We start from the raw sequence: 72,089 nt of genomic DNA on the forward strand, positions 1-72,089 counted from the left end.
TCTGATCCCCTCCCATGGTCCTCTACTCTGACCACTTATTTTGGTCCTCTCCTCTGACCCCCTCCTTTGGTCCTCTCCTCTGACCCCCTCATTTGGTCCTCTCCTCTGACCCCTCCTTTGGTCTTCTCCTCTGACCCCCTCCTTTGGTCCTCTCCTCTGATCCCCTCCTTTGGTCCTCTCCTCTGATCCCCTCCTATGGTCCTCTACTCTGACCACTTATTTTGGTCCTCTCCTCTGACCCTCTCCTTTGGTCCTCTCCTCTGACCCTCTCTTTTGGTCCTCTTCTCTGACCCCTCCTTTCGTTCTCTCCTAGAGCCATGCACTTCACCTGGAGGGTGACAGAGTCAGAGTCAGAACAACTCCATGGCAATAGCATTATCAGTCAGAACAACTCTATGGCAACAGCATTATCAGTCAGAACAACTCCATGGCAACAGCATTATCAGTCAGAACAACTCTATGACAACAGCATTATCAGTCAGAACAACTCCATGGCAACGGCATTATCAGTCAGAACAACTCTATGACAACAGCATTATCAGTCAGAACAACTCTATGACAACAGCATTATCAGTCAGAACAACTCCATGGCAACAGCATTATCAGTCAGAACAACTCTATGGCAACAGCATTATCAGTCGGAACAACTCTATGGCAACAGCATTATCAGCTGCAGTTCATTATCTAAAGCTACTAATCCAAGGCATTGTGACTATTTCATTGTGATCAATATCTCTATCGATTCAAAACTGTGGAAGAAGATTCAAGAAGAGGTGAGTCTATGCTCCCAGTTACAATAACGTTCCAGTCATAATAGACCAGAGACTGACCATCTTACCGAGAGCTAGACACACAACCTTAAACGTCTAACCTCTCTCTCTTTTCCATTTAACCCCCTTCTGAACCATTCTAGTGTCAACTCTTCTTCCCCTCCATAGTGAACTGAATCCATACTCTCAGGGTCTCTATGGGGACACATGAATCAATACAGACATGTGTGTGTATCTATCTGGGACAATACATGGAGTGTGGTAAGGGCTAATAAGGACTGGAGCACTCAGTCAGTACATTGACCTTGAGATAGTTCAGTCAGATAAATAAACTGAGGCCCTGACAGAGGGGTTCTTTTGTACACTGTATAATACAGCGGTCATCAAGGGTGTGCAACCCAGCACGGACACATCTGATTCAACGACTCAGCTGATGGAGTCAGGTGTGTTAGTGCTGGGCTGGAAGAAATGCCTGCACACCATGTAGTTCTCTAGGGGCCTCATTTAGAAACCTTTTGCTATGTACAAAATATGCCCCCAAAACATGCGTGTGCCAGTTCACGCAAAAGTTGGCATCTATTAAAACTAAACTTGACGTGAGGATGTACTTATCCTCCCGATAACTTTAGACCATGCATGCACACTGTTTCCAGTGTTTGAAGTATTGCATTGCAAGATGGGCAAAATCAGCCCAAAAGCCTTGAGCAGGAGTATATGGTGACACTATACATATACAGAACAAAAGGACAGGAATCCTAACTAAATATAATAACAAGATGCATTCATTTGCCGTTATCGAGAAGAGCAAGCGTTCTAAAATAACTAAAAACAGCGATCTATTTCTATCGTTTATTTAATTCACATGATCATTGCAGAATACATTTCTCACCTTTTCTGACTGTGATGGTTTCATCCTGGTGAAATAGCTTATAGGCCTACAACAAGGTACGATAGGCTACCATTCATCCCACCTGTCATTTAATTGGACCCACTTCTCAGTAGTAAATAGATAAACTATTTCAAGCAGCCTATTTGCTCGATGCGATTCGATCCGAAGTACCATTTAGAACAGACAGTTCACCTTTTCCATAGACGTTTGTTGGCTACGTCTGAATGCTGAAGTAGAAATTACCATCAGCATCTCTCATTTAATTGTGCCCATTAGAAGGGCTTTTATAATTTCAAGCTTTTTCTCTATGCAGATGACAGGGTGAGCCGTTTATAACATACAGTAGAATTTAACAGGTGAACAGAGTTGATCTTTTGCATTGAAGTGTGTAGGCTACCACTACAAGTAGACCTACTGTAGTAAAACATTTTCAGAGTAGACAATGTTTCGGAATTCATGGCAGTGCAGCATACAGGAAAAGGAGGAAGGAGCACGACCCCATTCTCATCGACGGGGCTGTAGTGGAGCAGGTTGAGAGCTTGAAGTTCCTTGGCATCCACATCACCAGCAAACTAACATAGCCCAAGCACACCAAGACAGTCTTGAAGAGAGCACGACAAAACCTATTCCCCCTCAGGAGACTGAAAAGATTTGGCATGGGTCCTCAGATCCTCAAAAGGTTTTACAGCTGCACCATCGAGAGCATCCTGACTGGTTGCATCACAGCCTGGTATGGCAAACGCTCAGCCTCCAATCGCGAGGCACTACAGAGGGCAGTGGGTATGGCCCAGTACATCACTGGGGCCAAGCTTCCTGTCATCCAGGACCTTTATACCAGACGGTGTCAGAGGAAGGCCCTAAAAATTGTCAAAGACTCCAGTCACCCTAGTCATAGACTGTTCTCTCTGCTACTGCATGGCAAGCGGTACCGGAGCGCCAAGTCCCCCCCCCTCAATGCTGCTGCTACTCTCTGTTATTATCTTTGCATAGTCACTTTAATAATTCCTACATGTACATATTACCTCAATTACCTCGACACCGGTGCCCCGGCACATTGACACTGTACCGGTACCCCCTGTACATAGCCCCGCTATTGTTGTTTACTGTTACTCTTTAATTATTTGTTATTGTTAGCTTGAATTTTTTTATTTTCGTATTTTCTTAAAACTGCATTGTTGGTTAAGGGCTTAAGGGAAGTAAGCATTTCACTGCTAGGTCTACACTTGTTGTATTCGGCGCATGTGACAAATACGATTTGATTTGATTTGATCTACGTTCGGGAAATAGTGAATGCAAAACATTGCATTAAACTATCTGTTTAATGGTCCACAACAATTTGTCTTGGCCTAATTCCAATATTTCCAAAGTATTCAGCAAATAAGGGCCTACGGTACGTGTAGAAAGGGGCGTGTGTGTTCTGTGCTGTCCATGCATGTATGCATACCTTGTCTTCCATTTCCTGTTTGAGCAGTGTGTACTTCCTGTTGAGGTGTGAGTGTTGCTCCTGTCCTCCGCTCAGTTCCACTGTCATCCTGTTCAGCTTCCCACACAGAGCCCTCACCAGCTCCTTGTCCCCCTGGGAGAGGACCACGCAGGGCCATACCATAGATGGAGGATGGGAGAACACTATGTCCAGATAGTGTTTTATAACCCAGGCTAATGTTGGCTGAAGGGTGCTCCATTAATTCACAGAGATGTGTTCACATTTAAATCACTTAGGATGTTAACATGAACCAATTTAAACAGAAGAAAAGGAAGGAGTTCTCTTACAGCTAAGAGATTGAAGAGTTTGAATGAGGCTCATTGGACAATAGAGAGATGTGTTCAAATTGGATGAGGTGGGCCACTGCGTCTGGAGTGGACCATGAAGATGGAATTGTTTTATCACTATGGTCTGGAAATCTGTCTTCCAAGGCGTGTTCTAAGGAAGATTTCAGCCTTGTTCTAGGGGAGATTTCAACCTTGCCCTAAGGCAGATTTCAGCCTTTTTGTAAGGGACATTTCAGCCTTGTTCTAAGGTACATTTCAGCCTTGTTCTATGGGACATTCCAGCCTTGTTCTAAGGAACATTTTAGCCTTGTTCTAAGGGACATTCCAGCCTTGTTCTAAGGAACATTCCAGCCTTGTTCTAAGGGACATTCCACCCTTGTTCTAAGGGACATTTTAGCCTTGTTCTAAGGGACATTCCAGCCTTGTTATAAAGAACATTTCAGCCTTGTTCTAAGAGAGATTTCAGCCTTGTTCTAAGGGAGTTCAGCTTTGTTCAAAGGGAGATTTCAGCCTTGTTCTAAGGGATTTCAGGTTTATTCTAATGGCGATTTCAGCCTTGTTCTAAGGGAGATTTCAGCCTTGTTCTAAGTGAGTTCAGCTTTGTTCTAAGTGAGATTTAAGCTTTACTCTACAGGAGATTTAAGCTTTGCTCTAAGAGAGGTTTCAGCATTGCTCTAAGAAAGATTTCAGCTTTGCTCTAAGGGAGATTTAAGCTGTGCTCTAAGGGAGATTTAAGCTTTGCTCTAAGGGAGATTTCAGCTTTGCTCTAAGGGAGATTTAAGCTTTGCTCTAAGGGAGATTTCGGCCTTGGTGTGTGTGTGTGTGTGTGTGTGTGTGTGTGTGTGTGTGTGTGTGTGTGTGTGTGTGTGTGTGTATTCAGGGTGCCCAAGCACCTATCTGAGCAGCCTTGCCCTGATAAGCCAGTCACACTGAAGGGAAGGGAGATAGAAGTAGTGTTTAAATATTCAGGCCTGGAGGGAGCCCCCCTGTCAATCTCTAACCTGTAGGAGCCTACTGGGTTAGCTAACCACATTAGGAGAGAGGGGAGGCTGTCCTAGATTCACCCTAGCTCAAAGCACTTTGAGGTCTGGGACTGCATGGGTAGAGGAGTAAATTGAAATGACAATAAAGGAAATGGGAGCCGAACATTTTCCTTGAGAAATTCCCACTTCCACCTCATGGGACCAATGCCAGATAATTATTAAAAACTTTACAGTTGGGTTACTTACCTTTACTTTTTCATAAAACATTTTTGAACCACCAAGTTCCACCAAGGTTAATTACATGGACTCTTAGATGTTAAATAAAAATACTGCTGCATACAACCCCAATCCCAATGTACTTGAAAATATATCAATTTACCAATTAGGCACATTTAGGCAGACTTGATACAAAATATTGTCCAGTATTGCCATGCTTTACTGGATCGAGCTGACACTTTGCACACACACTGCTTCCATCTAGTGGAAACATCTATATTGCGCCTAAACGGCAATATTATATTATGGCCTTTCTCTTGCATTTCAAAGATGATGGAACAAAACATTTTTTTGTTTGTATTATCTTTTACCAGATCTAATGTGTTATATTCTCCTACATTCATTTCACATTTACACAATCTTCAAAATCAAATCAAATCAAAAGTATTTATATAGCCCTTCGTACATCAGCTGATATCTGAAAGTGCTGTACAGAAACCCAGCCTAACACCCCAAACAGCAAGCAATGCGTGAAAGAAGCACGGTGGCTAGGAAAAACTCCCTAGGAAAAACTCCCTAGAAAGGCAAAAACCTAGGAAGAAACCTAGAGAGGAACCAGGCTATGAGGGGTGGCCAATCCTCTTCTGGCTGTGCCGGGTGGATATTATAACAGAACATGGTCAAGATGTTAAAATGTTCATAAATGACCAGCATGGTCAAATAATAATAATCATAGTAGTTGTCGAGGGTGCAACAAGCATGTCCGGTGAACAGGTCAGGGTTCCATAGCCGAGGGCAGAACAGTTTAAACTGGAGCAGCAGCACGGCCAGGTGGACTGGGGACAGCAAGGAGTCATCATGCCAGGTAGTCCTGAGGCATGGTCCTCGGGCTCAGGTCCTCGGAGAGAAAGACAGAAAGAGAGAAAGAGAGAATCAGAGAGAGCATATTTAAATTCACACAGGACACCGGATAAGACAAGAGAAATACTCCAGATGTAACAGACTGACCCTAGCCCCCCGACAAATAAACTACCGCAGCATAAATACTGGAGGCTGAGACAGGAGAGATCAGAAGACACTGTGGCCCCATCCGATGATACCCCCGGACAGGGCCAAACAGGCAGGATATAACCCCACCCACTTTGCCAAAGCACAGCCCCCACACCACTAGAGGGATGTCTACAACCACCAACTTACCGTCCTAGGACAAGGCCGAGTATAGCCCACAAAGATCTCCGCCATGGCACAACCCAAGGGGGGCGCGAACCCAGACAGGAAGACCACGTCAGTGACTCAACCCACTCAAGTGACGCACCCCTCCCATGGACGGCATGGAAGAACACCAGTAAGCCAGTGACTCAGCCCCTGTAATAGAGTTAGAGGCAGTGAATCCCAGTGGAAAGAGGGGAACCGGCAAGGCAGAGACAGCAAGGGCGGTTCGTTGCTCCAGCCTTTCCGTTCACCTTCACACTCCTGGGCCAGACTATACTTAATCATAGGACCTACTGAAGAGATAAGTCTTCAGTAAAGACTTAAAGGTTGAGACTGAGTCTACGTCTCTCACATGGGTAGGCAGACCATTCCATAAAAATTGAGCTCTATAGGAGAAAGCCCTACCTCCAGCCGTTTGCTTAGAAATTTTAGGGACAATTAGGAGGCCTGCGTCTTGTGACCGTAGCGTACGTGTAGGTATGTACGGCAGGACCAAATCGGAATGATAGGTAGGAGCAAGCCCATGTAATGCTTTGTAGGTTAGCAGTAAAACTTTGAAATCAGCCCTTGCCTTAACAGGAAGCCAGTGTAGGGAGGCTAGCACTGGAGTAATATGATCAAATTTTTTGGTCATATTATTTAGCACTAACTGAAGTTTGTTTAGTGCTTTATCCGGGTAGCTGGAAAGTAGAGCATTGCAGTAGTCCAGCCTAGAAGTAACAAAAGCATGGATTTATTTTTCTGCGTCACTTTTGGACAGAAAGTTTCTGATTTTTGCAATGTTACGTAGATGGAAAAAAGCTGTCCTTGAAACAGTCTTGATATGTTCTTCAAAGGAGAGATCAGGGTCCAGAGTAACGCCGAGGTCCTTCACAGTTTTATTTGAGACGACTGTACAACCATCCAGATTAATTGTCAGATTCAACAGAAGATCTCTTTGTTTCTTGGGACCTAGAACAAGCATCTCTGTTTTGTCCGAGTTTAAAAGTAGAAGTTTGCAGCCAACCACTTCTTTATGTCTGAAACACAGGCTTCTAGCACGGGCAATTTTGGGGCTTCACCATGTTTCATTGAAATGTACAGCTGTGTGTCGTCCGCATAGCAATGAAATTTAACATTATGTTTTCGAATGACATCCCAAGAGGTAAAATATATAGTGAAAACAATAGGGGTCCTAAAACAGAACCTTGAAAAACACCGAAATTTACAATTGATTTGTCAAAGGACAAACCATTCACAGAGACAAACTGATATCTTTCTGACAGATAAGATCTAAACCAGGCCAGAACTTGTCCATGTAGACCAATTTGGGTTTCCAATCTCTCCAAAAGAATGTGGTGATCGATGGTATCAAAAGCGGCACTAAGATCTAGGAGCACGAGGACAGATGCAGAGCCTCGGTCTGACGTCATTAAAAGGTCATTTACCACCTTCACAAGTGCAGTCTCAGTGCTATGATGGGGTCTAAAACCAGACTGAAGCGTTTCGTATACATTGTTTGTCTTCAGGAAGGCAGTGATGTTTCCTTTCAAATGGTACGAAGAATATGCATATCCTTGCTTCAGGTCCTGAGCTACAGGCAGTTAGATTTGGGTATGTCATTTCAGGCGAAAATTGAAAAAAAGGGTCCGATCCTTAAGCCTAATTTCTGCTCTGAAAATTGACCCCTGACCATAAGCGCTCAGAAATATCCACAGCTATTATAAGCTAAAAAGGAGAAATGGAGAGTACAGTATACATGAACTATGAGATTAACCCCTACCTCTATCCCATCCCTCTCCTTCTTACAGAGCCGTAGTGTCTCCTGTATCTCTCTGTCCTTATTGGCCCTGCCATCCTGCATCCTGGCTCTGAGACTGGCCAGCTCTCTCTGGTGCACCTCCCACTCCAGCTGCTACCCCAGGGAAGTCCTCCGCCCCACTCCTATGCAGCTCCCTATAGGTCGCCTCCTCTACGGCCAGCCTGGAGGTTAGCTGGCCGTAGTTGAAAATGGGGGAAAACACAGAGGCAGGGAGAAAGGACTTCGGATCTTCTCCTCCAATGCGATTTTAGAAATTGTAGAAGAGATGGGTGCAATGAATCGAGGAAAGATGAATTGAGAATAAGCAAGTACCTCCTCGTGCCATGGCCTCAGTTTTCTCCTACCGAGCCTGGTTCTACTCTCTGAGCCAGGCCTGCAGGACAGACTGCCGCTGGGCCTCCTCTTCCAGGGCCTCCTCCATTACCTCCTGCTTCAGGCCCAGGTTGCCCACGTCTCCGACAGCTCAACGTCTTTACGGTTCACCTCCTTCCTTGCATTAGGCCAGATGCCCTAGCAACTCCGCAAGCTCCCTACACACCCCCTCAGCCTGCTGGGTGAGGTCCTTCAGCTGGGCCTGGGACAGCTCTATGTCCTTACACACCTGGGGGATGGAGAGGGAGGAGAGGAAGGGAGAGAGAAAAGAAGGAGACAAGAGTAGGAGAAGATGGAGGGAGGGAGGGAGGGAGGGAGGGAGGGAGGACAGGAAGGGAGGAGAGGGAGGAGAAGGAGGAGGAGGAAGAGGAAGAGGAGGGCAATGAGAGCAGGAGGCAAGGAGAAAGATGAGGAGGAGGAGGGCAGTGAAAGCAGGAGGCGAGGAGAAAGGCAGAGGAGGGAAGTGAAAGCAGGAGTCAAGGAGAAAGAGGAGGAGGAAGAAGAGGGCAGTGAGAGCAGGAGGCGAGGAGAAAGGAGGAGGAAGAGATGAAGAGAGGAATGAGAAAATTAAGAAAGGTATGTGAAGAGGACAAACACCAGATTGAACATAGATAGTAAAAAGCCAGGTCTCAGTTCAGCTCAGTATTAAGGATATAGTCCAGGTTTGTTTAAGGCAGATTGCTTCTCATTGCCTTTGCTGATACCACTCTAAGCCTGCTGTCTAGCCTATGAGGGACTGACTCCGCAAGGCTTTGTCCCAGCTCAGAGCTCTACGTCTAATCAGTTAATTGAGCACTTAATTCTTTGCATCCTAATTTATTATTTTAGAGAAATTATTTGGGGTATTAATTCACATCACATAGTCAGAGAGCCAGGTGTGAGTCAGTCAGTCAGTCAGCTGCTGCTGATGGGAAGAGAGTTTGGAGGTGACAGACTCATTTAGCAGAAACAACAGGGAGGTGACTTTCACACTAATAATGACTGGATGACTGACTACAGCTAATCACTTGTTAACCTTTTTAACAGTCACTGAGAGGAGTACATTTTATCACCTTTCAACTCGCCAACACGTCACCCACAATAGATACTTTCACGTATCTTTACATACCTCTCACAGTACATCTCACTGCCACTGTCCTCAGTTCCTCCATCTCCCTCTCCATCCTCTTACACTTGGCCCTCCACTGTGGGCCCTCTCCGCAGCACCCTGATCAGGGCATGGGCCCTCTCCGCAGCACCCTGAGCAGGGCATGGGCCCTCTCCGCAGCACCCTGAGCAGGGCATGGGCCCTCTCCGCAGCACCCTGAGCAGGGCATGGGCCCTCTCCGCAGCACCCTGAGCAGGGCATGGGCCCTCTCTGCATCACCCTGTGCCGGGCATATGCCCTCTCCGAAGCACCCTGAGCCGGGCATGGGCCCTCTCCGCAGCACCCTGAGCCGGGCATGGAAAACAGATATTTCTGTATACTGTTAAACAGTATACAGTGCATTCGTAAAGTATTCAGACACCAAGACATTTTCCACATTTTGTTAGGTTCCTGCCTTATTTTAAAATTCGATTAAATTGTTTTTTCCCTCATCAATCTACACAGAATACCCCATAATGACCAAGCAAAAACAGTTTTTTTTCAAATTTGTGCTAATTTACAAAAAACATGTAAACAGAAATATCACATTTACATAAGTATTCAGACGATTTACTCAGTACTTTGTTGAAGCACCTTTGGCAGTGATTACAACATCAAGTCTTCTTGGGTATGATGCTACAAGCTTGGCACACCTGTATTTGGTGAGTTTCTCCCATTCTTCTCTGCAGATCCTCTCAAGCTCTGTCAGTTTGGATGGGGAGCGTCGCTGCACAGCTATTTTCAGGTCTCTCCAGAGATGTTCGATTGGGTTAAAGTCCGGGCTCTGGCTGGGCCACTCAAGGACATTCAGAAACTTGTCCCGAAGCCACTTCTGCATTGTCTTGGCTGTGTGCTTAGGGTCACTGTCATGTTGGAAGGGGAACCTTCACCCCAGTCCGAGGTCCTGAGCACTCTGGAGCAGGTTTTCATCAAAGATCTCTCTGTACTTTGTTCCGTTCATCTTTCCCTCAAATGGAGTATTGTGTGTAGATTAATGATGAAAAAAAATATTTAATCATTTTTAGAATAAGGCTGTAATGTAACAAAATGTGGAAAAAGTCAAGGGTTCTGAATGCTTTCCAAATGCACTGTATATAAATGTATATACTATATATACACACAACTGTTCAAAAGTTTTGGGTCACTTAGAAATGTCCTTGTTTTTTAAAGAAAAAAAAATGTTGTCCATTAAAATAACACCAAATTGATCAACAAATTGAATATTGTTAATGTTGTAAATTACTATTGTAACTGGAAATGGCTGATTTTTTACAGAATATCTACATAGGCGAACAGAGGCCCATCATCAGCAACCATCACTCCTGTGTTCCAATGGCACGTTGTGTTAGCTAATCCAAGTTTATAATTTTAAGAGGCTAATTGATCATTAGAAAACCCTTTTGCAATTATGTTAAAACAGCAAAAATATTTTGTTCTGATTAAAGAAGCAATAAAACTGGCCTTCTTTAGACTAGTTGAGTATCTGGAGCATCAGCATTTGTGGGTTCGATTACAGACTCAAAATGGCCAGAAACAAATAACTTTCTTCTGAAACTCGTCAGTCTATTCTTGTTCTGAGAAATGAACGCTATTCCATCCAAGAAATTGACAAGAAACTGAAGATCTCATACAACGCTGTGTACTACTCCCTTCAGAGCGCAAACTGGCTCTAACCAGAATAGAAGGAGGAGTGGGAGGCCACGGTGCACAACTGAGCAAGAGGACAAGTACATTGGAGTGTCTAGTTTGAGAAACAGACGTCTCACAAGTCCTCAACTGACAGCTTCATGAAATAGTACTCGCAAAACACCAATCTCAAAGTCGACAGTGAAGAGGCGACTCTGTGATGCTGGCCTTCTAGGCAGAGTTCCTCTGTCCAGTGTCTGTGTTCTTCTGCCCATCTTAATATTTTATTTTCATTGGCCAGTCTGAGATATGTATTTTTCTTTGCATCTCTGCCTAGAAGGCACATTCATGAGATCCCTTTAGGAAGAAAGTACCTCAGCTCTTGTGTGGTGTCTGGTCAGAAAACCTTTGGCTTTGAAAAGGAAGGAAGTTGAATACAGAATACATGACTAAGGAAGAATTCACATGCACACACTTCAAAGCGTTCCAGGGCTCTACAGTGCTAGCATTTTGGGGGAATATGCATCTAAACATGTTGCTGTGCTACCTGGAATTATAATTTGGGAGCACAAGTGCCCCTAAATAAATAAAATAATAATCACCAAGGTAATAATTATTGTAATTTATTCGCTGTCCCACAGCCTCAGTAGAAAGAAAGGAAAAGGGAGAGTTTCTTCAGGACATGAGCTCCAAAGTAGGATTCATATAGGGCCAATTTTAAAAATACATTTTTCTGGTGCTCCTAAACCCTGTATTTTGTAATTGGTGGCAATTATTATTATTAAAAGGAGCAATCTGCAATTACTACATACATTTTTTGACTTATAAATTAATAATATAAACCCATTGATTCCTGAAGAGTATAACTTATAAATGCCCCATGGACTTAGTGCCATGGACTTAGTACCCCATCAGAAGCAAATATATAAAAGACTGTTTTTCCAATGTTTGTAAACAAAATAAATGTAAACAAACACTGTATAGCCTCAAAACATGGCTAAAACTATAACTTTCATATTATGATGGTCAGTCCCTGCATCAATAGTTCTGTCTTCAGCTTTTTACCGAAACAGTGGCGACGATGATGCTTTGTTATCAATTTCAACAGCAGATTGATGCCTTATTGCCTCACATTTTTCAATCTGGTTCTAAATGTATTTGTGTTCTCTTAGATTTTTCAATTTAGGAGCACATATGCTCATTGTAATAAATGTCACTGTAGAGCTCTGCATTTGCACACACACACACACACACACACACACACACACACACACACACACACACACACACACACACACACACACACACACACACACACACACACACACACACACACACACACACACACACACACACACACACACACACACACACCTTAATCTTCTCAATCTCTGATCTCAGCAGTTTGTTCTTGAGGGCCTCCTCAGTTTCCAGGGCCTGAGCATCCTGTCTCATCAGGGAACACACAAAGACACACACATACAGAGTAATGAATGATACATACACACATCCCAGCCTGCAGCACTCTACATGTAGTATGTACCACATTCAAACTACATGAGTCTTTAGGTCAGTTGATAAGCGAACACAGGAGGAGAATATGACTAATGATGTTACAGTAGCTAGCGGCAGGTAGCCTAGTGGTTAGAGCGTTGGGCCAGTAACCAAAAGGTTGCTGGATCGTTTCCCCAAGCTGACAAGGTAAAAATCTGTTGTTCTGCCCGTGAACACAGTAGTTAACCCACTGTTCCCTGGTAGGCTGTCATTGTATATAAGAATTTGTTCTTAACTGACTTGCCTAGTTAAATAAAGGTTACATTCCATCTCCTCTCAAATAGATCTTTGGGTTTCTAATAGGGTTTAGCATCCAATCCCACACACTCCTGTTACTGGTCTGTCCTGTGAAGGCTTAGTGATGTATTACTGGCTTGTAAGACACCGTCCATCATTTCCATCCATTCATATCATCACTCTAAGTAGAGTAGACCCACCGGATTGGAGCCTCAGAATCAAACTAACCAGGACCTCTCCCTTCAGTAGGAAAAGAGATGATTTCCATCTTCATTTCCTCTCCCTTTTTTATTTAGCCTTAATTTGGGTTAAAATTACATTATTTCCCATAGCCCCGAGGGCAGCCTGGATTCTCAATTGAAGAAGCTCCCTGCTCAGTGGATAAAGATACACATGACTTAAACACCTCTCTTGTCACTGCTTCTCTCAGTGGAGAGGAGAGAGGAGGGGATGGCTAGAGTTGAAACTCAGCTAAACGCTGCATCCCGGTGGTAGCTTTCTGAACTGGTCCTAAAGAACAAAATAATCAAATCATCACATGGATAATTGCAAGTGGGATGAGTTGATGTGAGAACAGCTAACGTGGTTTGTGTTAATGATAAGAGCAGTGGTGGAAAAAGCACTTAATTGTAATACTTGAGTAAAAGTAAAGATGCCTTAATAGAAAATGACTCAAGTAAAAGTGAAAGTCACCCAGTGAGTACTTGACTAAAAGTCTAAAAGTATTTGGTTTTAAATATATTTAATTATCAAAAGTAAATGGAATTTCTCAAATGTACTTAAGTATCAAAAGTATAAATCAGTTTCCAATTTCTTATATTAAGCAAACCAGATGGCACAATTTTCTTGTATTTATTGTTGACAGATAGCCAGGGGCACACTCCAACACTCAGACATAATTTACAAACAAAGCATTTGTGTTTAATGAGTCTGCCAGATCAGAGGCAGTAGGGATGACCAGGGATGTTCTCTTGATAAGTGTGTGAATTGGACCATTTTCCTGTCAAAATGTAACTTACTTTTGGGTGTCAGGGAAAATGTATTGGAGTAAAAAGTACATTATTTTCTTTAGGAATGTAGTGAAGTAAAAGTAGGCAAAAATATAAATAGTAAAGTAAAGTACAAAAAAACACTTCAAGTGGTGCTTTAAACTATTTGTACTTAAGTACCATACACCACTGGATAAGAGGGTGAGATGGGGTTAATATTGGAGAACGATGGAGGTGGAGTTGGTGGGACGGTGTGGTGTGGGATGAATGAGGGTTATGTCAGGGAATGTTAGCAGAGGTTTACTGTGTGTGGGTATGTATTAGCTAGCGAGTAGGTGGTGGTGGTGTGAGGGTGATAACTACAATGAAGGTTCCGTTAGAGAAGGGTAGAAGAGGTGGGGTGGGTGTGGGCATGTATTAACCAAAGAGAGAGGGATGGGACTGGGAGAAGTGTCACCTCCTGCAGTTTGTCAGACATGTTCCCACACTGTTCTGGTCGTCTCGCTGACACGCTCTGTCGCTCCGAACTCATCTCCCTCTCAATCTCCTGCAGACACTTCTTCACATGAGGCGACACCTGGAGGGGGGGGGGGGGGGGGGGGGGGTCACTGTAGGTTACAGCACTAAGCTTTCATCTTCAGAGTGCAGCAGCTAAGGTTAGAGTCATGTTTTATGGTAACTTATGTAATGTGGAAGTAAAGTATTTAAAGTGATGTAGATAACTCACTGAGTCCTGTCTCTGAAGTCGACAGCTGCTTTGAGTGATTCTCCATGACTCAGACCTTAGAAAGAGAAAAATAGAAATGAATGAATGAATACACACACAACATATTTACACAGTCTACCTGTTCCTCCTACCTGTTCCTCCTACCTGTTCCTCCTGAGGATCCCTGTCCATGTCATCTCCCAGTCTCAGCTGGTCACTGCGCGGTCTCTGAATGACTGGTGTAGGACGAGGGCCTGAGAAGAAGGTGAGGCGCACAGGGAGTACAATCACTACTTGAAACATCGACAAGGACTGAATAATGCTGTTATAACACAGGCATAACTGTTTTAAACTGTCACTGTGAAAATGGACCCAAAGGGCCCTCTACTGGTTAAAGTATCTAACTGCACTACAATGGTGAGTTGAACGTTTTAAAGATAGCATAGCTTTGACAGGTCTTACATCCTATTCTGGCAGACTGGGGTCTCTGAAGCGGACTGTAGCCGATCTGGCCCTCCTCCTATCTCCTCCTCCAGCAGACTCAGCGCTCCCACAGACCTTCAGGAGAGACGTGGGGTCAAAGCGCTGGCCCTCTACACAAACCTACACAGATATGTAATACACTATGTAACTGTTTTAGAACTGTAGCCCACCACCATCTCTTGACCATCTGACAGAGGAGCAAGGTGTACGGGTACAGTTGCTTATAGTGTTGGACAACTGACTAGATGCTTTTTATAGTGGAGATCAAGTTTATAACTTCCCTGCCTGGGCTGATAAGACAGTGGATTGACCAGTCAGGTGGAACAGAGTAAATAGGCATTTTAACGTCATAGATTTAGCCGGTGGTAACTTGTGGAATAGACACCAGCAGGAATGCGCTTTTAACCAATCAACATTCAGGATTAGACCCACCCATTGTATAAAGCTTCATAGACATTATACATTGTATTGGACAGACATGATTGTTCTCACCTGATCCATAGCCAGCCTCCAGGTCGCTGGTGTGCAGGGTGGAGGCTGACACCCTACGGGCTCCTGAGGACCTACGCAGCCTCTGGCTCCTCCAGATTCTCCTCTTAGCTTAGGGAGAGAGACAGAGAGGGAAGATGAGCTTGAAATGGGTCTAATTGACTCAACAACCAAAAACTCATATCTAAGTTTAGCTTTCTTAATGAACCAGAACATCTTTAGTTATTTCTTCTTTTTTTTGTCAAAGTTAGCTGGCTAACTCATTGATTCTGCTTTGTAGTATACCCCTCTGGGAAGAGAAGACTAGCCTACCTGTAGTGCTTCCCAGTGGGTTCATTTTCTCTGAGATGCCTGCAGCATCAGGACCTGTGCTCACAGTTTGAGGTTTGCATCCCGTCCTCATGACTGTGATCTTGATTTTAGCTCCAAACAGAGGCATGCATTGAAGAAGAATTATGCAGTTCTCTTTTTTATGTTCGATACTCAAACAATTATTCTCTGGTATGTCAACTTCAACTGGCCGCCAAGAAGAGGAAAATAAATTACCGCCGTGTTAATGACGTTGGGAGTTGTAGTTTTTAAACTCTCAGCAGTGATGGAATTATTTTTGAATAAAATGCCTGAGCATTACATTTTCCAAAACTTGCTTCGGGGACATGTATTTTGCACCACTGGGACTACTCTTTCGATTAGAGCACAGGTGTCAAACTCATTCCACAGAGGGCAGAGTGTCTGCGGGTTCTTCGCTCTTCCCTTGCACTTTATTGATGAATTAAGGTCACTAATTAGTAAGGACCTCCCCACACCTGGTTTTCTAGGGCTTAATTGAAAGGAAAAAACCTGCAGAGGCCCTGCAGAGGCCCTCCCTCCTCGCCGCCCGGATGTACTCCAGATTGCGGTGGTCAGTCCAGATGAGTAAAGGGTGTTTAGCCCCCTCAAGCCAGTGTCTCCACGCCTTCAGAGCCTTGACAACAGCCAACAGCTCCCGGTCCCCCACATCATAGTTTCGCTCCGCCGGGCTGAGCTTCTTCGAAAAGAATGCACAGGGGCGGAGCTTTGGTGCCATGCCCGAGCGCTGAGAGAGCACAGCTCCTAATCCCAGCCTCAGACACGTCCACCTCCACTATGAACGCCAAAGAGGGATCCGGATGAGCCAGCACGGGAGCCGAGGTAAACAGAGCCTTCAGGTGACCAAAAGCCCTGTCCGCCTCAGCTGACCACTGCAGCCGCACCGGTCCCCCCTTCAGCAGTGAGGTAATGGGAGCTGCTACCTGACCAAAACCCCCGATAAACCTCCGGTAGTAGTTGGCAAACCCTAGAAACCGCTGCACTTCCTTTACCGTGGTGGGAGTCGGCCAATTACGCATGGCTGAAATGCAGTCACTCTTCATCTCCACCCCTGAAGTGGAAATGCGGTACCCTAGGAAGGAGACGGACTGTTGGAAAAACAGGCATTTCTCAGCCTTGACGTACAGGTCATGCTCCAACAGTCGACCAAGCACCCTGCGCACCAGGGACACATGCTTGGCGCGTGTAGATGAGTATATCAGAATGTCATCAATATACACCACTACACCCTGCCCGTGCAGGTCCCGGAAAATCTCGTCAACAAAGGCCTGGAAGACTGATGGAGCATTCATCAACCCGTACGGCATGACGAGGTACTCATAGTGCCCAGAGGTGGTACTAAATGCCGTCTTCCACTCGTCCCCCTCCCGGATACGCAGCAGGTTGTAAGCGCTCCTGAGATCCAATTTTGTGAAGAAGCGTGCCCCGTGCATTGACTCGATCGCACTGGCAATGAGAGGCAGCGGGTAGCTATACCTCACAGTGATCTGATTGATACCTCGATAGTCAATACACGGGAGCAGACCCCCATCCTTCTTCACAAAAAAGAAACTTGAGGAGGCAGGTGAAGTGGAGGGCCGAATGTATTCCTGCCCCAGGGATTCGGCGACATATGTTTCCATAGCCACCATCTCCTCCTGTGACAGAGGATACACGTCTCTCCTGGGAAGTGCTGCATCTACCAGGAGATTTATTGCACAATCCCTCCGTCGATGAGGTGGTAATTTAGTCGCCGTCTTCTTACAGAAGGCGAGAGCCAAATCGGCATATTCTGAGGGGATGCGCACGGTGGAGACCTGGTCTGGGCTTTCCACCGTAGTCGCACCGATGGAAACCCCCACACACCTCCCTGAGCACTCTCGTGACCACCCCTTGAGAGCCCTCTGTTGCCACGAAATAGTGGGGTCATGACAGGCCAACCAGGGCAGGCCCAGCACCATGGGAAACATAGGAGAATCAATAAGGAAGAGACTGATTCTCTCCTTATGACCCTCCTGCGTAACCATGTCTAGTGGAGCGGTGGCCTCCCTAATCCGCCCTGACCCTAATGGTCAACTATCTAGGGCGTGCACAGGGAAGGGCATATCCACAGAAACAAGAGGGATCCCTAAACTATGGGCAAATGAACGGTCAATAAAATTCACAGCTGCGCCTGAATCTACTAGCGCCTTATGCTGGGAATGAGGGGAAAACTCAGGAAATGAAATAAACACATACATGTGAGCAACAGGGAGCTTTGGGTGAGCCTGGTGCCGATTCACCTGGGGTGACACTGCTGCCTGCTGCCTCGACTCCCTGAGGAACCCCCCCAGCACCGACCAGCAGTATGCCCTCTGCGGCCACAGACGGTGCAGGGAATGGCCCCTCCTCCGGTCGCCCTAAGTGCAGGACCTCCCAGCTCCATGGGCGTCGGAGTGGAGGTGCTGGGGGATGGAACTGACAGGCCCCGATCCGGATGTCCGAGGGCAGTCAGCAGGTTGTCCAGCCGGATGGACAGGTCCACCAGCTGGTCCAATGTGAGGGTGGTGTCTCGGCAGGCCAACTCCCGATGGACGTCCTCGCGCAGACTGCACCGGTAGTGATCAATCAGGGCTCTGCCGTTCCATCCCACGCTGGCGGCCAGGGTCCGGAAGTCCAATGCAAAATCCTGCGCGCTCATCGTCCCCTGCCTTAGGTGAAACAGTCGTTCACCCGCCACTCGACCCTCAGGTGGGTGAACTCTGCGTAATGGTCCAACGCCGCGTCTCCCTCACTCCATACGGCATTGGCCCACTCCAGGGCTTTGCCTGAGAGGCAGGAGACGAGGGTGGACACACTCTCACGTCCCGAAGGAGCCGGGTGGACGGTCACCAGGTAGAGCACCAGCTGGAGTAGAAACCCCTGGCATCCGGCAGCTGTCCCATCATACTCCTTCGGGAGCGCAGGTCGAATCCCGCTGGGACCGGGTGAAGGAGGGGTGGACAGTGGGACCTGCTGTAGTGGGGCTGGTGGAGGTGCTGGAAAACCTCCTCCTCTCTCCCAACGATCCATCGTCTGCAGCACGCGATCCATGGCGGTGCCCAGACGTTGCAACATGGTCGCGTACTGCTGAATGCGCTCCTCCACTGCAACACTGCTCCTGTTGCCTCCATTGTTAAGGTGAGTGATTCTGTAAGGGTCCTGTGTGTAGCTGGTGTAGAGAGTCAGGCGCAAGACAGCAGATATGAGTAGAACAACACCAGGTCTGTAAGGGTCCTGTGTGTAGCTGGTGTAGAGAATCAGGCGCAGGACAGCAGATATGAGTAGAATAACACCAGGTCTGTAAGGGTCCTGTGTGTAGCTGGTGTAGAGAGTCAGGCGCAGGACAGCAGATATGAGTAGAACAACACCAGGTCTGTAAGGGTCCTGTGTGTAGCTGGTGTAGAGAGTCAGGCGCAGGACAGCAGATATGAGTAGAACAACACCAGGTCTGTAAGGGTCCTGTGTGTAGCTGGTGTAGAGAATCAGGCGCAGGACAGCAGATATGAGTAGAACAACACCAGGTCTGTAAGGGTCCTGTGTGTAGCTGGTGTAGAGAGTCAGGCGCAGGACAGCAGATATGAGTAGAACAACACCAGGTCTGTAAGGGTCCTGTGTGTAGCTGGTGTAGAGAATCAGGCGCAGGACAGCAGATATGAGTAGAACAACACCAGGTCTGTAAGGGTCCTGTGTGTAGCTGGTGTAGAGAATCAGGCGCAGGACAGCAGATATGAGTAGAACAACACCAGGTCTGTAAGGGTCCTGTGTGTAGCTGGTGTAGAGAGTCAGGCGCAGGACAGCAGATATGAGTAGAACAACACCAGGTCTGTAAGGGTCCTGTGTGTAGCTGGTGTAGAGAGTCAGGCGCAGGACAGCAGATATGAGTAGAACAACACCAGGTCTGTAAGGGTCCTGTGTGTAGCTGGTGTAGAGAGTCAGGCGCAGGACAGCAGATATGAGTAGAACAACGCCAGGTCTGTAAGGGTCCTGTGTGTAGCTGGTGTAGAGAGTCAGGCGCAGGACAGCAGATATGAGTAGAACAACGCCAGGTCTGTAAGGGTCCTGTGTGTAGCTGGTGTAGAGAGTCAGGGGCAGGACAGCAGATATGAGTAGAACAGCGCCAGGTCTGTAAGGGTCCTGTGTGTAGCTGCTGTAGAGAGTCAGGCGCAGGACAGCAGAATTGACTAATCAACGTACTTTACTGAAAAAGACAATTCTACAAAGTAAACTCACGAGCCCACAAAGACGGACCGAATTACAATAAACAATCACTCACAAACACAACATGGGGAACAGAGGGTTAAATAAATAACAAGCCATTGGTTGAGTGAAGCCAGGTGTGTAAGAGAAAGACAAACAAATGGAAAATGAAAAGTAGATCGGCGGTGGCTAGAAAGCTGGTGACGTCGACCGCCGAACGCCGCCCGAACAGGGAGAGGGACAGTTCGACCCCCCTGCATTACAGCCAAGCTGTCTAGGGGGTTACTGATAATAAAGAATATAAGAAATACAATTTTGACTTTGTTTATTTTATGTAGGGTATTAGGGCTGGTATCTATAGCCTAAAAAATGATTATAACTTGACAATATACTAGTTTAATTGAATAATAATACTGATTAGCAACACATTTCACTGTTAAGCCTATATTTTAAATTGATTAATGATTTTAACGTTGTGTTTTTATATAGCTTTATGATGTTAGGAAGTTGGATTTATAGGATACATTTCATAAAATAGCCTACATTCCATAAACGAGTTGAAGAAAATCCAAAATCTTTCATTCTCCTGCCTGACACAAGAGTGCCTCAGAAGTCCACCGTGAAACTCTACTCCTGAAGCAAGACCACCTCCACACCGCAAAGTATCCCCAAGCATCTCCTCTCACCGCTCTCTCAAACGGTCAGTATTATTGCGCTAGGACAAGTTCATGTGCTGAAGTTTATGACATAAATAAAGTAGCGGGCTTCAACTTCAATTTGCCACGGGCGTCCGGTGAGAAGGAAGCCGTCAGAATCTCAGCGTTATCAATAGGCGCATCATTGGGGATACTTAAAAAAAAAGAAGAGATGACTGAAAACGACAGACACAGCTTGCAGGTGATAACATGGGCGCTGTTTACCCTCGTCACGTTACCGATCGAAACCTTGGTTGACTTCGACTCCTGCCCCACTGTTTGTGATTGCTCAGAACGGAAGACCTACACGATCTCCTGCTTTGACATTGATGTCATTCCCACATTTCCTGCAAGCACAGATACCCTGTAAGTACCTGTTTACTTTAATGTCCCTTTGTTGTATGGATTGATATCGGATTAATGTGTGTGTGTGCGTGCGTGCGTGCGTGCGTGTGATTATTTATTTATTTATAGGCGTTCATTCAGTCGATTGTGATGGCTCTTGTAGGCTATGGGTGATGCTCTCTGTAATGAGTTGATCCTGTAAAGAATCTTGTCTGAGTGAGCCAAGGGCCTCTTTTCTGCCTGTTTATCAGACAGTCTTGGTCCTTGGAGCTTTGAGTGTGTGTGTTTTGATGGAACATTGTGAAAATGTACGAAGATGCTCTGCTAAATGACTAAAATTGAAAAATGTAAATATGCCTACATGCATGATGATGAGAACAGGAAAGGCTATGAAAATGACAGTGTAAAATGTTTTGAAACAGAGGCATCCATTGCCTCTCTTTTTTATGTTCTATACCCAAACAATTCTACAAATGCATATAGACAAAACTAAAACATCATTAATTAACAATTTTAGGCTAAATATTCCAAGTGCACAAATCAGTTTATCTGAATAAGCATTATAAAATGGTATTGTTTGTCATCAGCGCAAACATCTCCTAAATGCTGTGACACTGAACGTCTGTCTGGGCTCGAGGGAGAGAGAGAGCGAGAGAGAGAGAGATAAATAAATATCCCAGAACACAGATCCCAAGATCAGTGGGCTTTGGGTAAAGCGTCAGGATTTGGAGATCTCTGGCACTGGGCGGCGTTTTTAAATGGCACCCTATTCCCTATGCGTGTTACTGTTGACCAGATGGATTTCTGCCAAAAGTAGTGGACTAGACTTATATAAGGAACATTTCGGACACAGCCCTGGTTCTGACCCAGGTGAGAACCAAAGGATGAACAGTAAGAATGTCCAATTGTCATATTTGAGCAAAAGTAAAGAAAATTACTTAATAGAAAATTACTCAACTAAAAATTCAAGTTACCCAGTAAAACACTACTTTAGTAAAAGTCTAAAATATTTTCAAATTCCTTATATTAAGCAAACCAGAAAACACGATTTTCTTTTTTTTTCATTTACGCATCGTCAGGGGCACACTCCAACACTCAGACATCATTTACAAACGAAGCTTGTGTGTTTAGATCAGAGGCAGTAGGGATGACCAAGGATGTTCTCTTGATAAGTGAGTGAATTGGACCATTTTCCGGTCCTGCTAAGCATTCAAAATTGAAGGAGTACTTTTGGGTGTCAGGGAAAATGTATGCAGTAAAAAGTACATTATTTTCATTAGGAATGTAGTGAAGTAAAAGTTGTAAAAAATATTATTAGAAGTACTTTAAAGTATTTTTACTTGAGCACTATACACCACTGTAAAAGTACCATTGTCTGGAGATTCACTCATTAGGAGCAGATGTCACAACACTGAGTAGGAGGACTCTGGTAGGCTTACAGAAAAAGAAATCAACATCGTTTTTTCGGTTGGGAAGGACCTATTCCAGTATGTTCCATTACATAGCAACATGAGGAGTCTGTAAGTTCACATGATGTCCCATGATGTCAGGGTTGCCAACAAAGGACCCTGAGAATTAAGGGGGAATGGGATTTCTTGTGATTTATTTTTTATTTAACCTTTATTTAACTAAGTCAGTTAAGTACGAATTCTTATTTACAATGATGGCCTAGGAACAGTGGGTTAACTGCCTTGTTCAAGGGCAGAACGACTCGGCTCGGGGATTCGATCTAGCGACATTTCAGGTAATGGCCCAATGCTCTAACGACTAGGCTACCTGCCACCCCAAAATGATGGAGAGACTGCCATCAGGTTCTGAGAGTGGTGGATGTTTCAAGACATCCACTATGGGACCCAGAGGGTTTTCTGGTTATATATACAAAAAAGAGAAAATGATGTCACGTGATCAGGTTAAATTCATCATAAATTACTGCTGCATTCTGTACTCTCTCTTGGCCAATAGGGACAGGGGCATCTGTGTATGGGCACGGGTAGGCTTCAGAGAGGGCATGGTGGGTCTACAGCCCTCCTCCGGCTGTGGAGGTTCAACACGTGTGATAATGCACATTCTCCTTCTGTTTGTTCAACCTACTGGGAACATTCCATTGCCCACCCTACAACCGGACCTCCCCCCTCCCTCATCCACCGTCTCTTCTCCCAGGACACCCATCACATGGTATTAGCCCCCAATCAGTGCCCCAATTCATCTGCCCAGACGCATCCGCGATGCCACCGCATTCTTCATCCTCGCATAGTTTGCCCAGCGCCCACCAGGAAACAAAAGAAAAGGAAAAATATCTCCCCAAAATATCTCAAGTCCAAAACAACCCAGCTGGAAATAGCCATCTGGCATCCTGTATTTTAGGGATGTTCTGATAGTTGAGGTGTGAAGGTGTTATACTGTACTGACTGGGGAACAACAGTGGAGCTGAACCCAGCTGACCTGAGCCTAGGGCAAGGTCCCTGTCGCTTTGTGTTAACACAGTGGCTAGATATCTCTCTCTCTGTCTCTTTGTCTCTTTCTCTCTGTGTCTGTCTCTCTCTCTCTCTGTGTGTGTGTGTGTGTGTCTGTGTGTGTGTGTCTGTGTCTGTGTCTGTGTGTGTGTGTGTGTGTGTGTGTGTTTCACAAGCAGACTACCATAGTCCCTGTGCCCAAGAAGTCCAAGGTAACCTGTCTAAATGACCCTCACATCTATATCTTTGAAGGGCCGGTCATGCCTCACATCAACACCATTATACCAGAAACCCTAGACCCACTGCAATTTGCATACCGCCCCAACAGATCCACAGATGGCGCAATCTCTATTGCACTCCACACTGCCCTTTCCTACCTGGAGAAGAGGAACACCTATGTGAGAATGCTATTCATTGACTACTACTCAGCATTCAACACCATACTGGCCTCAAAGATCATCACTAAGCTAATGACCCTGGAACTGAAAACCCTCTGCAACTGGACTTCCTGACGGGCCGCCCCCAGGTGGTGAGGGTAGGCAACAACACATCCGACAAGTTGACTCTCAACACGATGCCCCTCAGGGGTGCGTGTTTAGTCCCCTACTGTACTTCCTGTTCACCCACGACTGCATGGACAAAGAAGCTGATCGTAGAATACAGGAAACGGAGCGCTGAGCACACCCCCATCTACATCGACAGGGCTGTAGTAGAGTGGGTCGAGAGCTTCAACTTCCTCTGTGTCCACATCACTAAGAATCTATCATGGTCTAAACACACCAACACAGTCGTGAAGAAGGCACGACAACACCTCTTCCCCCTCAGAAGGCTGAAAAGATTCAGCACGTGTCCTCACATCCTCAAAATGTTCTACAGATGCACCATTAAGAGCATCCTGACTGGTTGCATCACCGCCTGGTATGGGAACTGCTCGGCATCCGACCGCAAGGCGCTACAGAGAGTAGTGTGTACGGCCCAGTACATCACTGGAGCCGAGCTCCCTGCCATCCAGGACCTCAGAGGAAGGCCCTAAAAATTGTCAAAGATTCCAGCTACCCAAGTCATAGACTCTTCTCTCTGCTAGCGCAAGGCAAGTCTGGATCAACAGGACCCTGAACAGCTTCCACCCCCAAGCCATAAGACTTCTAAATAGTTAGTCTGGGTAGCTATTTGGTTCATTATTTAACTACCTGCATTGACTCTTTTTGAACGAACTGTTTTTGTCTCATCACATATGCTGCTGCTACTCTTTATTATCTATCACTTTATTCCTAGTTTTTTGTACGTATCTACACTACCGGTCAAAAGTTTTAGAACACCTACTCATTCAATGGTTTTTGCAAGGCCTGATTCACACAGTCTCCTCTGAACAGTTGATGTTGAGATGTGTCTGTTACTTGAACTCTGTGAAGCATTTATTTGGGCTGCAATTTCTGAGGCTGGTAACTATACCTCTGCAGCAGAGGTAACTCTGGGTCTTCCATTACTGTGGCGGTCCTCATGAGAGCCAGTTTCATCATAGCGCATGATGGTTTTGCAACTGCACTTGAAAAAACGTTAAAAGTTCTTGACATTTTCTGTGTTGACTGACCTTCATGTCTTAAAATAATGATGTACTGTCATTTCTCTTTGCTTATTTGAGCTGTTCTTGCCATAGTATGGACTTGATCTTTTACCAAATAAGGCTATCTTCTGTGTCCCCCCTACCTTGTCACAACACAACTGAATGGCTCAAATGCATTAAGAAGGAAATCAATTCCACAAATTAACTTTTAAGAAAGCACACCTGTTAATTGAAATGCTTTCCAGGTGACTACCTCATGAAGCTGGTTGAGAAAATGCCAAGAGTGTACAAAGCTGTCATCAAGGGTGACACTTTGAAGAATGTCAAATATAAAATCTATTTTGATTTGTTTAACACTTTTTTTGGTTACTACATGATTCCATGTGTTATTTCATAGTTTTGATGTCTTCACTATTATTCTACAATGTAGAAAATAGTAAAAATAAAGCAAAACCCTTGAATGAGTAGGTGTTCTAAAACTTCTCACCGATAGTGCACCTCAATTACCTCGTACCTCTGGACATCGAGTCGGTACTAGTAACCTGTGTATCAAGTTATCATTACTCATTTTGTATTATTATTATGTGTTTTACTTTTCTATTATTTCTCAATTGTCTGTATTGTTGGGAAGGGCCTGTAAGTAGGCATTTCACTATTAGTCTACACCTGTTGTTTACCAAGCATTTGACAAATAACATTTTATTTGAATGATTGAATGATTTGTTCTCTCTCTCTCTCTGTAGTGCTGCTGGTTACATACACAAGGTTGACATATAAGCTCAGTGTATAAGGACAATAGCAATTTCATATGGCAATTTTCAATATGGCAATTTCATTTCTTGTAGTGCGTACCGTATCTTTGTGAGTGGATATGTAGATGGGTGTGCCAGAGTGGTGTGTGTGTGTGTGTGTGTGTGTGTGTGTGTGTGTGTGTGTGTGTGTGTGTGTGTGTGTGTGTGTGTGTGTGTGTGTGTGTGTGTGCGTGTGTGTGTGTGTGTGTGTGTGTGTGTGTGTGTGTGCTGTAATGGCCCAACAGCGTGATGGTGTATGGTGACAAGGGTCTACTCTGTGTCCCTCTGTTGAATTCATCAAAGAGCTGCCACGTACTACTCTACCATTGACGAATCACCGGACTAACTGCTAGCTCTCAGCTCTGTATTAGCAGTGGTGTAAAGTACTTAATAAGTAAAAATACTTTAAAGTAATATTTAAGTCGTTTTTTTGTGGTATCTGTACTTTACTTTACTATTCATATTTTTGCCTACTTTTACTTCATTACAATCCAAAAGAAAATAATGTACTTTTTACTCCATACATTTTCCCTGACACCCAAAAGTACTCATTACATTTTGAATGCTTAGCAGGATGGGAAAATTCACGCACTTATCAAGACAACATGTCTGGTCATCCCTACTGCCTCTGATCTGGCTGATTGACTAAACACAAAAACTTCCTTTGTAAATGATGTTTGATTGTTGACGTGTGTCCCTGGCTATCCGTGAATTCAAAAAACAAGAAAATGCTGCAGCCTGGTTTGCTTAATATAAGGAATTTTAAATGATTTATACTTTTAATTTTACTATAGATACTCAAGTACATTTTTGCAATAACATTTACTTTTGATACTTAAGTATATTTAAAACCAAATACTTTTAGTTCCATCAATGCGGAGAAATGCAGGTGTTCCGAGCAGACACAGGAAGCAGTTCCATGGAGGATGCTGCCCCATTACTGAGTCAGAAGTCTAAAGTGGATCTCTCCCTTTTCATTGGCTGAAACTTATGCTAGGTCCAACAGCTATCTCAACTACCTCCACTGCGATTAACTATTGCCCTCCCCCCAACAATAACAAAAAACACCTATGAATTGATATTCATAACAATATCACCAGTGGTGATTTCTAGTAATAAACCATTATAACTCAAGCGTTTTTATGTTCCCGCTAGCCCCCAGGCCGTAGATGTACGTTAGCAGGGCCAGACCTTGTTTGGTTTGGCTCAGGGCTGAGAGGTTAGGTCCAGGTCCACTCCTACACACTCAGAAATGGGCGTTTTGTTTTCCCTTCATGTTCCTTTGACAGGGTTTACACCATACACTTCAAAGAGTTATTTCATCCAGACAGCAATGCACTGCATGGAGAGAGAACCTAGTAACCAGAAATATATCCACCTATCAATGTTGGGTCAGAGCTGACCTGGCAGACGCTGTAAATTGATGATTTTGTTCTATTCGATAGCTAATGTGTAATACCAAATTACCAACAATTGTGAAAGCAATGGATAGGCTGTTGAGGGCCTCATACCCTCACTTGCCCTCTCTTTGTCTCCAGTCCATCTCTACAGCTCTCGTTTTTATGGCTTTTTTTTGGAAGGGGGGGGCTAACTCAATATAACAATCACGCTTATTGACTGTGTCCAGCTCGCTAACAATCACCGAAATGAAAGCTAGATTATTTGTTACTTTTAATTCTTACTTTGTTAGGTATTTTTCTTAGCTGCATTGTTGGTTAAGGGCTTGTAGGTAAGCATTTCACTGAAAGGCCTACATCTGTTGTACTCGGCACATGTGACAAATAACATTTTGATTTGATTTAGACAGTCAGGGAGCATTGAAAATCCCCCAAACTTTTGATAGAGGACTATTATTAGCACATTTTCTCGTTGAAGATTGAATACGGCCTCCGGGGCAAAATTAGTTTGACACCCCTGTCCTAGAGGAATCCATGTCTTCAGTTATCGTGGGTCTGCTTTTCAACTCCTAGAGGAATCCATGTCTTCAGTGATCGTGGGTCTGCTTTTCAACTCCTAGAGGAATCCATGTCTTCAGTTATCGTGGGTCTGCTTTTCAACTCCTAGAGGAATCCATGTCTTCAGTTATCGTGGGTCTGCTTTTCAACTCCTAGAGGAATCCATGTCTTCAGTGATCGTGGGTCTGCTTTTCAACTCCTAGAGGAATCCATGTCTTCAGTTATCGTGGGTCTGCTTTTCAACTCCTAGAGGAATCCATGTCTTCAGTTATCGTGGGTCTGCTTTTCAACTCCTAGAGGAATCCATGTCTTCAGTTATCGTGGGTCTGCTTTTCAACTCCTAGAGGAATCCATGTCTTCAGTTATCGTGGGTCTGCTTTTCAACTCCTAGAGGAATCCATGTCTTCAGTTATCGTGGGTCTGCTTTTCAACTCCTAGAGGAATCCATGTCTTCAGTTATCGTGGGTCTGCTTTTCAACTCCTAGAGGAATCCATGTCTTCAGTGATCGTGGGTCTGCTTTTCAACTCCTAGAGGAATCCATGTCTTCAGTGATCGTGGGTCTGCTTTTCAACTCCTAGAGGAATCCATGTCTTCAGTTATCGTGGGTCTGCTTTTCAACTCCTAGAGGAATCCATGTCTTCAGTGATCGTGGGTCTGCTTTTCAACTCCTAGAGGAATCCATGTCTTCAGTTATCGTGGGTCTGCTTTTCAACTCCTAGAGGAATCCATGTCTTCAGTTATCGTGGGTCTGCTTTTCAACTCCTAGAGGAATCCATGTCTTCAGTGATCGTGGGTCTGCTTTTCTACTCCTAGAGGAATCCATGTCTCAGTTATCGTGGGTCTGCTTTTCAACTCTAAGATTTGCAGCATGCACAGTTTACCTTACACACTGTAAGGTGGATGAGTGTCTCCAGGGCAGGCATGTAACCCCTGCACACTGACTGAACTAAACCAGCACAAGGAGACATCAGGATCTCAACATTACATCCAGGGATTTGGATAAATTAGTACAGAATGCATAACTGGCCAAAATGGGTATGTATCTTATCAGTTGTTACAGATATGATGATAGAGACTCTGGAGGAGGAAGGTCCAATGCTTTTCTTATGAATGGGGTTAAAACAACTACATGTTGATCTGTACACTTTACATAAATCTGTAAACTGTACATAAATCTGTAAACTTTATGTTGATCTGTAAACTTAATCCTCTATCTTCTCTTCCAGATGGCTTCTGGAGACGCGTCTGAAATCAGTGCCAGGAGATGTCTTCTCCAACCTGGTAAACATATCAAGGATGTGAGTGAATCACAATCAGCACGATCACACTCACCAGCTTCTCGTTAAAGTCCTAAGGCTTTGTATTTAAATTCCAGTGAACCACACAATCATCAGGATGATACACTTGTTTCTCACTGTTATTCCCTACCTTTGGCTCTCACTTCTGCTCTTCTCTTTCTCTCTCTAGTTCTCTTCTCTCTTCCCCCCTCTCTCTCTCTCGCTTCTCTCCCCCCTCTCTTCTCTCTTCCCCACCTCTCTCTTCTCTCTCTCGCTCCTCTCTTCCCCTCTCTCTTCTGTCTTCACCACTCTCTATCTCTCCTCTCTTCCCCTCTTTCCTCTCTTCCCTCTCTTCCCTACTCTTTCTATCTCTCTCTTTTCTCTTCTCTCTTTCGCTCTCTCCTCTCTCTCTCTCTTCCCCCTCTCTCTCTCTCTCTTCTCTCTTCCCCCCTATCTCTCTCGTCCCTTTCCTTTTTCATCATCAGTATGATCACATGTTTCTTGTTAAAGCCACAAAGCTCTATAAAGCTATATTTAAATTCCAGCGACTTACTAAACCACCTGTTGCATGTCTCTTATTCTCCAGAGGGGGAAAAACATCAGTTCCAAGCCTCTCTCTCTCACTCTCTCCGTCTGATCTGTTTTCTGTTTGGTATCACTGCTGTCTGCTAATCACAGTTAATGCCATCCTAGAATAGGAATGTCGGCATTCCCACCGCAAGGGCCTAGGCATCAGCAAGGTATTCCAGTAGAGCTGTTCTATGGATTGGTGCTTTTTTAGGATTTTAGTTTTTGGTCAAAAAAGACTGTAAAATCAACAGAAATTCAGCTGAAAATAATTTTGGACATCTGTTCCCAAGTATGAAAAAAATATACAATAATAGACAGTGTCTGAATTTAATCAAAGTATGTAATTGAAAATAACAATAATTTCAATCTCTTTTTTTGGGCTTAGTTGTGGTCATTTTGCAGTGTACACATTTTTATCATTACAGTATGTTCCGGCCGCGGCTGAATCTAGTTGCCTACCACTGGTTTAGTTATTGTGGTAAAATATACACTAGGTACATAAACGTGGAAAGGGGCATCAACAAGCTAAAACGCAAGATGAAAATGAGAAACCAAGTCATTTTTTAGACACTTATTCTGAAAATAAACATTCTGCCAAGCCTTGATCTCAGCCTGTGAGGCCAATGGCAATGTCCAAGTCAGCTATGAGGAAAGAGAGAGAAAGCGAAGAGTATTATTTTCTTCTACCTCAGCCAGTACATAGTAGCCTGGTGCTTCTATATTGGAAAATAGAATACTGTAATTGAGACACTTTTTCATCTGTAATCAGTTTTTGAGATCAACCCCCTTAATTAGGGAGCAGTGAAATATCATTGATTAGCTACTATCTACTATACTATAGTCTACTGAACTTTAAACACTAAGCCTGCTTCCTCCCAGTGAACAGACTCATTCCATTTATCATATAGATTCAGTCCAAGTCTCTGTTTATTTTATATGCCATTAAATCACGCTAACTACACACTAGTTACTCAGTAATAACAAATGAAACTGATACTGATGACTAAGGTGAAAATGTTGCATACTGTACATACCTGTTAATTGATTGTATTTAGAGGCTATGTGAGAGGTGGGTAGTTGAGTAGATTGGACATTAGAATGGCGTCAACAGACAGTAGATTGGACATTAGAATGGAGTCAACAGACAGTAGATTGGACATTAGAATGGAGTCAACAGACTGTAGATTGGACATGTGTGGCCATTAGAATGGAGTCAACAGACAGTAGATTGGACATTAGAATGGAGTCAACAGACAGTAGATTGGACATTAGAATGGAATCAACAGACAGTAGATTGGACATTAGAATGGAGTCAACAGACAGTAGATTGGACATTAGAATGGAGTCAACAGACAGTAGATTGGACATTAGAATGGAATCAACAGACAGTAGATTGGACATTAGAATGGAGTCAACAGACAGTAGATTGGACATTAGAATGGAATCAACAGACAGTAGATTGGACATTAGAATGGAATCAACAGACAGTAGATTGGACATTAGAATGGAATCAACAGACAGTAGATTGGACATTAGAATGGAATCAACAGACAGTAGATTGGACATTAGAATGGAGTCAACAGACAGTAGATTGGACATTAGAATGGAGTCAACAGACAGTAGATTGGACATTAGAATGGAGTCAACAGACTGTAGATTGGACATTAGAATGGAATCAACAGACAGTAGATTGGACATTAGAATGGAATCAACAGACAGTAGATTGGCCATATTAAAGTATTGGTTTTTTTCAGATATATATCAGTGGATCTGACGCTGAAGAGGCTGGAGAGGCATTCATTCTATAACCTGAAGAAAATCACCCACATGTGAGTGACTTACTAATGTAATATAGGCCATTTAGCAGATGCTTTGATCCAAAGTGTCTAAAGTTATGCGTGCATACATTTTTACGTATTGGTTGCCCCAAGAAACGAACCCACAATCCTGGTGTTGCAAGCGCCATGCTCTACCAACTATGCTCTAACAACTGAGTCATACAGGACCACCATTACCAACTGGTAAATTCTCTTGATTTCCATTACTGGCTATAACATGAAGTGTATTTCCCCTTGACAAAATGCCAGTTTGTAGGCATTTGAGTATAGTTGTGTCAACTAAATTATTATTAAGTAACTGGTTCCACAGACTTGTTTTAGTAAACGCAACTTTTCGGTCAAAGTGTTACCAGGACTTTACATTTTTAGTTGTCCCAAACTTTCAGTCAACTTAAAATGTGTTCGCTCAATTAGGCTCATGCTCATTCAACTAGAAAGTATTATTTATGACATCTTACCTATAAAAAAAAGGATTTGAAACTAATTACACACACAGCACTTTTAACATACAACTTCACATACATGATTACATTTAGCATGTTAATTGAAACAGTTATTATTATTCAACATGCCCTCACCTGGGTTTTGTACTCACAATCTCTTGAGTGATGTCAGTCTGATCTTCCTGCTACATGTTAATTATCAATAATCTGACAATTCTATGTTCATCAATGGTTTAATTGATTTATTTAAGCAATTTTTGTTTTTTCTGTATAATTGTCTGATGTTGACAGGGAATATTACTCTGCTTTAATGTTACTCCTTGATAAATCAAATAGTTTTTCTTGACTACTTTTAACGGAGTTGAGATTTATTTCGAAGAGCAAAGTGTAGCAATACGGCTGAAATCAGTTTTAGAGACTGACATGGTGGCATAGCAGGAAGATTAGAATGCTGTAAACCACGAGGTTGTGAGTTCAAATCTCAGGACATCTTGAATACTAATTACTGTATAAATGAATATGCACAATGTCAATGTGTGTCAAATATGTAAATTGAAATCTTTGTGTGTTAAAAGCAGTGTGTCTTTAACTAGTTCCACAGCCATGTTGGTGGGGTAAATGCCAAAATAATCATTTCTACTTCAATGAACATATCAGACAAATTGAGCAAGAACAAGTTTGGGCCGACACATTTTTTTATTCAGTTAACACTGACCGAAAAGTTGAGAAAGAAAAGGATGTGGAACCAGTTACTTCGAACTTCCTGGCGTTGACAATGTCACGGATCCCTCTGGAACTGTGTCATTGCGCACACCTGGTCCCCATTCCCACTGATTGTATTTGTATAAGTGTGCCCTTTGTTTCACCATTGGGCTGTCGGTTATTGTTCCAATGTCCGTTGGTCGTGTGAGTACCTGTGCTGTGTTTTGGCTTTCGTGCCATTGTGGAGTGCACAGATGATTACAGGTCTCGTCCCGTGTGATAATCATTGTGCGCTAGTGTTATTTATTTATTCAAGGTTCTCCTCGCTCTTTTGGTTTGGGGTTCAACCCTGTGTTTTGTATACGTGTTTGGTCTTCGTCTGCATGCCTTTACATGGCACCCTGTAATTTGGGAAAATAAAAACCCCTATTGCGCATTCCTGCACCTGTCGCCCGATCCCTTCATACCAGCGTGACAGACAACTTAGATGGAAAGCTACTGAGGATGATAGCTGACTCTATAGCCACTCCTATCTGTCATATCTTTAATCTGAGCCTAGAAGAAAGTACTTGTCCTCAGGCCTGGAGGAAAGCCAAAGTAATTCCGCTACCCAAGAGTGGTAAAGCGGCCTATACTGGTTCTAACAGCAGACCTATGTGGAGATTTGGAAGATTTTACTCCTGGTCTTTCCCACAGACAGACATGTACCTTGCCCTGTTCTGTCAGCACTCAGCAGGTTTAGACCACACGGGTGTAATCGGTATCCCTGGGTTAGGGTGTGTGCGTGTGTGTGAACCTAAAGCACAGTCCTGACCTTTAGACAACATGAAGGGAAGTTGTGATGAACTGTTGGGAATGAATCAAACCCTTGTATCAGCTCAATGTATGTGATATACAGTATGTTCTGTGATGCAAAGGTATGCTAAATTACTGAGCAACGCAAAGAATGTATTAGCATTTAAAGGTATACTTCAGGATTCCATCTACTTCCCCAGAGTCAGATGAACTTGTGGAAACCATTTTTATGTCTCTGTGTCCAGTATGAAGGAAATTAGAGGTAGCTTTGAGAGCCAATGCTAACTAGCATTTGTGCAATGGCTAGACGTCTATGGGCATCTTGCTAGCGTTAGCGCAACTACCTCCAACTTATTTCTTACTGGACACAGAGAAATAAATATCCTAAAAAATGGTATCCACGAGTTCATCTGACTCTTTGCCAAAATCCCAAAGTATCCCTGTAATCCTAAAATACACAGAAATACATCTCAAACTGGAAAACATTATGTTTACCTTGTCGTTCACTTACAAGTGTGTGTGTGTGCAGCTACCCCTTTCCTGCAGTCAAATGATCTAGTGGCCTCATGGGTGGAATGATACAAGCATTTCGCTACACACACAATAACATCTGCTAAATGTGTGTATGTGCCCAATAACATTTGATTCATTAATAGTTTTCATAATTAATACACTTTTTTTTTTTTACGCTGAAAACCTGGTGACAAATGTTTTTTAATATTTTTCAGTCTCTGTGATGTATAGAAAGTGTAATATTAATATGCAAACTCAAAATTGAATGCATTTTAAATCTATATCTGACATGGTACAGGTGTCTTCTTTTTTTAAAGCCCATAACCATGTGTGTGAGAAGTATACTTTTGTTTCAAATTATGTATGTAAGTAGGTAACACTCTGTGCACACTGCAGTAAAAAGTTAAGCATTTTGTGTTTTCCATTTCAGAGAGATCCGGAATGCGAGGAGTCTGTCATACATAGATCCAGAAGCATTTAAAAACCTTCCAAACCTGAAATACCTGTGAGCACTTTTAGACAACATATACAATGTATTAAAAGCATCATTCTGACAGCATTGAAAACGCTATTGTGAGTCCTCCTAACCACTGACAATGCTACTTTAACACAAGATGCAAGAGATGAGACTTGTCTTCAAATATTTGGCTTGGACAAAGGACCCATAATTGATCAATTATATATATTTAAGTAATTTTTTTTTGGTTCCTTCTAGGGGTATTTTCAATACTGGCCTCACCATCTTTCCTGATCTCACCAACATTCACTCAGAAGACATGAACTTCATACTGTAAGAAAACTAGTAGGCAGAACTTTTATTTGTCACTCAGGTCTTACAAGTCTATTACAATCCACCAATCATAGTATTCTATATCTAAAATCCCATAGTCAAAACCTCCTTTCTTCAGTAGTAGGGAGAGTTTTCCAACCCAACATGCCTTGGCTAGTCTGGTGTCAGTGGTTACTGTAGTACTAGGAGATGTACTTAGCTGTTTCCCACTCTGACGACGTTTTCTATATTTGTGACGCCACCTCATTTCCTCTTGTTTCTCCCCACAGTGAGATCACTGATCATCCTTACATCTCTGAGGTCCCAGCCAACTCATTCCGCGGTATTACCAACCAAGTGCTGACAGTGTGAGTACACGGTCCTAGCTCTAGTGTTTCACTGGTGTTGTCACTATAAGGGATAGGCCATTACATTACCCTCACTTGCAGTCTCAGAGTGTGCTGTGGCCAGCCCAGAGAGGATTTCCCTAACGTCTACCGGCGAGAAACTACCATTACATTAGATGCCAAAGCTATGGGCACATTGGTCACATTGGAAAAGAGATTCCTGAGACCACAAGCTCATTCAGCTAAGTAGTTCGGTTTTGAAGGGGAGAAAATAATATTGAAAATGTTGTAGTGATTTTGGTCACTAAATTGCATACACAGGCAAATCCCTCAGCACAAAAGTATGCATGTTGTTCACCACCTACTGTAGCATTGTCATTACTGATTTTAATATGACCTGTACAACCAGAAACACATTGAAAGTTAGTCAGTGGGTTGGTGCCTAATATCTCAATTACCCAGTGATTACTTCAGTAAAAATGTCACCTTTATGAATATTTTCTAATGTTGTTATTCTCTTACAGGATGCTGTACAGTAACGGCTTCACAGACATCCAACATCATGCTTTCAACGGGACCAAACTGGATGCTGTGTAAGTCATTTAGCTGATATCATTAACACAGTAGAATGGAATAGACTATGGAATGAAATAGAATGTAGAATATAGAATATAGAATATAAAATAGTCCCAGTCAGTATTAGATAGAATGTTGCAGCCCTGCCTGCCTGTGGGGAAAACAACCTGTTGCTCTCTAGGTTTAGGTGTAGCCTACTTGGACATCCGGCTCCCCACATGTCCCACTCTCCCACATCGGATATCCTGAAGCCACAGGGCTCTTCTCACAGGCTCTATTTCCCTACATGGGAGCATTGGGAACCTTTTCTGTAGGTCTGGATTTTTGACCTGGTTACAAATACCTTAAACAACACAGCAGCTTTTCGTTTTGTTATCTCTGTGTAACAAAATTATGTTACTTAATATTTTGACTTGAGTAAACCATTTTTGATGTCTGGCATGTATATTTCCTTACTCAAAATTACACTTACCCTACACAAGCAGTAGGATCACTGCTACATCTGAACTAGTTCTCTCAGATCACGGCTACATCTGAACTAGTTCTCTCAGACGTGCTTAGAGAGAGATTAACCCCAGCCTTGATTAGGAAGCTCTAGTTCTCATGGGATAAATAGGATATTTTAGGAGGGTGATTTCAGGAAGTCCGTATCAAAGCATCAAATTACCTCTATTTCCCTAGCCTGGGTACCAGTCTCTTTAGAACTCTGTGTTGTTGTCTGTGTCACACTGCTTTGCTTTATCTTGGTCAGGTCGCAGTTGTAAATGAGAACTTGTTCTCAACTAGCCTACCTGGTTAAATAAAGGTGAAATATATATATTTTTTTTAAAGAACAGGTGTGTCAAATGCATTCCACGGAGGGCCTAGTGTCTGCAGGTTTTTGTTTTTTCGTTTCAATTATTAATTAGTGACCTTAATTCATCAACCAAGTACAAGGGAGGAGACACCCGCAGACCCTCAGCCTTCTGTGGAATAAGTTTGACACCTGTGCTTTAGATAATCCACTGCATGTACTCCTGTGCCAAAGATACTGGCCTTTCTGCTATCTTCAAATATCAACAGTCTATCATTAATGAGCTCGAGGAGAACAGTGGATATGATCCTGATTTGATCACCCTCACAGCTATCCTCCAAGCACTACGATTATGCAAATATTGGAACTCTTATCACTTTTTCTCTCTCCACAGAACACCTTGGTATCCAGTTGCTAAGCAACCATTTTTTGTTAGTCCAGAGGAAACCAGTCTGACTAAAGTTGCTAGTTTAAGGTTAAATTCCCAAACTAAATACATACTGCAATTCCAACCACAGAATGTCTTAGTTTTTAGCCTGAAAATACAACAACTTGCCTAGCTAAGGAGTGTAATGTTAGCTAAAGAGACTGATACTCAGACTACTATTTACCAAGGGAGAAAAGCACTATATAGGGTCTCGTTTTTAAATGTAGATTTCATCTTACTGGGGACTGACCTGGATTTGCATTCAATTAAGTTTTAATAATACATTATTTTATATGTAGAGCACTTCTCATTAAATGCAGAAATCACAAAGCTCTGAAATGGGGATAAAACCAAGCACTGCTTTCTGTGTCACAATTTCAACTCCCCTCTTCCTTTTGGGCACCTTTCTGTTCCCTTTCCAGTCAGGATATGAAACATTAATATGTCTCTGACCCTCTCATCCCTCTATCCCTCCATTTAACCATTTACCCTAAGTCAACCCTAGCTGGTCCTTATGTAGTTGTAATTAAACCAATGGGCAGTCACTTTAGTCAGTCTTACCACACTGCTGTTTGTGTTGGCAGGAGCGCGCTCAGAGAGAGAACTGATCCTGGAGTGTGTGTGTGTGCGTTTGTGTGCCGCTGTGTGTATAGATGTCTGTGTGTGAGTTGAACCCTGGGTCTGTAATACCAAGACAAACACTCCCCCCACACATTTATTATCATGTAGGGATTCTACAATATGTTTCTGAAGTACCTTCTCCGATGGCTAATTTAAAACAACACTCAGGATAAGATCTGATCCATTCGAAGTCAGTGTTGCTTCAGAAAGCGGTGAAAATATTAGGTGTTTTTGAGCTATCAGGATGATTACAGTGATTGAAGTGTGTCGGTCACATTCGTGTGTGTGTGTGTGTGTGTGTGTGTGTGTGTGTGTGTGTGTGTGTGTGTGTGTGTGTGTGTGTGTGTGTGTGTGTGTGTGTTCTCTCCAGGTACCTCCATAGAAACAGGCGTCTGACCAGGATGGATGAAAGGATGTTTTCTGGCACTGTCAGTGGCCCAATGCTTCTGTGAGTATTAATTAGTCCTTTATTTAACCAAGGAAATCCCATTCCTTTTTTATTTAACCTGGGAAATCCCATTCCTTTATTTAACCAGGGAAGTACACTTACTTTATTTAAGCAGGGAAGTACCTTTCCTTTATTTAACCAGTTCATTCATTTTTATTTAATCAGGGAAGTCACATTGAGAATGATATCTCTTTTTCAGGTGAGCGCTGGACAGAAATGTATTTCTCACTGCATTGCCCAACACTTTCAGTTAATATCTGATGTTAGTCGCTCAAACACATTTGACAGATTGGTGGACTGGTACAAATGTCATGTACAGTTGAAGTGAGAAGTTTACATACACCTTAGCCAAATACATTTAAACTCAGTTTTTCCTAGTAAAAATTCCCTGTCTTAGGTCAGTTAGGATCACCACTTTATCACCACTGAAATGTCAGAATAATAGTAGAGAGAATGATTTATTTCAGCTTTTATTTCTTTCATCACATTTCCGGTGGGTCAGAAGTTTACATACACTCAATTGGTATTTGTCAGCATTGCCTTTAAATTGTTTAACTTCGGTCAAACGTTTCAGGTAGCATTCCACAAGCTTCCCACAATAAATTGGGTGAATTTTGGCCCATTCCTCCTGACAGTGCTGGTGTAACTGAGTCAGGTTTATAGGCCTCCTTGCTCGCACACACTTTTTCACTTCTGCCCACAAATTTTCTGTAGGATTGAGGTCAGGGCTTTGTGATGGCCACTCCAATACCTTGACTTTGTTGTCCTGAAGCCATTTTGCCACAACTTTGGAAGTATGCTTGGGGTCATTGTCCATTTGGAAGACCCATTTGCGACCAAGCTTTAACTTCCTGACTGAGGTCTTGAGATGTTGCTTCAATATATTCACATCATTTTCCTCCCTCATAATGCCATCAATTTTATGAAGTGCACCAGTCCCTCCTGCAGCAAAGCACCCCCACAACATGATGCTGCCTCCCCCGTGCTTCATGGTCGGGATGGTATTCTTCGGCTTGCAAGCCTCCCCCTTTTTCCTCCAAACATAATGATGGTCATTATGGCCAAACAGTTCTATTTTTGTTTCATCAGACCAGAGGACATTTCTCCAAAAAGTACAATCTTTGTCCTCATGTGCAGTTTCAAACCGTAGTCTGGACTCGTTTTACTGTGGATATAGATACTTTTGTACCGGTTTCCTCCAGCATCTTCACAAGGTCCTTTGCTGTTGTTCTGGGATTGATTTGCACTTTTCGCACCAAAGTACATTCATCTCTAGGAGACAGAACACGCCTCCTTCCTGAGCGGTATGATGGCTGCATGGTCCCATGGTGTTTATACTTGCGTACTATTGTCTGTACAGATGGACGTGGTACCTTCAGGCGTTTGGAAATTGCTCCCAAGGATGAACCAGACTTGTGGAGGTCTAAAATTGTTTTTCTGATGTCTTGGCTGATTTCTTTAGATTTTCACATGATGTAAAGCAAAGAGGCACTGAGTTTGAAGGTAGGCCTTGAAATACATCCACAGGTACACCTCCAATTGACTCAGAAGATGTCAATTAGCCTATCAGAAGCTTCTAAACGCCATGACATAATTTTCTTGAATTTTCCAAGCTGTTTAAAGGCACAGTCAACTTATCGTATGCAAAATTCTGACCCACTGGAATTGTGATACAGTGAATTATAAGTGAAATAATCTGTTTGTAAACAATTGATGGAAAAATGACTTGTGTCATGCACGAAGTAGATGTCCTAATCGACTTGCCAAAACTATAGTTTGATTAACAATACATTTGTGGAGTGGTTGAAAAATGAGATTTAATGACTCCAACCTAAGTGTATGTAAACTTCCAACCTAAACTGTATCCAATGTTCCAGTTTTAAATGTCAACCATTTGACATTTTTTGTTAAAAGAAATTAAGATCCATTAATGTTGGATTAATCAAGAGAGTTATACAATATGTGGTTTATGTTTTGAATTTTTACAGCAAAAGTTTATATTGCAGTATAATATTATCAGATTATTATTAGTCGATATCTAAATTAGTAAAAAAGAAATAAAAAACATGAATTTCCTGATTTACAATGTCATTTCCTAACTGCCATGAATAATTAATGGTTAAGTTTTATTTTTTTGTCCCTCTCCATTTTCCTATTCATAAATACGGAGTAGGAGGAGAAACATGTCTGTGAGAAACACAATAGGTCAGCTTAAAGGCCCAGTGCAGTCAAAAATGAGATTTCTTTCCTGTGTTTTATATATATTTCCACACTGAGGTTGGAATAATATTGTGAAAATGATGATAATCAAATTAAATTGTATTAGTCACATGCGCCGAATACAACAGGTGTAGACCTTACAGTGAAATGCTTACTTACAAGCCCCTTACCAACAATGTAGTTTAGAAATACAAAATAGAATAATTGAGATAATATGTACATGTAGGTGGAGTTATTAATAAAGTGACTATGCATAGATAATAACAGAGTAGCAGCGGCGTAAAAGGGGGGGGCAATGCAAATAGTCTGGGTAGCCATTTGATTAGATGTTCAGGAGTCCTATGGCTTGGGGGAAGAAGCTGTTTAGAAGCCCCTTGGACCTAGACTTGGCGCTCCGGTACCGCTTGTCGTGCAGTAGCAGAGAGAACAGTCTAAGACAAGGGTGGCTGGAGTCTTTGACAATTTTTAGGGCCTTCCTCTGACACCGCCTGGTATTGAGGTCCTGGATGGCAGGAAGCTTGGCCCCAGTGATGTACTGGGCCATACACACTGCCATCTGTAGTGCCTTGCAGTCGAAGACTGAGCAGTTGCCATACCAGGCAGGGATGCAACCAGTCAGGATGCTCTCGATGGTGCAACTGTAGAACCTTTTGAGGATTTGAGGACCCATGCCAAGTCTTTTCAGTCTTCTGAGGGGGAATAGGTTTTGTCGTGCCCTCTTCACGACTGTCTTGGTGTGCTTGGACCATGTTGGTGGTGTTGGTGATGTGGACACCAAGGAACTTGAAGCTCTCAACCTGCTCCAATACAGCCCCGTCGATGGGAATGGGAGCGTGCTCGGTCCTCTTTTTCCTGTAGTCCACAATAATCTCCTTTGTCTTGATCACGTTGAGGGAAAGGTTGTTGTCCTGGCACCACACGGCCAGGTGTCTGACCACCGCCCTATAGGCTGTCTAGTCATTGTCGGTGATCAGGCCTACCACTGTTATGTCATTGGCAAACTTAATGATGGTGTTGGAGTCAGCCTGACCGTGCAGTCATGAGTGAACAGGGAGTACAGGAGGGGACTGAGCACGTACCCCTGAGGGGACCCTGTGTTGAGGATCAGCGTGGCGGATGTGTTGTTACCTACCCTCACCACTTGGGGATGACCCGTCAGGAATTCTAGGATCCAGTTGCAGAGGGAGGTGTTTGGTCCCAGGGTCCTTAGCTTATTGATGAGCTTTCAGGTTACTATGGTGTTGAACACTGAGCTGTAGTTAATGAATAGCATTCTCACATAGGAGTTCCTTTTGTCCAGGTGGGAAAGGGCAGTGTGGAGTGCAATAGAGATTGCATCATCTGTGGATCTGTTGGGGCGGTATGCAAATTGGAGTGGGTCTAGGGTTTCTGGGATAATGGTGTTGATGTGGGCCATGACCAGCCTTTGAAAGCACTTAATGGCTACAGACATGAGTGCTACGGGTCGGTAGTCATTTAGGCAGGTTACCTTAGTGATCTTGGCACAGGGACAATGGTGGTCTGCTTAAAATATGTTGGTATTACAGACTCGGACAGGGAGAGGTTGAAAATGTCAGTGAAGACACTTTCCAGTTGGTCAGCACCTGCTCGCAGTGCACATCCTGTTAATCCATCTGGCCCTACGGCTTTGTGAATGTTGACCTGTATAAGGTTTTACTCACATCGGGTGCGAAGAGCGTGATGACACAGTCATCCGGAACAGTTGGTGCTCTCATGCATGTTTCAGTGTTATTTGCCTCGAAGCGAGCATAGAATAAGTTTAGCTCATCTGGTAGGCTCGTGTCACTGGGCAGCTCTCAGCTGTGCTTCTCTTTGTAGTCTATAATGGTTTGCATGCCCTGCCACATCCAACGAGCATCAGAGCCGGTGTAGTACGACTCGATCTTAGTCTTGTATATAAACTTTGACTGTTTGATGGTTCGTCAGCAGGCATAGCGGGATTTCTTATTTGCTTCCTGGTTCAAGTCCTGCTCCTTGAAAGCAGCAGCTCTAGCCTTTAGCTCAGTGCGGATGTTGATGTAATCTATGGCTTCTGGTTGGGGTATGTACATACGGTCACTGTGGGGACGACATCATCGTCGCACTTATTGATGAAGCCAATGACTGATGTGGTGTACTCCTCAATGCCATAGGAAGAATCGCGGAACATATTCCAGTCTGTGCTAGCAAAACAGTCCTTTAGTTTAGCATCTGCTTCAGTTGACCACTTTTTTATTGACCGAGTCACTGGTGCTTCCTGCTTTAATTTTTGCTTGTAAGCAGGAATCAGGAGGGTATAATTATTGTCAGATTTGCCAAATGGAGGGAGAGCATAGTATGCATCTCTGTGTGTGGCGTAAAGGTGGTCCAGAGTTTTTTTCCCTCTGGTTGTACATTTAACATGCTGATAGAAATTCGGTAAGACCAATTTAAGTTTCCCTGTATTAAAGTCCCCGGCCACTAGGCGCGCCGCCTCTGGATGAGCGTTTTCCTGTTTACTTATGGCGGAATACAGCTCATTGAGTGCGGTCTTAGTGCCAGCATCAGTCTGTGGTGGTATGTAGACAGCTATGAAAAATACAGATGAAAACTCTCTAGGTAGATAGTATGGTCTACAGCTTATCATGAGATACTCTACCTCAGCCGAGCAAAACCTTGAGACTTCCTTAGATAGCTAACTATCTAGTTAGGTGTCATATCCCTAATTAATAAATAAGACAGTTTTCGTATTTGCTCAGACCCGGTCCGGTCAAGGCACACTTGCCATGCTTATAACGTTAACTTGGGGCAACAGGGTTAGGTAGCTGGCTAGCTTGTTTAGTTCTTTATCTAGCTAGCTGGCTAGTTCATGATCTGAAGTTCGATTTCAATAGTAGAACAACAAGTGGTTGCCTAGCTAAGAATATTACAAATGATTGTCAGGTATACTCAGGAAGCAGGTGCAGAAGTAGAGTTTTATAACAATGATGCAAGGCAGATTAACAAAACAGGGGATGCTATTGAACATGAAAGCAAACCAATACTGCCTGTTGACTGAGGCTACTGAGGGATATATAAAGGGATGGTAATCAAGGTGATGATGAGATCCAGGTGTGCGTAATGATGGGGAGCAGGTGTACGTAATAAAGGTTGCCAGGGCCGGTGGTTAGTAGACCGGCGACATCGAGCTCTGGAGAGAGGGAGCGGGAGTAGGCATGACAATGATTGCAGTTCATTTTTTTCTCAACACCCGCCTGCTTAATCCGGAAGCCAGCCGCACCAATGTGTCGGAGGAAGCACTGTTCAACTGACGACCAAGGTCAGCCTGCAGGCACCTGGCAAGCGATAAGGAGTCGCTAGAGTGTGATGAGCCAAGTAAAGCCCCCCAGGCCAAACCCTCCCCAAACCCGGACGACATTGGGCCAATTGTGTGCCACCCTATGGGACTCCGGATCACGGTCGGTTGTGATACAGCCCGAGATCGAACCTAGGTCTGTAGTGATGACTCAAGCACTGTGATGCAGTGCCTTAGACCGCTGCGCCACTCGGGAGGCCCCATGATTGCAGTTTCTGGTATTTTGGATGCAGTATTTGCAGCATACTGCAGTCAGATTGCAGTACACTGTTGTATGACTGTAGTTAGAGTGCAGTATAACAGCAGTATGCTGCAAATACCACTTTTCTTTACTGCAGTAATGTTGCAGTGTAACTGCAGTTACAGTGCAGGATAACTGCAGATCAAATGCAGTACACTGCAGTTATTCTGCAATTATTGCATCCAAAATACCACAGTCGACTGCAGTTACTGCACTTTTACTGCGCTATCAAAACTGCAATAGCTACCCCAGAAGTTGCTAAAAACATCTGTATCAAAGATGTTTGTGAGGGACTTTATCATACAGCAAACGAAAGTCAATGTAGTAGGGAGAAAGCCTAACTCCAGTTTCCAAACGGTCATCACTGTTGACAAAATGCTTGATTGTTATTCTGTATTTTGCCTAGCTAGGATAAAACAAGTGCAACTGCGTGGGAATTTGGGATGTGGCTGGCAGGCAGCAGCAGCATGATCGCCATCCCTTTTCTGCCTGGTGGACTACATAGCCCTCTCAGGACTAAGGCCTTGTTTCAAGTACTTCAGAAATCCTTCTTCCCTTCCTTCCATGACATAATCACTGACCTGAATTGGTGAAAGTAATAATTATACCCATCCAATCACTTATCTCTATGTTTACTTAAGAAAGGAAGGATGGGTGACTATTTCTATTCTATAAATATTGGAGCAGGGCCCATGTCCTACGCCTGGCTGAGTGGTGAGGTCAACCACATGAGGTCATGGCTTAAACATCTCTGATTGACAATCGGCAAGTCTTCGACCCACACTGTTATTCTCCAGTGTTGCTCTGTGTCGTCTGTGTGTGTGTGTGAGAGAGAGTCTGATTTATTTGATGCATTGTTTGGCTTACCTTTTATTTTAATATTGTTAAGTCATTTAACTCGTATGCTAGAAGAGGAAACATCTTGTTATTCTAAAATCGATGAAATTAATACAAAAATACCATCACTCAATACCCCATAATTACAAAGCGAGAACAGGTTTTTCAAAATGTTTGCAAATGTATTACAAATAAACATGAATACCTTATTTACATAAGTCTTCAGACCCTTTGCTATGCGACTCGAAATTGAGCTCAGGTGCATCCTGTTTCCATTGATCATCCTTGAGATGTTTCTACAACTTGATTGGAGTCCACCTGTGGTAAATTTAATTGATTGGCCATGATTGGGAAAGGCACACATTTGTCTAAATAAGGTCCCACAGTTGACAGTGCATCAGAGCAAAAACCAAGCCATGAGGTCGAAATAATTGTCCGTAGAGCTCCAAGACAGGATTGTGTCGAGGCAAGGATCTGGTGAAGGATACCAAAAAATGTCTGCATTGAATGTCCCCAAGAACACAGTGGCCTCCATTTTAAAATGGAAAAAGATTGGAACCACCAAGACTCTTCCTAACTGAGCAGTTTGGCCTGGCCAACCTGAGCAGTCGGGGGAGAAGGGCTTTGGTCAGGGAGGTGATCAAGAACCCGATGGTCACTCTGACAGAGCTCCAGAGTTCCTCTGTGGAGATGGGAGAACCTTCCAGAAGGACAACCATCTCTGCAGCACTCCACCAATCAGGCCTTTGTGGTAGAGTGGCCAGATGGAAGCCACTCCTCAGTAAAAGGCACATGACAGCCCGCTTAGAGTTTGCGAAAAGGCACCTAAAGGACTCTCAGACCATGAGAAACAAGATTCTCTGTTCTGATGAAACCAAGATTGAACTCTTTGGCCTGAATGCCAAGCGTCACGTCTGGAGGAAACCTGGCACCATCACTACTGTGAAGCACGGTGGTGAAAGTGTCATGCTGTGGGGATGTTTTTCAGCAGCAGGGACTGGGAGACTAGTCAAGCTCATGGGAAATAGGAATGGAGCAAAGCACAGAGAGATCCTTGATGAAAACCTGCTCAAGAGACCTCAAACTGGGGTGAAGGTTCACCTTCCAACAGGACAACAACCCTAAGCACACAGCCAAAACAACGCAGGAGTAACTTAGGGACAAGTCTCTGAATGTCCTTGAGTTGCCCAGCCGACCCCAGACTTGAACCTGATCGAACATCTCTGGAGAGACCTGAAAAAGCTGTGCAGAGCTTGAGAGGATCTGCAGAGAATGTGAGAAACTCCCCAAATACATGTGTGCCAAGCTTGTAGCGTCATATCCAAGAAGACTCAAGGCTGTAAACGCTGCCGAAGGTTCTTTAACAAAGTACTGAGTACTTACAGTATGTAAATGTGATATTTCAGTTTCATTATTGGGTGTAGATTGTGTAGATTGATGAGGGGGAAAAAATGATTTAGTCCATTTTAGAATAAGGCTGTAACGTAACAAAATATGGAAAAAGTCAAGGGGTCTGAATACTTTCTGAATGCGCTGTATGTAGTGGTAATCACACAGGATGCTTTAGGAGAAATGGATGTAACGTAGCTGTGAATATCCCAGTGAGATTCTGTCTTTGTCATGGCGACGGTGGACAATGAAAAACAGCATGTTTAATTAGTTAAAGACGATGGAAGAGTGGTGGACACTATTGCAGGAACCAGATGTAGGTTTGGTATTTTGCATTCCATTTCAGAGATGTCACTAGTCTAACAATTGGCGAATAAATAAGCATTTGGCAAAAATGTTTATCCCAGATTTGGAGGTTTGGCAAAACATGTAGCCATGCATATCAAAACAACTAAAAGGGGAGGAGGTGTTGCTGTCATAAACAGGGCAAGCATAAACTATCACTAGGTGTAATCTGCTTTAGTGAAGTTTATGAACCATCTTGGCCTATGATTCCGAATACCATTCCAGCACTTTTACGCACACACACATTTTGACACACACAAACTGACTCATGCACACACACACACACACCGACACACACGCTGGCACACAGGCACCCACACTGACAGACACGTGACACACACACGTGACACACACACACTCTCCCATGTTAGAGGGGACCAAATATGTGTGACCCCAGCTATATAAACTCTATGACCCTGTGTGACCTCCAGCTGCCATCTCCATTTCCTGGCAGTGGTGTGAACTGTTATTTACTGTTAATGAACTCTGTATGAACTCTACTTGTCCTCTGTGTATGAACTATTGTGAACTGTTATGACCTCTTATTAACTCTCTATGAACCCTGCATGTCAGGAGTAGAGGTTGACCGATTAATCGGAATGGCGGATTTAATTAGGGCCGATTTCAAGTTTTCATAACAATCGGTAATCGGCATTTTTGGACGCAGATTATGGCTGATTACATTGCACTCCACGAGGAGACTGCGTGGCAGGCTGACTACCTGTTACGCGAGTGCAGCAAGGAGCCAAGGTAAGTTGCTAGCTAGCATTAAACTTATCTTATTAAAAAAATTATCAATCTTAACATAATCACTAGTTAACTACAGATGGTTGATATTACTTGTGTATCTAGCTTGTCCTGCATTGCAAATAATTGATGCGGTGCCTGTTAATTTCTCATTGAATCACAACCTACTTCGCCAAAAGGGTGATAATTAAACAAGCATATTCGCGAAAAAAGCACTGTCGTTGCACCAATGTGTACCTAACCATAAACATCAATGCCTTTCTTAAAATCAATACACAAGTATATATTTTTAAACCTGCATATTTAGTTAATATTGCCTGCTAACATGAATTTCTTTTAACTAGGGAAATTGTGTCACTTCTCTTGCGTTCTGTGCAAGCAGAGTCAGGGTATATGCAGCAGTTTGGGCCGCCTGGCCCATTGCGAACTGTGTGAAAACCATTTCTTCCTAACAAAGACCGTAATTCATTTGCCAGAATTGTACATAATTATGACATAACATTCAAGGTTGTGCAATGTAAAAGCAATATTTAGACTTAAGGATGCCACCTGTTAGATAAAATACGGAACGGTTCCGTATTTTACTGAAAGAATAAACGTTTTGTTTTCGAAATGATAGTTTCCGGATTTGACCATATTAATGACCTAAGGCTCGTATTTCTGTGTGTTTATTATAATTAAGTCTATGATTTGATAGAGCAGTCTGACTGAGCAGTGGTAGGCAGCAGCAGACTCGTGAGCATTCATTCAAAGAGCACTTTCCTGCATTTGCCAGCAGCTCTTCGCTGTGCTTCAAGCATTGCACTGTTTATGACTTCAAGCCTATCAACTCCCGAGATTAGGCTGGCAATACTATAGTGCCTATGAGAACATCCAATAGTCAAAGGTATATGAAATACAAATGGTATAGAGAGAAATAGTCCTATAATTCCTATAATAACTATAACCTAAAACTTTTTACCTGGGAATATTGAAGGCTCATGTTAAAAGGAACCACCAGCTTTCCTGTGTTCATGTTCTGAGCAAGGAACTTATTAAACGTTTTTTTACATTGCACTTTTACTTTCTTCTCCAACACTGTGTTTCTGCATTATTTAATCCAAATTGAACATGTTTCATTATTTATTTGAGACTAAATTGATTTTATTATGTATTATATTCAAATAAAAGTGTTCATTTAGTATTGTTGTAATTGTCATAATAATGACTATATATATATATATATATATATCAGCCAATTAATCAGTATCGGCTTTTTTTGGTCCTCCAATAGCCGGTATCGGCGTTGAAAAATCATAATCGGTCAACCTCTAGTCAGGACCCCCTTTATGAGCCCTCAGTAACCTCCAGCTGTCGTATCTGTCTTCCCTAACAGTGACGTGTCCCTGACGGCCGTGTCGTCCCTCCCCACGGCAGGGCTGGAGTCTCTCAGGGAGCTGATGGCCCGCAGCGCCTGGAACCTCAAGAAGCTTCCGCCAATCAAAACCTTCAAACACCTGACCACCGCTGACCTCACCTACCCCTCTCACTGCTGCGGCTTCAAGAACCTCAAGAAGAAACGAGGGTGAGTTAGAATAGAGATTCTATTAAATTACTAGAGAGGCTATGTCATACATTTTAGAGGCTATTTATACAGAACATTTGAATAAAAGCTATACAAAGTATACAAATGTTCTGTGTAAATAGAAAGTAAGCATTTCACTGTTGTATTCAGCGCATGTAACAAATACAATTTTATTTGAATAGCCTCTAAAATATATTATATGGATTATACATGTTTTATATTTTAGTCTAAAATATATGTATAATCTATTTTAGAGGCTATTCATACAGAACATTTGTATTTAACCTTTTATAAACTGTATAGTTTATACATATTATGTTAACAGACCATAAATGTCTACATTTTAGTTTTCTTGGGAAGTGTTATTATATGATACAAGATCAGTACTTGTTGCATTTACAACTTGTCTAAGTCCTGTCATCTGTGGCTCGACTGCATTGTTTGTATGGAATGTTGGCAAATTGGCAGTTAATTTGAAAATGCACGTAATCATTGCAGTAAAACTGGCTGGCTGGCTGGCTGGCTGGCTGGCTGGCTGGCTGGCTGGCTGGCTGGCTGGCTGGCTGGCTAGCTAGCTAATAAACTTACTGTGCACAATATCTTGAAATTCATTGTTTTACACAATATCTTATCACAGCACTGAGTGACCAACTCCCTTACCAAAATGGCTAACCTTTTATACCGTCATAAAAAGGTTCATGTCCATTCTAATTCCTAACTCTATGCGAGTTCATTTATATGGGAGATATGAAAGGCCTTAGCCTGGTCCCAGACCTGTTTGTGCTTTCTTGCCAACAACTATGGTCATTGTCATTCCAAACATGATAACAACTATATAAATTGACTATACAGCACAAACAGATCTGGGACCAGGCTAGAAAGGCTTGCAACTTGTGTTTGGTGATGTTTTTGTTGAGTTGCTGTTTGTGTGGTTAACACATGATAATTTGTTATTCTGTCTAGGAGTTTGTAGATAAATAAAACTTTTATCCTTTAACTGTAGACACATAAACCAGTAAACTTGATGATAATGATGGTTTGGTAAATGAAAAGCAAATTATAGAGTGAAGTAGGCTTACAACCCTGGTACTGTAGTGTAGTAGTGTGTATTGTAGACTTACCAACCCTGGTACTGTACTGTAGTAGTGTGTATTGTAGACTTACCAACCCTGGTACTGTAGTGTAGTAGTGTGTATTGTAGACTTACCAACCCTGGTACTGTAGTGTAGTAGTGTGTATTGTAGACTTACCAACCCTGGTAGTGTAGTGTGTATTGTAGACTTACCAACCCTGGTACTGCAGTGTAGTAGTGTGTATTGTAGACTTACCAACCCTGGTACTGTAGTGTAGTAGTGTGTATTGTAGACTTACCAACCCTGGTAGTGTAGTGTGTATTGTAGACTTACCAACCCTGGTAGTGTAGTGTAGTATTGTAGACTTACCAACCCTGGTACTGTACTGTAGTGTGTATTGTAGACTTACCAACCCTGGTACTGTACTGTACTGTAGTAGTGTGTATTGTAGACTTACCAACCCTGGTACTGTACTGTAGTAGTGTGTATTGTAGACTTACCAACCCTGGTACTGTAGTGTAGTGTAGTAGTGTGTATTGTAGACTTACCAACCCTGGTACTATACTGTAGTAGTGTGTATTGTAGACTTACCAACCCTGGTACTGTAGTGTAGTAGTGTGTATTGTAGACTTACCAACCCTGGTACTGTACTGTAGTGTAGTAGTGTGTATTGTAGACTTACCAACCCTGGTAGTGTACTGTAGTAGTGTGTATTGTAGACTTACCAACCCTGGTACTGTAGTGTAGTAGTGTGTATTGTAGACTTACCAACCCTGGTACTGTACTGTAGTGTGTATTGTAGACTTACCAACCCTGGTACTGTAGTGTAGTAGTGTGTATTGTAGACTTACCAACCCTGGTAGTGTAGTGTGTATTGTAGACTTACCAACCCTGGTACTGTAGTGTAGTAGTGTGTATTGTAGACTTACCAACCCTGGTACTGTACTGTAGTGTAGTAGTGTGTATTGTAGGCTTACCAACCCTGGTACTGTACTGTAGTGTAGTAGTGTGTATTGTAGACTTACCAACCCTGGTACTGTAGTGTAGTGTAGTAGTGTGTATTGTAGACTTACCAACCCTGGTACTATACTGTAGTAGTGTGTATTGTAGACTTACCAACCCTGGTACTGTAGTGTAGTAGTGTGTATTGTAGACTTACCAACCCTGGTACTGTACTGTAGTGTAGTAGTGTGTATTGTAGACTTACCAACCCTGGTAGTGTACTGTAGTAGTGTGTATTGTAGACTTACCAACCCTGGTACTGTAGTGTAGTAGTGTGTATTGTAGACTTACCAACCCTGGTACTGTACTGTAGTGTGTATTGTAGACTTACCAACCCTGGTACTGTAGTGTAGTAGTGTGTATTGTAGACTTACCAACCCTGGTAGTGTAGTGTGTATTGTAGACTTACCAACCCTGGTACTGTAGTGTAGTAGTGTGTATTGTAGACTTACCAACCCTGGTACTGTACTGTAGTGTAGTAGTGTGTATTGTAGACTTACCAACCCTGGTACTATACTGTAGTAGTGTGTATTGTAGACTTACCCACCCTGGTAGTGTACTGTAGTGTAGTAGTGTGTATTGTAGACTTACCAACCCTGGTACTGTACTGTAGTAGTGTGTATTGTAGACTTACCAACCCTGGTACTGTAATGTAGTAGTGTGTATTGTAGACTTACCAACCCTGGTACTGTAGTGTAGTAGTGTGTATTGTAGACTTACCAACCCTGGTACTGTAGTGTAGTGTAGTGTAGTAGTGTGTATTGTAGACTTACCAACCCTGGTACTGTAGTGTAGTGTACTGTAGTAGTGTGTATTGTAGACTTACCAACCCTGGTACTGTACTTAGCGTAGTAGTGTGTATTGTAGACTTACCAACCCTGGTACTGTACTGTAGTAGTGTGTATTGTAGACTTACCAACCCTGGTACTGTAGTGTAGTATGTGTATTGTAGACTTACCAACCCTGATACTGTACTGTAGTAGTGTGTATTGTAGGCTTACCAACCCTGGTACTGTACTGTAGTAGTGTGTATTGTAGACTTACCAACCCTGGTACTGTAGTGTAGTAGTGTGTATTGTAGACTTACCCACCCTGGTACTGTACTGTACTGTAGTAGTGTGTATTGTAGACTTGCCACCCTGGTACTGTACTGTAGTAGTGTGTATTGTAGACTTACCACCCTGGTACTATACTGTAGTAGTGTGTATTGTAGACTTACCAACCCTGGTACTGTACTGTAGTAGTGTGTATTGTAGACTTACCAACCCTGGTACTGTACTGTAGTGTAGTAGTGTGTATTGTAGACTTACCAACCCTGGTACTGTACTGTAGTGTAATAGTGTGTATTGTAGTCTTACCAACCCTGGTACTGTACTGTAGTAGTGTGTATTGTAGACTTACCAACCCTGGTACTGTACTGTAGTAGTGTGTATTGTAGACTTACCAACCCTGGTACTGTACTGTAGTGTAGTAGTATGTATTGTAGACTTACCAACCCTGGTACTATACTGTAGTGTAGTAGTGTGTATTGTAGACTTACCAACCCTGGTACTATACTGTAGTGTAGTAGTGTGTATTGTAGACTTACCAACCCTGGTACTATACTGTAGTAGTGTGTATTGTAGACTTACCAACCCTGGTACTGTACTGTAGTGCAGTAGTATGTATTGTAGACTTACCAACCCTGGTACTGTACTGTAGTAGTGTGTATTGTAGGCTTACCAACCCTGGTACTGTACTGTAGTAGTGTGTATTGTAGGCTTACCAACCCTGGTACTGTACTGTAGTAGTGTGTATTGTAGACTTACCAACCCTGGTACTGTACTGTAGTAGTGTGTATTGTAGGCTTACCAACCCTGGTACTGTACTGTATTGTGCATTGAGTAAAGTTACAGTATGATGAATGGCTGTTCAATGGCACAGCTGTACTACTTCAGTGTGGATGTTATTGGCGTGAATTCAACTCTGACGCGTTTACCTACACTTTTTTATTATGCAGCTTTAATTACTGTCAGTCAACACTGTTATTGTAGGAAGGCCAACGTCTGAGCAAGACTAATGACCCTCTCAAAATATTCATACGTTTTTCTTATTTAACTGGGTAAATAATTAATATGATTGCCGGACCCAGGAGTGTATGAAGAGGTATTTTGCATTTATTTGTTTTCACTCAACTTCAACTTACCGACATTCACCATTTTTAATGTTGCAACTTACAATGTCCGTCACATACTCAACTGATTCTTTCACATACAATAATTATTGCTCACAAAAACACATTCATCTATCAATCAAATTTGATCTCAATCAAACTGTATTCAGAAAGCCCTTCGTCAAAGTCACGAATGTCACAAAAGGCTTTTCAGTAACCCGGCCTGGATATTGCAGATACCTGGAGTACATCATCTGTAATCTGACAGCATTCTACGACCAGCAGCAGAAGAGGTCCGTAGGTCCTCTCACAGTCCCATCCCTTCAGGGAGACCCCACTGCAGACACAGCCGACCAGGAGCCCAGTGAGGGGGGCTTCAGAGATACCCAGGGAGACCCCTGGAGAGACTTCCACAGCAGCCTCAACTACCACGCCTACTTCGGTGGGCAGCCGGACGATGACGTGGGCTTCGGGGAGACGCTGAAGGTAAGAGGGGATCACCTGTTTCTATCCCAGCACTGACTGTGGGAAAATCTGGTGGGGGGTGGGCCGGAAACCAGAGGGTATCTGGTGGGGGGTGGGCCGGAAACCAGAGGGTATCTGGTATTGATATCATTAGTATCTTTAATACTTAAAAGTTACATATCACAAACATTTTGACTTGAAATCTTTTGGACATCAGAGCAACCTTGAGGGAATCATATTTGAGTCAGAAAAGGATGTTCATATAATAGGTAAGATATACAAAACCTTGCAGAGAGCATATCCAACTGACAATCTCTCAGAAAAAAATATGAACTATTGGAACCAAGACTTAAAAATAACTTGTTAGCACAAGATGGAGAGACAGTTGGAGCATATCTAACCAAATTACAGTTAAAGAAAATGTACGCTTAATCTAGTATAAACTAATGTTTAGAATGTATTATACAAGAGACAAAATTCACAAATGTCCTAAGTGTAAAACTAGTATGATCCATACTTTCTGGGAATGGTTTAAGGTCTGGAAGTTGTGGGTGGAGCTAGAAAGTTGGATGTCAGAAGTATTACAATACAAACTTACTTTTATTCTGTCCATCTGGACATTTCAAGACATACATATGGGGGTGTAGTGAGATACGTATACTAAAAACTTGGAAAGCAATCAATCTGCCATCATTAACATAATTTAAGGCCAAATGGAAAACAATAATGCAGGCACTAGGGATGGGAATGTGACCAGGCACTAGGGACGGGAATGTGACCAGACACTAGGGATGGGAGTGTGACCAGGCACTAGGGATGGGAATGTGACCAGGCACTAGGGATGGGAGTGTGACCAGGCAGGCACTAGGGATGGGAGTGTGACCAGGCACTAATGTGACCAGGCACTAGGGATGGGAATGTGACCAGGCACTAGGGATGGGAATGTGACCAGGCACTAGGGATGGGAGTGTGACCAGGCAGACACTAGGGATGGGAGTGTGACCAGGCACTAGGGACGGGAATGTGACCAGGCACAAGGGATGGGAGTGTGACCAGGCACTAGGGATGGGAATGTGACCAGGCACTAGGGATGGGAGTGTGACCAGACACTAGGGATGGGAATGTGACCAGGCATTAGGGATGGGAATGTGACCAGGCACTAGGGATGGGAATGTGACCAGGCACTAGGGATGGGAATGTGACCAGGCACTAGGGATGGGAATGTGACCAGGCACTAGGGATGGGAATGTGACCAGGCACTAGGGATGGGAGTGTGACCAGGCACTAGGGATGGGAATGTGACCAGGCACTAGGGATAGGAATGTGACCAGGCACTAGGGATGGGAATGTGACCAGGCACTAGGGATGGGAATGTGACCAGGCACTAGGGATGGGAGTGTGACCAGGCACTAGGGATGGGAATGTGACCAGGCACTAGGGATGGGAGTGTGACCAGGCACTAGGGATGGGAGTGTGACCAGGCACTAGGGATGGGAATGTGACCAGGCACTAGGGATGGGAATGTGACCAGGCACTAGGGATGGGAGTGTGACCAGGCACAAGGGATGGGAATGTGACCAGGCACTAGGGATGGGAGTGTGACCAGGCACTAGGGATGGGAATGTGACCAGGCACTAGGGATGGGAATGTGACCAGGCACTAGGGATGGGAGTGTGACCAGGCACTAGGGATGGGAGTGTGACCAGGCACTAGGGATGGGAATGTGACCAGGCACTAGGGACGGGAATGTGACCAGGCACTAGGGATGGGAGTGTGACCAGGCACTAGGGATGGGAATGTGACCAGGCACTAGGGACGGGAATGTGACCAGGCACTGGGGACGGGAGTGTGAGCATGTAGACACTGGGGACGGGAGTGTGAGCAGGTAGACACTGGGGATGAGAGTGTGAGCAGGTAGACACTGGGGAGGAGAGTGTGAGCATGTAGACACTGGGGAGGAGAGTGTGAGCATGTAGACACTGGGGACGGGAGTGTGAGCATGCGGGTCTGGGCAGATGAGATGTAGCCATTGTGTGCATCTGTAAGTTGTTCGTATGTATAACTTTGTATGTGGAGTGGAAAGGAATGAAAAATCAAATATATATTTTTTAAAGTTTCTTTGATACCATGTCCTGCCGTTGTGCACTTGAGCAAGGCAATTGTCTTGTCTTATCTCATCTTACAGAACCCGCAGGAGGACACCAGCCAGGACTTTGACAATCGCTATGACTACGTGGTCTGTGAGGAGGGCGAGGAGGTGACCTGCGCCCCTGCACCTGACGAGTTCAACCCGTGCGAGGACATCATGGGCTTCAGCTTCCTGCGTGTGTCTGTGTGGTTTGTGTCTCTGCTGGCTGTAGTAGGTAACATGGTGGTGCTACTGGTCCTCCTCACCTCCCACTACAAGCTCTCCGTCTCACGCTTCCTCATGTGTCACCTGGCCTTCGCTGACCTCTGCATGGGGATATATCTCCTCCTCATCGCCTCAGTGGACCTTCACACCCAGGCGGAGTACTACAACCACGCCATCGACTGGCAGACGGGACCGGGCTGCGGGTTGGCGGGGTTCTTCACGGTGTTCGCCAGCGAGCTGTCGGTGTATACGCTGACGGTGATTACGCTAGAGAGGTGGTACGCAATAACGTTCGCCATGAGGCTGGACAGGAAGTTGCGTCTGCCCCACGCCACTGCTGTGATGCTGGCTGGATGGTTGTTCTGCCTCCTCCTAGCGATGCTCCCCCTAGTGGGGGTTAGCAGCTACCAGAAGGTCAGTATTGATTAATTGATTGGTTGATTCAAGGATCCATCCCCCCAAAAATCTTTATTTTCTTTCTTTATGTATTAATTGATTGATGTATTGATTGGTGATTTATTTGATCTTTATCTATCAGGTCAGTATCTGCCTGCCCATGGATACCCAGTCCACCATGGCCCAGGTCTACATTGTCTCAGTCTTGATCCTAAACATCCTGGCATTCCTGGTGATCTGTACCTGTTACATGAAGATCTACTACGCCGTGCACAACCCTTACTACTGCTCAGGGTCTAAAGACACCAACATTGCCAAACGCATGGCCATCCTCATCTTCACTGACTTCCTGTGTATGGCGCCCATCTCGTTTTACGCCATGTCGGCCGTTGTTGACCGGCCGCTTATCACCGTGTCCAACTCTAAGATCCTGCTGGTGCTCTTCTACCCTCTCAACTCTTGTGCCAACCCCTTCCTGTACGCCATCTTCACCAAGACTTTCAGGGGGGATGTCTTTATCCTGCTCAGTAAGGTGGGGCTGTGCCAGCGTCGGGCGCAGCTCTTCAGAGGGCAAGCAGTCAGTTCGAAGGGTAGCAGTAGGGTGTGCCGCCAGGGCCAGGGGGGTAAAAAGAGAGACACTGACAGGAAGAGGACAGGAGGACCAGAGGAGGTACCCATTCACCTGCAGGAGTATTCTGGGTCTGGTCACACCTACATTCAGCCGGCCTCACAACAGCCCAGTCCTGAGGAAAGCCATAGCCTGGAAACGTGAGCCCTAACTCAGCCGGGGATCAGAGAGGACCACGGTGGTCCCAGTGGCGGTTTGGTTGGTTAGGGGAGAGGAGCCACAGTGTTGCAGCCGGAGGTTAGAAGTGAACCGTTGGGATACTTTACAGCAATCTAGTATTTTCTCTGCACTTTTACACGTGTTTGAATGTTTTCATCATTTCGGCTGTGATATTGTTTTTGCAATTAATCTGTTGCGGAATATTATGTGTCAGTGAGATATTCTTGTCAATTGCACCGAAACTTCTTTAGGATATGATATCCTGTTTGGGCACTTCTGTTGTTGTTTATTCTAAAGATTAAGTGGGTGTTGAAACTGTTGCTAAATATCAGTTTCATCAGAAAGCTAAGTTTATTTACACGTTTGATTAAACTTGAGATGAACCAGAGTTGGGTCCAAAAAATAATAATCTCTGGTGGATTATGGTTATCATTGATATATCACATTTATTAAATTGATTATTCATACATACCAGACCAAAAATTATATATATTTTTTGCCAGTAACTGGAACTCTAAAATATCTTCACTACTTACAGAGCTAAAGAAAAAAGAGAACTTTGACATAGGTCTGAAATGTGATATTTTAATTCTCAAACTTCACACCTATGGAAGTAAAAAGTACCAGAGATTCCTGTGAGACTCCTGGATATTGTCCTGGCACTGTATTACAGATCAGCCCCAGTGCGATTTAAAAACGACACCCGACTTCAGACAGGGAAATACTGCATTCCTAAATGCTCCACAATAGCTGTGTACACTGAGTATACAAAACATTAGGAACTGAATATTGAGTTGCATCCCCCACCCCCTTTTGCCTTCAGAACAGCCTGAATTCATCAGGACATGGACTCCACAAGATGTTGAAAGCATTCTACAGGGATGCTGGCCCATGTTGACTCCAATGCTTCACACAGTTGTGTCAAGTTGGCTGGATGTTCTTTGGTTGGTGGACCATTCTTGATACATGGGAAACTGAGTGTAAAAAGCCCAGCAGCGTTGCAGTTCTTGATACACTCAAACCTGTGCGCCTGGCACCTACTATCGTACCCTGTTCAAAGGCACTTAAATCTTTTGTCTTGCCCATTCACCCTCTGAATGGCACACATACACAATCCAGGTCTCAATTGTCTCAAGGCTTAAAAATCATCTACACTGATTTGAAGTGGACTTAACAAGTGACATCAATAAGGGATCATAGCTTTCACCTGGATTCACCTGGTCAGTCTGTCATGGAAAGAGCAGGTGTCCTTAATGTTTTGTACACAGTGTGTGTATACTGTATATAAATTAGAAGTGTAATTAATGTACAAAAACATCAAATTGGGATATATTTGTAGTGTGCCTTCAAAATGTTGATAACAAACCAGTCATCCCCCCCCCCCCCCCCCATGTTGTTGATCCATCTTCAGTTTTCTCCTATCACAGCCATTAAACGCTGTAACTTTTAAAGTCACCATTGGTGAAATCCCTGAGCGGTTTCCTTCCTCTCCGGCAAATGAGTTAGGAAGGAAGCCTGTACCTTTGTAGTGATTGGGTGTATTGATACACCATCCAAAGTGTAATTAATAACTTCAAAATGCTCAAAGAGAGATTCAATGTCTGCTTTTTTTTATTTTTACACATCTATCTATAGTAGCCCTTCTTCACGAGGGATTGGAAAACTTCCCTGGTCTTTGTAATTGAATCTGTGTTTGAAATGCACTGCTCGACTGGGGGACCATACTGATAATTATATGTGTGGGGTACAGAGATGAGGTAGTCATTCAGAAATCATTTAAACGCTATTATTGCACACAGTCCATGCAACTTATTATGTGACTTGTTAAGCAACATTTTACACCTGAACTTATTTAGGCTTGCCATAACAAAAGGGTTGAATACTTATTGATTCAAGACATGTCAGCTTTTCATTTTTAATTAATTTGTAAAAATGCTGAAAAAAAGATTTCCGCTTTTACATTATGGGGTGTTGTGTGTGCGTGTAGGCCAGTGACAAAATATCTCAATTGAATCCATTTTTTTAATTCAGGCTGTAACACAACAAAATGTAAAAAAAGACAAGGGGTGTGAATAACAAATGTATACTTACATATATGTCAACCTTTTGTTGTGTGGTGGTGATATTTTCCCATGCTCAAGACGTAATGTGACTTTCAGAAAATAACAGAGAAGTTAGTAGTAGATAAAAAAAAAAAAGAAATACTGACTATTTTAGATAGGAAAAACATTTGGAAAAATTGAGAAGCTTTCCACCAAACCAAACACTGACGTGTAAAGCAAGCTGTAGCTATAGAGAGAGACTTTAAGGGATTAAGGCACACCTTCTGCTAATGACCGCCCGCTTGCCATCTGTACAGCATTTGAACTGCACTGTGACATTTTCAGAGAAATGCTAGGGAATAAACCTTGCTGGAAAAAGGGATAATTTTGTATTTTTTTTCTTTCTTCGAGGAGGCCAAAGTAATTTGCAACTCTTCAGTTGAGCTAAAAAGAGGTTCTTGGCCTTTTGTTAGATTTTGATGGATTTCCAAATGTTCTGTTTTTTTCTTTCATAGAATGAGAAAAATAATTGATTGATACAATAAGGTTACTAGTCTTTGATACGGACGGACTGTGGTATAATAAAACAAAATACAGCCATCAAACCCATTAGAGGGGTGAGACAGATCTTGAATTCACCAGAGTACATAATGATATAACACAATTACAGTATGTTCTCCCATGGCACAAACTAATCAAATATTCATCAAACAGAAAAAAGACAGTCATGGTCTACTGACAGGGTCAAACAAACTGACTTGTGTTTCATTGAATCAATTTCATTCCATTCTTCTCTCTAGCTCTATCCTGGTCCCTTCCTCTCCTGGTATAAACCTCTCATCTCCCAGCCCTGGTCTGGCTCCTTCCTCTCCTGGTATAAACCTCTCACCTCCCAGTCCTATCCAGGCCTGGCCCCTTCCTCTCCTGGTATAAACCTCTCATCTCCCTGCCCTATCCAGGCCTGGCCCCTTCCTCTCCTGGTATAAACCTCTCATCTCCCAGCCCTATCCAGGCCTGGCCCCTTCCTCTCCTGGTATAAACCTCTCATCTCCCAGCCCTGGCCTGGCCCCTTCCTCTCCTGGTATAAACCTCTCATCTCCCAGCCCTGGTCTGGCCCCTTCCTCTCCTGGTATAAACCTCTCACCTCCCAGTCCTATCCAGGCCTGGCCCCTTCCTCTCCTAGTATAAACCTCTCATCTCCCTGCCCTATCCAGGCCTGGCCCCTTCCTCTCCTGGTATAAACCTCTCATCTCCCAGCCCTGGCCTGGCCCCTTCCTCTCCTGGTATAAACCTCTCATCTCCCAGCCCTGGCCTGGCCCCTTCCTCTCCTGGTATAAACCTCTCATCTCCCAGCCCTGGCCTGGCCCCTTCCTCTCCTGGTATAAACCTCTCACCTCCCAGTCCTATCCAGGCCTGGCCCCTTCCTCTCCTGGTATAAACCTCTCATCTCCCAGCCCTGGCCTGGCCCCTTCCTCTCCTGGTATAAACCTCTCATCTCCCAGCCCTGGCCTGGCCCCTTCCTCTCCTGGTATAAACCTCTCACCTCCCAGTCCTATCCAGGCCTGGCCCCTTCCTCTCCTGGTATAAACCTCTCATCTCCCAGCCGCTCCTCAAATAAGCAGCAGGGCAGGGCTCTTTGGATGGACAACGTGCACCATGCTGCCATATTGGGTTTCTCTACTTAAATACATTAGAGGGAGATGAGAGACAGAGAGATGATGTGAAAGAGCGTGTTGACTTTTCACTTCTTGTACACTCGTCTCTACGGGTCAGTAGGTGTAGTCAGTGAGCTGCTCTTGAATGGTCAAGTAGTAGTCAATGTGCTGCTGTTAAAAGGTCAAGGGCCATCCTCTCATATAACTACTGGAGTGTTACACCATGCTCTGCTAACCTATGCAAAGACAAAATGAAGAGAATGATGAAGTGGACGACAAGATAAAAACACTCCGTCCTCTCTTTCTGATTCATCAAGTGCTTCCAGATTTTCCAGACTGAGCACCTGCCGTCATGCCATGCCAGTGAACCACACACACATTAACATGAGACAAGTCACGTAATGAACTACATCACACGTCCCAAGTCTTTTAATAACAGCCAGTCATTCACGATAATTGGATGGACTGCAATGTCCACCATCAAGCCTGCCGACCTGGGTCAAATACATGTTATATACATTCAAACACATCAACCCAGTTCACTTGGTAGATTATGGTCATCAGACCTGGGATTTGAAACTAACTACCTTTCGGTCACTGACATGCCTCTAACCTCTATCTCACTGCACCTTCTGTTAAAATTGTATAGCCCAAAAGAGACACCACCTGACGTCGGCAGACCCTTCAGTACGTCAGCTCCTACTGTACTCCAGTGCTCACTGAAGACTAGGCTGCTTCCTGCCTATTCCATTGGGAGTATTTAGGGTCCATTATTCCTCTTCCACTCCGAGAGATTAACTAGGACAAGACGCCACCCTCTTGTTTTCCATTTCCAATCAGTGGCAGAATCCACATGACATCTTAGTCATTTAGTAGACACCCTTATCCAGAGTGACCAACAGTCAACTACAGTAGGTAGAACTAGCTCTCTATATTAACTGGGTTCTAGTCCCATTATTACTGTTGGGTTCTAATTCAACTACAGTAGGTAGAACTAGCTCTCTATATTAACTGGGTTCTAGTCCCATTATTACTGTTGGGTTCTAATTCAACTACAGTAGGTAGAACTAGCTCTCTATATTAACTGGGTTCTAGTCCCATTATTACTGTTAGGTTCTAATTCAACTACAGTAGGTAGAACTAGCGCTCTATATTAACTGGGTTCTAGTCCCATTATTACTGTTGGGTTCTAATTCAACTACAGTAGGTAGAACTAGCTCTCTATATTAACTGGGTTCTAGTCCCATTATTACTGTTAGGTTCTAATTCAACTACAGTAGGTAGAACTAGCTCTCTATATTAACTGGGTTCTAGTCCCATTATTACTGTTAGGTTGTAATTCTCAGAGTAAAAACTCTACAGACACTATGAAAGCTTAAACCAAGTTTATTCTTCCCACAGGATCAATACAGCTGCATTAGACTAAAACATTTTCACACAAACACTCGTATTTAACCCTTTCTCCTAGGCTGAGTCTTCTCCTACCCATCTGAACAAACATTGTATCTTTACTGCTAGGCAGGAAACGAAGTAAAACGGCCATAAACTTTTCTTTCTCCTTTAACATGACCTGACCTCGGCCCCCAACACCACTAATCCATGTCTCTCCCCTTATCGACGCCTGCCACATGTGATCGCTTCCCTGCACTCAAAACATTCCAAGCTTAACTGCACACACTATATACCTTCCTCCTATAACCATTAACTTCTGGTGTAGACCCTAAACCCTCCCTCAGTGACATGAATAAGTATATTTCATATTCTCAGAACCCAACACTACCACATTGTCGTGTCTTTGGCTATGCCGGATTAAGTGATATGACATGCTAACTTATAAAATGATTTCTCTGTAATTAATATTACCTGATTAAGCTAATCATGTAAATGTAATTAACTAGAAAGTCGGGGCACCACGGAAGAACGTTTATAGAGCTGTTATCTTCCGAATAAACTCTTAAAATACTTAGTAATATTTTACATCGATAGCAGTCAATATTAACCCTTAACTTATTTTCAGTCTCATAATGAAATTTGTAAATTCTTGGTTATCTTCACGAACCCTGGCTAACAAGTTGAATCAGCAATACAAAATTGGGTTTAATTATTTATTTACTAAATACCTAACTAATCACACAGAATTACAAATACACAGAATACCAATGATGTCATACAGAAAACGTCCTGGTGGACGGAGCCTGTATCATGGCTGGTTACACAAAGGAAAGGGGGTTGGGCTTGAATGAAAGGGCGGGAAGACTTAGGAACCACAAACAGCAGCTATGCTATCGTAAATACATTATCTTATGCATTCTAAATTACCGCCCATTTGGAAAAGGAAAATGCAATAAATATTTACTCTGAGCTGCGCGTCGGTAGATTGGTCGTAGATGCTGGCCGGGTTGGCCAACAGATCTTCCTGTAGTGGAAGAATGTCAATGGTGGTAAATTGGATACGTGGTGGTATCTTCGTCTGGTTGTTAGACTGGATCCGTCGTCCGTCCTTTCCTAGCCCACGTTAGCAGCGGCTAACTCAACGGCTAGGAAGTATCACTTCTGTAGTGAATAAGCTCAAAGTTCATACCAGTTCATACCATAGCTCACGCCGAGGTTGGCTTAGTTCTGTCCTTGATATGGTTTAGTTAACATGTGTGTCGTTCTAACGTAGAGGCTGCAGACCTCCCGTACTGGAACTCCCGGTTATCTTTTCATCAAAGGCTTATATAGTGGAGAGGGGGGAAGGAGGTGTTTCATCGTTTATAACCCCTGTCTCTTCACAGGGTTGGGCCAATGATCGAGCAGGGCACTTTCCTTATGAAAACCCAATTCTCTCATTTGGAAGCTAAAATTACATTTAATCTCCTAACAAACAATTTCAATATCAAACATTTCAATTGCATAACAATTCCATGTGACTCTGATAACTAGAGGGTGTATACTTTCTCAGGTACAGTTTATGTCGTCCTGTCATCAATCATAATGTCCCAGATAACAATGAACTGACCTCCATACTCATTGCGTTATCAAGCATATTTCCAACTGGTTTTATTACCAAAATATGGTTCCTTTTCCCCATTTGTTTGATGTTCCCAGACTCTCTATATTTAACACAGGCTATTCAAGTCCTTCAGTAGGGTCAGAGAGAGAGGGGAAGGGAGAAAGATATTTATGGGGGGGTCATAAACCTTACCCACAGGCCAACGTCATGACAACATGTTGTATCTCATCGTTACCCATATTAAAACACAGGGCCTGTATATCAGCCAGGTTGGAATTAGGGCAACACCCACATAACCCGGCAGACTGATATCAATTATTTAGATTATCCCGTCCAAATGTGGAAAATGGGGATAAAACTAAAGTGATTCTGGGTCATTTTCATCACAGTAGTATAAGGAATGTATCTGATCATATTTTCAGATGTAAAACATTTCAGATCTGAAATCTCAAAACGACCGTGAGAAAGTATGTGAAATGTAGTCGCCTTTCACCTTCATTCTTTTATTTTCTGAAGTAAGAAGATCAGGAATTCTTAAAACTTCTACCCCTGAAATGTCATGATTATACTATCCCAGTAAAGAATGCCATACACAAACCAGTTTTCATATTACTTTAATACATTTTTTAGCAAAGGCAAAAAACTCAATGGGTCTGTTCAATAAAATACTACTTTCTCTAATTAGTTGTATTCAAAGCACAGCCTTCCAAGTTATTGTAATTTACAAAGATCTTTGATTTAAAATTAAAAAACACTATGATTTATAAAACAAACAATTAATTTCCCTCAAACAGTTATTTGAACAGCAGTTGAAACACATGGTACATGAAAACAAAAGTTTCCAGAGACATCCTCTTTTGAAATGCTTATTTTATCATTATATATTTGGATAGCTGCAAGCCAAATTAAAATCCAAAAGGCACGTGTACGAAATGACATCAGGGAATTGGAACACATGGAATTATGAACTACAATAAAATCATTTTGGAATACATGGCCAAAACCACTTGAGCAGGAGCCATTTATTCCAAAACCACTTGAGCAGAAGAGTGGCTCTGGCTTATGTCATATGCTACTGCTTGTCTAAGCCACTCTGTTCTAGAACTAGAAGCCACTCTGTTCTAGACCCAGAACCTACTCTGAAATGTTCCGTTATGCGTTCATCAACAGAATGACTTTTGGGCCATTGTGTCAGACTGCACAGCCATGTGTATATACACTAAACCCAAATAGAATCAAAGACACTAAGAAAAGCTGAAAACAGTTGACTTCTTTCAGAGAAAAAAAATATGCAAAGGGTACTGTTAAAAGAAAAATGTAAAACTGCAGAGAACACACGCCAAGTTGCCTCCCAGTTGAACCTGGCGTGAAGAGGACTTTTATAAATCATTATCATGATTAAAAGTACACGACAGACAGACAGACAGACAACAAGCGCTATACATACACACAGCGCTATACATACACACAGCGCTATACATACCCACAGCGCTATATATACACACAGCGCTATACATACACACAGCGCTATACATACCCACAGCGCTATACATACCCACAGCGCTATACATACCCACAGCGCTATACATACCCACAGCGCTATACATACCCACAGCGCTATACATACACACAGCGCTATACATACACACAGCGCTATACATACCCGCAGCGCTATACATACACGCAGCGCTATACATACCCACAGCGCTATACATACCCACAGCGCTATACATACACACAGCGCTATACATACACACAGCGCTATACATACCCACAGCGCTATACATACACACAGCGCTATACATACCCACAGCGCTATACATACCCACAGCGCTATACATACACACAGCGCTATACATACACACAGCGCTATACATACACACATCAGTCATGACGTGGAGCACAGCGCTATACATACCCACAGCGCTATACATACCCACAGCGCTATACATACCCACAGCGCTATACATACCCACAGCGCTATACATACATCAGTCATGACGTGGAGCACAGCGCTATACATACCCACAGCGCTATACATACCCACAGCGCTATACATACCCACAGCGCTATACATACCCACAGCGCTATACATACCCACAGCGCTATACATACCCACAGCGCTATACATACCCACAGCGCTATACATACCCACAGCGCTATACATACACACATCAGTCATGACGTGGAGCACAGCGCTATACATACACACATCAGTCATGACGTGGAGCACAGCGCGATGGAGCCTAGTCCAGCCAACAGAAAAACATAGGGAGAAAAGCAACACGCGGTTATGGTCATAAGAGCACAGTTTGGTGCGGCTTCTTGTCTTCTTTTTACTCTCAAAAATATAACAAATCGCCTGAGCTTTCAGGAATAAATACAACAAAAACATCTACAAAAAAGAAAAAAATTAATCATAAAAATATGATCCATTTATACTGTAACGTCAGAAAGAGGATGTGGGTGACCATTCCAACAACATTGAACTGATGACAAGATCAAGCAGTGAACTCAGACAGACCTCAAACGAGTAACACTATAAATACACACAAAGACACAGGAGAAAAATAAGCCAGAAGGATTGGGCATGTTGTGGCTGTGGACAAACTCCACTGACTGACTGAACAATACGTTGACACTGACAGTGCAAATCTCCCACTGGCTGTACTGATCGGGTACTGAATCAGAAGACCGGATCCACAAAATAGTAAAACTCTCAGATAAGTGTTTTGAAGACATTTTTACAATAATTGTATCTATCCATTCATTGGTTGATTCTTTGCAAAGGGACAGTCAACAATAGGATGATTCAGGATTAGGGCATGAAGCAGACAGGTTGAAATCAGAGACATATATTTAAATATACTGCTCAAAAAAATAAAGGGAACACTTAAACAACACAATGTAACTCCAAGTCAATCACACTTCTGTGAAATCAAACTGTCCACTTAGGAAGCAACACTGATTGACAATAAATGTCATAAGCTGTTGTGCAAATGGAATAGACAACAGGTGGAAATTATAGGCAATTAGCAAGACACCCCCAATAAAGGAGTGATTCTGCAGGTGGGGACCACAGACAACTTCTCAGTTCCTATGCTTCCTGGCTGATGTTTTGGTCACTTTTGAATGCTGGCGGTGCTTTCACTCTAGTGGTAGCATGAGACGGAGTCTACAACCCACACAAGTGGCTCAGGTTGTGCAGCTCATCCAGGATGGCACATCAATGCGAGCTGTGGCAAGAAGGTTTGCTGTGTCTGTCAGCGTAGTGTCCAGAGTATGGAGGCGCTACCAGGAGACAGGCCAGTACATCAGGAGACGTGGAGGAGGCCGTAGGAGGGCAACAACCCAGCAGCAGGACCGCTACCTCCGCCTTTGTGCAAGGAGGAGCAGGAGGAGCACTGCCAGAGCCCTGCAAAATGACCTCCAGCAGGCCACAAATGTGCATGTGTCTGCTCAAACGGTCAGAAACAGACTCCATGAGGGTGGTATGAGGGCCCGACGTCCACAGGTGGGGGTTGTGCTTACAGCCCAACACCGTGCAGGACGTTTGGCATTTGCCAGAGAACACCAAGATTGTCAAAGTCGCCACTGGCGCCCTGTGCTCTTCACAGATGAAAGCAGGTTCACACTGAGCACGTGACAGAGTCTGGAGACGCCGTGGAGAACGTTCTGCTGCCTGCAACATCCTCCAGCATGACCGGTTTGGCGGTGGGTCAGTCATGGTGTGGGGTGGCATTTCTTTGGGGGGCCGCACAGCCCTCCATGTGCTCGCCAGAGGTAGCCTGACTGCCATTAGGTACCGAGATGAGATCCTCAGACCCCTTGTGAGACCATATGCTGGTGCGGTTGGCCCTGGGTTCCTCCTAATGCAAGACAATGCTAGACCTCATGTTGCTGGAGTGTGTCAGCGGTTCCTGCAAGAGGAAGGCATTGATGCTATGGACTGGCCCGCCCGTTCCCCAGACCTGAATCCAATTGAGCACATCTGGGACATCATGTCTCGCTCCATCCACCAACGCCATGTTGCACCACAGACTGTCCAGGAGTTGGCGGACGCTTTAGTCCAGGTCTGGGAGGAGATCCCTAAGGAGACCATCCGCCACCTCATTAGGAGCATGCCCAGGCGTTGTAGGGAGGTCATACAGGCACGTGGAGGCCACACACACTACTGAGCCTCATTTTGACTTGTTTTAAGAACATTACATCAAAGTTGGATCAGCCTGTAGTGTGGTTTTCCACTTTAATTTTGAGTGTGACTCCAAATCCAGACCTCCATGGGTTGATAAATTGGATTTCCATTGATTATTTTTGTGTGATTTTGTTGTCAGCACATTCAACTATGTAAAGAAAAAAGTATCTAATAAGATTATTTCATTCATTCAGATCTAGGATGTGTTATTTCAGTGTTCCCTTTATTTTTTTGAGCAGTATATATGACTCTGGAAGAAATGTTTAGACTCTGCACTCTCAGAGAAAATAAAAACATCCTTTTGCCTTTAGTGTTGGTCTTCATCATAATAAAACAATATTAAAACAGCAACAGGAGGGGAGCTAGACTGCTGAACACAGTGGCTATCACTATCAACAAGATAAACAGGAGGGCATTTTTAGTACGGACCATCAGAACATGTGGCAGGAATATCATATCAGTGACATGGACCCAGATCTACAAGCAGATGAAGCTAATAACGTCAGCCTTTTTCAAAACAGCCATCTTAACTCAATACACTGGTGTCAACTTCACAGTGTAGTGCCCAGTCGCTGAAAAAAACTGGGATTGACTGACAGGTTTCCTAGCCAATCACTGGGCACACAACTGGGATCGAAAGACTCACTGTCCAGTCACTGGATATTTTATCTGACCTTCGACCCGGATTCAAACCTATTGGCATAAAGTGTTTAGGGTGGGTCAACTCAAGTCAGTGGTTATATCTGGTCCACTATAAGTGTGGGAGAAAACAGTCATGTCAAAATAGAGGTGAATTCAGTCAAACAAAGAGCCTAAGAAGATTTCTCCTTCGATCCCTCAGCCGTGCCGCATGGAATCCTCAGTGTCTTGTCTTGGGAGGCTTGTAGGGTATTGGGTGTTAATACAGACATACCATTCATACAGATGTGCATCAGTCAGTATCACAGTTTTGGGTGGTGTGTTACGTTTATTTCCTTCCCAAACTAACCCATCCCAGGTCCTCTGGCTGAAATATGATTCCCTGGGTCATAGTTATTGATGAGTCTCTTTCTCAAACTTGACAGAAAGTTCCAGAGTTCCTTCGTGGTGTTTTTTTGTTGTTGTGTTCCTTTTCTGTGTTCCAAATGGCACCCTATTCCCTATGTAGTGCACTATATAGGTAATAGAGTGCTATTTGGGACGCATACTTTGTGCTGTGTGTTTTACCACTCTGCGTCCCCGATGGCTTTGGAGAAGACGTAGTCTCGGCCGTTCAGGTTCATGATCCCATCCTTCAGGTGGAACTTCCATTTGTTCTTACTTCTGTGGATCTGAGGGGGAACCAATTGGGCATTAGGAATGTGGGCGAGGGCAGCAGACTGGGCTATCTCTCTCACTACAGTCTGTGTGTGTACTTCTGTGGCTCTGAGGAGGGGAACCAATGGGACAGTGTCAGTGTGGCGGTTAGGAGGGGAGCAGATGGGGATACCAGTCACACATTCACTAAACACACACACGAAGTCTGGGGTTTCCTCACTGTGATTTCTCCTATACAGGAAGTCTGGGGTTTCGTCACTGTGGTTTCCCCTATACAGGAAATCTGGGGTTTCCTCACTGTGGTTTCTCCTATACAGGAAGTCTGGGGTCACACATGCGATAATGTAATCCGGAGATATCTTACCTTGTCGTACTGGCACACCACCACGTTCTCTGTATCAAACAGTTCTTGGTCCTCCTCATCACTCACATCATCTTCACTATTCAGAGGCTCCTGAGAGAGTGAGGGACGGTTAATTATATCTATCCCTCTCAATCCAGTGTTTCCCCTATATTCATTTAGCCCCTGTACTACTACTACTATTTATATTTATCATCATCATCATCATCATCATCAGATTGTCCGAGAAACATCCAAGGTACACTAGTATGTGGACACCTGCTCCTTGAACATCTCATTCCAATATCATGGGCATTAATATGGAGTTGGTCCCCCCTTTGTTGCTATAACTCTTCTGGGAAGGCTTTTCACTAGATGTTGGAACATTGCTGCAGGGACTTGTTCCATTCAGCCACGAAGGCAATAGTGAGGTCGGGAACTGATATTGAGCGATTAGTCCAGGCTCGCAGTCGGCGTTCCAATTCATCCCAGAGGTGTTTGATGGGGTTGAGGTCAGGGCTCTGTGCAGGCCAGTCAAGTTCTTTCTGTTTGCATGTCGCTTTGTGCGCGGGGGCATTGTCATGCTGAAACAGGAAAGGGCCTTCTCCAAACTGTTGCCACAAAGTTGGAAGCACAGGATCATCTAGAATGTAATTGTACGCTGTACCGTTAAGATCTTCCTTCACTGGAACTCAGGGGCCCGAACCATGAAAAACAGCCCCCGACCACCATTCCTCCTCCACTAAACTACAGTTGGCAACTATGCATTGGGGTAGGTAGTGTTCTCCTGGCATCCACCAAACCCAGATTCCTCCATCGGACAGCCAGATGGTGAAGCATGATTCATCACTCCAGACAACGCGTTTCCACTGCTCCAGAGTCCAATGGCGGTGAGCTTTACACCACTCCAGGCGACGCGTGGCATTGTGCATGGTGTTGTTAGGCTTGTGTGCGGCTGCTCGGCCATGGAAACCCATTTCATGAAGCTCCCGACGAACAGTTATTGTGCTGGCGTTGCTTTCAGAGGCAGTTTGGAACTCGGTAGGGAGTGTTGCAACCAAGAACAGACGATTTTTAAGTGCTACACGCTTCAGAACTCGGCCGTCCCGTTCTGTGAGTTGTATGGCCTACCACTTCGCGGCTGAGCCGTTGTTGCTCCTAGACGTTTCCACTTCACAATAACAGCACTTACAGTTGACCGGGGCAGCTCTAGCAGGGCAGAAATTTGACGAACTTGTTGGAAAGGTTGCATCCTATGACGGTGCCACGTTAAAAGTCACTGTGCTCTTCAGTAAGGCCATTCTACTGTCAATGTTTGTCTATGGAAATTGCATGGCTGTGTGCTCAATTTTATACACCGGTTACCAACGGATGTGGCTGAAATAGCCGAATCCACTAATTTGAAGGGGTGTCCACATACTTTTGGCCATGTAGTGTAACTGGCTTGTAATCTTGGAAGTGTAGCCAACCTTATTAATAGATGTAATAATTGTTATGTAAAGCTCAACTATTTGTCGGGTTAATTTAGACTTGGCTTGTGATGTCATGAGATCAAGATCAAATTAAACTATCCTCGATTTACAGATGAGATTAAAAGATTCATACAAACATTCGACGGTAAAAGGTTTCAGAATCGTTGACGTCTTTCTCTCGTCTCATTGACTACCCACCTCCTCCACCTGGCCGTCCTCTCCATCTTTTTCCTTTTCTTCATCTTCCTCCTCGTCATACTCTTCCTCCTCATCTTCTTCCTCTGAGGACGTGTCCCCCGCTCCGTCCACCTGCAGCATCATAGCAGGCTGCTGCTGTTGCTGTGGACCTCCTGGTGCAGCTCCGCCCTGGACCTGTTGAACTTGTTGGACCTGCTGCTGGATCTGCTGCACCTGACCGGGCTGGCCTGTCATCTGCATTACCTAAAGAGAGGGATGGGTTGAGAAGGGTAGGTTAGTGAGAGATGGTTGAATGTGGGATGGGGGATGGGGTGTTCAGCAGAGTAATCATGATCGTCTGTATAATAACATAAAAAATTCCCTTTTGGCATCTGCATATCTATAGCTTGTCAAGAGCTGAATGTAAAAATAAATTGAATATAGCTATACTAAAGCATATTTTATTAAAATAAACACTTTGTATAATACGCCGTGTGTAGTGACTAGTGAGTAAGGTCTGACCTGTGCATTCTGCTGGACCTTGTTCCCAGTGAGGATGACCTGTTGAGGCTGGATGATGACTCCTGTCTGCTGGGGGAGTCCTCCCTGGAGAGGAGCCAGTACCTGTGGGGGAGGGGTACAGCAACATGGTATTACACCCCACACAGTAATGACCATTTGAATCCACCATTCAGTTTTCAATGGCACTTGTTGAATTGAAAACTGAATGAACCCCAACTCAGATCTACCACAGCTCTGACACAGGACCAAGGGTTCTGGCCCTGGTTAGTGAGCAAGCGGCCTCAGAAAATACTATTAACTGCATGATGTTGTTTAACTGTGAGTACCTGCACCAGGGGTCTAACTCCAGGGAGCCTATACCTGCATCAGGAGGCCTATACCTGCATCAGGGGGTCTATACCTGCACCAGTGGGCCTATACCTGCACCAGGAGGTCTAAATCCAGGAAGCCTATACCTGCATCAGGAGGCCTCCACCTGCATCAGGAGACCTATACCTGTACCAGGGGGTCTAACTCCAGGGAACCTCCACCTGCACCTGGAGGCCTCCACCTGCACCAGGCGGCTCAAACTTTTACAAACACTGGGAGGACAGTGATAGGACCTACCTGTGTGATGGGGCGTACCTGCTGTATGACGGGGGCCTGCCCACCGCCAGGCTGCATCTGAGGAAGGACCTGCTGCTGAAGGACCATCTGCTGCTGAGGCTGGATAATGTACTGGGTCCCGTTAGCCGCACGCAGCACCTGGAGGATCTGACCTGGGGTCAGGGACAGGGTAGAGGTGCGGTTTAGCTATGAA

The 72,089-nt window shown here is 43.7% G+C and overlaps 2 protein-coding genes across 6 annotated transcripts in view; one reads left to right on the forward strand and one right to left on the reverse strand.

Annotated features, from left to right (window-relative positions):
* The first annotated feature begins 20,635 nt into the window (after window positions 1-20,635).
* LOC115158076 (thyrotropin receptor-like) lies at window positions 20,636-56,860 on the forward strand. The gene is made up of 12 exons (XM_029706624.1): window positions 20,636-20,829; window positions 28,799-28,870; window positions 31,174-31,248; window positions 34,141-34,215; window positions 34,426-34,500; window positions 34,770-34,847; window positions 35,351-35,419; window positions 37,614-37,691; window positions 48,180-48,368; window positions 52,832-53,081; window positions 55,246-55,827; window positions 55,952-56,860. Exons 1-12 carry the CDS (start codon window positions 20,636-20,638, stop codon window positions 56,579-56,581), a joined length of 2,367 nt encoding a protein of 788 aa, XP_029562484.1. The 3' UTR covers window positions 56,582-56,860.
* Window positions 56,861-67,705: 10,845 nt separating this feature from the next.
* Window positions 67,706-72,089, reverse strand: part of LOC115158135 (transcription initiation factor IIA subunit 1) — a 14,906-nt gene continuing 10,522 nt past the window's right edge. For 3 of the 5 annotated variants that reach the window (XM_029706924.1, XM_029706755.1, XM_029707100.1), the window contains 5 exons: window positions 71,897-72,048; window positions 71,291-71,392; window positions 70,790-71,032; window positions 69,144-69,233; window positions 67,706-68,793 (listed from right to left, as the gene is read on the reverse strand). In XM_029706924.1, the coding sequence (XP_029562784.1) occupies window positions 68,686-68,793; window positions 69,144-69,233; window positions 70,790-71,032; window positions 71,291-71,392; window positions 71,897-72,048 (695 nt within the window). In that variant the 3' untranslated portion in view covers window positions 67,706-68,685. The remainder of the gene's footprint in view (window positions 68,794-69,143; window positions 69,234-70,789; window positions 71,033-71,290; window positions 71,393-71,896; window positions 72,049-72,089) is intronic. The other 2 variants (XM_029707014.1, XM_029706838.1) reach the window with 1 other exon arrangement.

Source organism: Salmo trutta, chromosome 1 (assembly GCF_901001165.1).
Source record: "Salmo trutta chromosome 1, fSalTru1.1, whole genome shotgun sequence".
Classification (NCBI taxonomy): Eukaryota; Metazoa; Chordata; class Actinopteri; order Salmoniformes; family Salmonidae; genus Salmo; species Salmo trutta.

What these genes read in the sequence shown, in the direction of transcription:
- LOC115158076 (XM_029706624.1), top strand. Translation starts at nt 20,636, where the DNA reads ATGACTGAAAACGACAGACACAGCTTGCAGGTGATAACATGGGCGCTG. An exon ending in ACCAACCAAGTGCTGACAGT is followed by an intron (nt 34,848 to 35,350) that starts GTGAGTACACGG and finishes ATTCTCTTACAG; the next exon opens with GATGCTGTACAGTAACGGCT. An exon ending in GCTTCGGGGAGACGCTGAAG is followed by an intron (nt 53,082 to 55,245) that starts GTAAGAGGGGAT and finishes CTCATCTTACAG; the next exon opens with AACCCGCAGGAGGACACCAG.